At 40.4% G+C, this 72,089-nt stretch overlaps 2 protein-coding genes across 2 annotated transcripts in view; both read right to left on the bottom strand.

Annotated features, from left to right (window-relative positions):
• Nucleotides 1–35,021: 35,021 nt before the first annotated feature.
• Nucleotides 35,022–58,647, bottom strand: klhl20 (kelch-like family member 20). Its single transcript, XM_088349909.1, has 14 exons — nucleotides 58,524–58,647; nucleotides 54,290–54,350; nucleotides 51,485–51,742; nucleotides 51,293–51,401; nucleotides 48,604–48,810; nucleotides 45,844–46,002; nucleotides 45,683–45,777; nucleotides 45,459–45,574; nucleotides 44,331–44,514; nucleotides 42,919–43,062; nucleotides 42,715–42,848; nucleotides 39,528–39,736; nucleotides 39,212–39,318; nucleotides 35,022–37,651 (listed from the first exon to the last, which is right to left on the bottom strand). Exons 2-14 carry the CDS (start codon nucleotides 54,310–54,312, stop codon nucleotides 37,567–37,569), a joined length of 1,830 nt encoding a protein of 609 aa, XP_088206035.1. The 5' UTR covers nucleotides 54,313–54,350; nucleotides 58,524–58,647; the 3' UTR covers nucleotides 35,022–37,566.
• Nucleotides 58,648–62,306: 3,659 nt separating this feature from the next.
• LOC148376687 (LIM/homeobox protein Lhx8-like) overlaps nucleotides 62,307–72,089 on the bottom strand; it is a 15,961-nt gene continuing 6,178 nt past the window's right edge. Inside the window, exons 4-8 of the mRNA XM_088320359.1 lie at nucleotides 70,333–70,553; nucleotides 68,249–68,352; nucleotides 67,087–67,182; nucleotides 64,771–64,945; nucleotides 62,307–62,905 (exon numbers count right to left, since the gene is read on the bottom strand). Coding sequence (XP_088176485.1) covers nucleotides 62,850–62,905; nucleotides 64,771–64,945; nucleotides 67,087–67,182; nucleotides 68,249–68,352; nucleotides 70,333–70,553 — 652 coding nt within the window. The 3' untranslated portion in view covers nucleotides 62,307–62,849. The remainder of the gene's footprint in view (nucleotides 62,906–64,770; nucleotides 64,946–67,086; nucleotides 67,183–68,248; nucleotides 68,353–70,332; nucleotides 70,554–72,089) is intronic.

The following is a 72,089-nucleotide window of genomic DNA, read 5'->3' as shown; positions in this document are numbered from 1 at the left end:
TTTTCGGCCAATTGCAGGGTTTGTTTCAGCCCTCTAGCCCATCCGAGGCTCCGAATAACTTCAGCCAATAGCAATCGATTTAACGGATTATTGACACATCTTTTTCGGCCAATTGCAGGGTTTGTTTTGGCCCTCTAGACAATCCGAGGCTCCAAATAACTTCAGCCAATAGCGATCGATTTAACGGTTCATTGACACATCTTTTTCGGCCAATTGCAGGGTTTGTTTCGGCCCTCTAGCCTATCTGAGGCTCCGAATAACTTTAGCCAATAGCGATCGATTCAAATGATGATTGACACATTGGTTAGCCAATGAAACGCCGGTATATAAATCCCAGCATACACCGCGGACTACTCCACGTTCGGGGGAAAATCGAGTCGGCAGCTGTTGCGTAAGTTGCGAGACCTTGCAATTTAATATCGATCCATATATAAGGCGCACTGCCTTATAAGGCGCATGGTCAGCTTTTGAAAAAAATTAAGACTTTTAGGTGCGCCTTATAGTGCGGGAAATACGGTACTTGAATTTACTGGAATATTTTAATATAATTTAAATTTCATTTATATTATTGTTGATTGAATGGACTTTGATGTTTTGAAGTTTTTTTCACAAAGTCCTTTTTTATTTTTACTCAAGTAATAATTTGCATGACTAAATTTTATTTCTACTTGAGTAATATAATTTTGGAGTAACAGGATTTGTATTTGAGTAAAATCTTTGGACAAAAATTGTTACGTTAAGGCAACCGTTTCTTTTTTTCCTCACGCTGAGGTTTTGAGTTGTTCCTTGCCCGCATGTTGGTTTAAGATCGGGTGATTGTGTCATTGTAATCCTGTGCAGTCCTTTGAGACATTTTTGTGATTAAGGGCTATAGAAATAAATTTGACTTTGACTCTGACTTTGTGTGGGACGTTCACTGCGGACAAAAAGCTGAAAAAGCCTCAACTGCAAGTGCCGGTTGTTGTTATTTTTTGTAAAGGTGCCAAGAGTTATTTTCACTCAGGTTTCGATGGAAAGGAAACAATCCAGGCAATATTCTTCCGTATCTCCCTCCCAGCTCCAACCTTAACGCGAAAGATGTCCCTTGGCAGCATGGAAGTAAACATCATCACATCAGTTCTGTTAGAAGAGAGGATCTTTAGAACGCATCCTCAGCTGTTACTCAAAGGCCTTGGCAGATGTCAGGTATTGGTGGCACCACGACAAGGTCCTATGGGAATATCAAACAATCATGGCATCAACACCAGCAAGCAGCAAGATCCAACCAGGAGTACACATTTCTTTGTCCGAGCAGGAGAGAAACCTCAACCCTCCAACAGGGGGACCTGGATGTAGGAAAGCAGTTGTGGTTCCCTGACATCATCGCAGCTACAACACGTTGGCTAGAAATGGTACAAATGTCTGGATCCAGCAAGCAGGTGGTGCTTCTTGAGCCGACGGTACACTGGGACGACCGGATGGAAGAGAAGATCTTTTAAAACACATCTGTCTTCCACACGTCCCTCCCAGCTCCAAACACACAGCTGTTCTTTAAAGGCCTTGGCAGATGTCAGGTATTGGTGGTGCCACGTCAAGGTCCTACGGGAATAGCAGACGAAATCTGCCATGGCATCAACACCAGCAAGCAGCAAGACCCAACCAGGAGTACAAATGTCTTCGTCCGAGCAGGAGAGAAACCTCAACCCTCCAACAGGGGGACCTGGTCTCAACTCCAAGGGACTGGCAGCTCCTGGTGGACATAGGAAGGCAGTTGCGATTCCCTGACATAATCGCAGCTACAACACTTTGGCCAGAAATGGTACGGATGTCTGGATCCAGCAAGCAGGTGGTGCATCTTGAGCCGACGATACACTGGGACGACCAGATGGAAGACAGGATCTTTAAAACAGATCCTTAGCTGTTACACAAAACCCTTGGCAGATTTCAGGTATTGGATGGCACCACGACAAGGTCCTCATCATATCAGACAATCGTGGCATCAACACCAGCAAGCAGCAAGACCCAACCAGGAGTACAAATGTCTTTGTCTGAGCCAGAGAGAAACCTCAACCCTCCAAAAGGGGGGCCTGTTCTCAACTCCAAGGGACTGGCAGCTCCTGGTGGACATAGGAAAGCAGTTGCGATTCCCTGACATCATCGCAGCTACAACACTTTGGCCAGAAATGGTGCGGATGTCTGGATCCAGCAAGCAAGTGGTGCTTCTTGAGCTGACGGTACACTGGGAGGACCGGATGGATGAAGCTCAGGAGAGGAAAAGGAAAAAGGCTGCCGATTTCGTGGCTGAATGCCGTAGGAATGGGCGGAGAACCTGAGGTGGGCTGCAGGGGCTTTGCAGGCGGATCTTTACACCGTGTCCTGGGACTCCTTGGGATTTTTGGACTGCACAGGCAAAGATGCATCAATAACATCCTGGGATCAGCTGAACAGCCTTCACGCTGGCTCTGGTAAAGGAGGGGAAAGGCTAGTAGAGCGCTACCAAGACACAAGTTGGGGGATTGATAACCCTCGGCTGGGTTCCGTGACCCTAGGAGAGTCACTGAGGATGAGCCTAGGTTGCACAATATTGTGTAACAGCAAACACTTCCAGCAGTATACTTCTGTTGAAAATAGAATAATAATAAAACAAAATAAATAGAATACTGAAATACCCAATATAACGTGTTGATATAGAGTATTTAAATAGTGGTACATAAAATACACACTGTAATAAAAACACAGTAATGTGCAAATGTGGGGCTGGGGTTTAATGTGGGTTGTACTCCCCCGGGTGGAGTTAAAAAGCCTCATGGCATGAGGAAGAAATGATCTCTTCAGTCTGTCCATGGAACAAGACTGTGACAGCAGTCTGTCGCTGAAGCTGCTCTTCCGTTTGGAGATGATGCTGTGTAGTGGATGTGATGAATTGTCCATGATTGACCGCAGCTATTTTAGTGACCGTCCCTCAGCTACAGTTGTGAGGCTGTCCAGCTCCGTGCCCACAACAGAGCCCGCTTTCCTCACCAGTTTATTAAGACAAGAGTCAAGTCAAGTCAAATGTATTTATATAGCCCTTAATCACAAAAAATGTCTCAAAGGACTGCACAGGATTACAATGACACAATTACCTGATCTTAAACCAACATGCGGGCAAGGAACAACTCAAAACCTCAGCGTGAGGAAAAAGAGTAACCTTGAGAAGGGACCTCCCAAGTGGTATCCCCCTTTCAGGATGACCAGGGTGAATTATATTTAGCATTACAGTACACAAACATAGTAAACACTAGGTAAGGTGTTGAACATTTGTCCGGAAAGTGCATGACAGCAGCGACGCCCCCAGCCTGTAAACTAGTCCAGAAAGTCTATGACAGCCACGACGCAGCTTCCCATCTCTGCCAGCTGGTCCATGCAGGCGTTCACATGCTTCAGGTCAAACGCTGGTCCGCTGATTCCTCTCAAATCGTCCTTCTCCTTCCTATCACCACCAGGCAGGCAGTCGGAAAAAGACAGGACAATACAGAATATGAGGTGGGCATCAATCATAAGCTTTGGAATAGACTTGTGTCTTAAGCCTTCTTCTTAGCCTTGCCTCCCCAACACGCTGCCGCATAGAAGAGGGCGCTTGCCACAACAGTCCCATAGAACATTTGCAGGAACTTTTTGCAGATGTTGAAGGAGGCCAGCCTTCTGAGGAAGTGAAGTCGGCTTTGACCTTTCCTACATAGAGCTTCTGTGTTGGCAGTCCAGTCCAGTCCAGCTGCACACCCAGGTATTTGTAGGTCTGGACAAATTCTACACATTGTCCTTTGATAGTTACAGGAACCGGGTGAGTTCTAGTTCTCCTGAAGTCCACCACCCTCTCCCTGGTCTTGGTGGTGTTCAGGTGCAGGTGGTTATGGCAAGTGTGAGCATCGTTTAAAAAGCTGGAAAGCACTCAACCGCAAACGCCGGTTGTTGTTCTAGTTGTCAAGGTGCCACAAGTTAATTTCACTCTGGCTTCGATTGAAAGGAAACAACGCAGGCACGTCCCTCCCAGCTCCAAACTTCACGTGAAAAATGTCTCCCGACAGCGTCGAAGTCACCGTCGTCACATTATGCATTTGAGATCACAAGACGCGAGGAAACGCTACTAAAATATTTACACAGCATCACGTTCCTCTCGATTGGAGCTGACACGTGCAACAAAGGAAATGAGAATTCGCTCTCCTGTTTTTCACCGGCTGAGAAAATTACACAGGCTTGTTCCACGTCCTTGAAGATGAAACCAGATGAGCAGTCCCGTCAAACGTATCGGGATGATTTTCCTCGACGCCGATCTCGAAATAGACTATTTGTTATTCGGCCCGCGTTGTTCCGGTTTTCTTTTGTTTGACATTAATTTAATCGAGCTTGTTTGTTCGGCACCGTGATAGGACGAATAGACTTTCACCCTACACAAAGCAATGAGTCAATAAGGGAAAATAGGAAGGCTTTAGAATCGTTTTTGGAAGAGGATGAAGAATTCGTGGAGTCGAAATAATTTACTGTTGAGCGATGTTCCCTCGAAATCGCGCACTGCCAGCACATTCTCAGCGCACAAGAAAATCTAGCCTGCGCACAAAAATGAGGGCTCGAAATTGCTAATTAAGTAGCGAATTAAGTCAAAGTTACAGTGCATGAAGGTAAAAATACACGGGTTCCCCTGACGTTGTGTTCTAAATGCGGTATTTTGAAGTCAAGGTCGAAGTAGAACGAAGTTGAGTAAAGTCAGGAGAGTTTTTCGAGAACCGGCTTCTTCGGCTCGGCTCAATAAAAGGAACCGACTCTTTCGGGTCCTAAACGGCTCTTCGGGTTGTTTTTGCTTCTTTTATCCCTATATGACCAAATATTATGTATGCTTATGCACAAAATGACTTAAAGGAAGGGGGAATAGAAAAAAATAGAAAAAAATACCAAAATGAAAAAGTAGTAAAAAGCTGAGAAAAAAGAAGCAAAAGGAAGAGAAAAAAGAAGGAAAAATTTGGAAAAAAGCGAAAAAAAAGGCAAGAAACAAAGGAAAAAAAGTAAGTTGAGAACACAAAGAAAAAAGTATCAACAAGGAAAAAATAAACACAATGAGATTTTTTTAAAGGAATTTAAAAAAATAGTAGAAAAAAAACACGGAAAAAGAAGAAAAAGTTTGTGTTGCATTCCAATAATTTCCAATGATATCAAGTGAATCTTGTTGCCAACATTGTACTTCCCCTCAAAAATATGATTAAGTACAGTTCTGTATCTTGCAACCGACTCAATAAGCCCCCAAAAATGTTAGTATTATGCGATAAATTATATCAGGAAAAAAAAGAAATTGATATCTTGTGAAAAGAATTGTAAAAACAAACGACTTCATAGTTTTTACACCGTTAAGCTGATATTGTTGCATAGTCAAAGATAATATCTGTCATTTAAATCACTCCAAAATATTTTTGTTAAAAGCAAATATGACTTTTTTGGAAAAAAAAAAAAATAACGTTTTTGTTAATCTTTTGTTTAGTGGGGCATTTTTAACAGTTAAGTTGCAATTGTTGCAGTCACAGTTCCCTACAAAAAACATTATGTTTAGCGTTTCAAGAACCAGAACAGGATCAGGACCCAAACGCGTGACGTTCTCACACAAGCTTTTTATTTTACAGGAAGTGAGGAGTTATGCACGTTAGGCAGCGGTCCGGCGTGGAAAGACAGGAAGCCAGAGACCGACGAAATGGATTGCAAGTGCCTGAGTTGATATCGGATGAATGGGGTCGATACCGGACAGGACAGATAATGAATCAGGATATAGAAAATAAAGAGGACTAAATAGACGGGAACGAAAGACGGAGAAAATAATAAACAGGACAAAATAGACGGAAACTAAACTGAAAACCGATATTAAACTGGACAAAATCAACAGGAACAATACCGTACATGAAATAACAACAGGGACAGAACCGAGTCGAAACCCACGTCTTGCGGGGCAGAGGTTCGTTGACGGACTGACCAAGGAAGAGACAGACTGCTGAGCTTAAAATATACAGAAAGGCAATATGTAAACGAGCCGCAGCTGGCGCCACACAGGCGGGGCCAATCGGGCGCCATGGCAACTGTGACATGATTTTAACCATTTTTTGGTCATTTTTTATTTTTGTTTTCACAGAAATTACTACAAAAAATATTTGACTTTAAGATAATTATACATTTGTTTTGTTTTATCATTATTAGTTTAAACAGAGCTGAGGAGAAATGTCATGCTATAAATCTCCCAACAATTTAACTAGAGAAGATACTTAATTCCTTGATTTACAACTATTATATTTCTTTTTCTTTGTTAGTGAAAGAAATGAGTGGAGAGGTGTCATAAAAGTATAGTGGGATTTTTGGATGTGTTCTAAGGGATGGGCAGGGCACCTGTATGATGCCGTAGGGGTAAACCAGCGAAAGCTGTTGGGCTCTGCTGTTGAACAGAAGAGTGTGTTGTGTCACCCTGACCCGAGTGACATGGCCGCTTTCTCGTGTCTCGTTTCATCTGGAGAGACCATGACCAACTTGGGTGCCGAGGTGCCTAACTTGTTTGGGTTTTTGGGTACTTGGGTTGGCCATGGTCCAAAGATTTTTGTGTTTTTTGCTATTTTTTTCCCTTTTTTATTTTCTTTGTTATTGTATGTGTTTGTCTTGCTGTCGGTCACCCCTCTCGAGGGATATGACCAAGATAGATAGACAGATAGACAGATAGACAGATAGACAGATAGATAGATAGATAGATAGATAGATAGATAGATAGATAGATAGATAGATAGATAGATAGATAGATAGACAGACAGACAGACAGACAGACAGACAGACAGACAGACAGACAGACAGACAGACAGACAGACAGACAGACAGACAGACAGACAGACAGATAGATAGATAGATAGATAGATAGATAGATAGATAGATAGATAGATAGATAGATAGATAGATAGATAGATAGATAGATAGATAGATAGATAGATAGATAGATAGATAGATGGTTAGTTGTTTTTTGAACATTTTGTTAGTAATTCAGTGCCCACTTTTTCGTTTGTTACTTTGTTCATTGTATTTCATTTCTAGTGTCAGGTTTGGCTTTTTTTGGACATTTCATTGTGAGAGAGATAGATAGATAGATAGATAGATAGATAGATAGATAGATAGATAGATAGATAGATAGATAGATAGATAGATAGATAGATAGATAGATAGATAGATAGATAGATAGATAGATAGATAGATAGATAGATAGATAGATAGATAGATAGTTGTTTTTTGAACATTTTGTTAGTAATTCAGTGCCCACTTTTTCGTTTGTTACTTTGTTCATTGTATTTCATTTCTAGTGTCAGGTTTGGCTTTTTTTGGACATTTCATTGTGAGAGAGATAGATAGATAGATAGATAGATAGATAGATAGATAGATAGATAGATAGATAGATAGATAGATAGATAGATAGATAGATAGATAGATAGATAGATAGATAGATAGATAGATAGATAGATAGATAGATAGATAGATAGATAGATAGATAGTTGTTTTTTGAACATTTTGTTAGTAATTTAGTGCCCACTTTTTCGTTTGTTACTTTGTTCATTGTATTTCATTTCTAGTGTCAGGTTTGGCTTTGTTTGGACATTTCATTGTGAGAGAGAGAGATAGATAGATAGATAGATAGATAGATAGATAGATAGATAGATAGATAGATAGATAGATAGATAGATAGATAGATAGATAGATAGATAGATAGATAGATAGATAGATAGATAGATAGATAGATAGATAGATAGATAGATAGATAGATAGATAGATAGATAGATAGATAGATAGATAGATAGATAGATAGATAGATAGATAGATAGATAGATAGATAGATAGATAGATAGATAGATAGATAGATAGATAGATAGATAGATAGATAGATAGATAGATAGATAGATAGATAGATAGATAGATAGATAGATAGATAGATAGTTGTTTTTTGAACATTTTGTTAGTAATTCAGTGCCCACTTTTTCGTTTGTTACTTTGTTCATTGTAGTATTTCATTTCTGGTGTCAGGTTTGGCTTTGTTTGGACATTTCATTGTGAGAGATAGATAGATAGATAGATAGATATATAGATAGATAGATAGATAGATAGATAGATAGATAGATAGATAGATAGATAGATAGATAGATATTTCTATTTTTTTTTTTGCAAGTAACTACAGAAAAATTGATTTTTACATCGCAACAATTGATACATATTTTTACATTCTTAGGTCCACAACCGTCCATCACATGTCAAACAGTCGAGAGCATGCCTCCAATAGGTTTGTGCATTATTCATGAAAATCTGCTAGGAAAGAAAGAAAAAAAGACATGTCGGTTTTTTGTTTTGTTTTGCAATGGATCGGGTACCATTACCTTCAGTTCAAGCGACAATACATTATAAGAAGCAAAAATGATTTAGGTTTCAATTGGCTGTGACCAGTCCATTCGAGATCCAAGTGAGGATAAATGATGCCCAAAAAATGAATGGATTTAGGTTAGCAATTTTAATGTGTTGTTTACTATTGTTCAGTGACTATCAATCGTGTTGCCTGGAGGTAATTTAGGAGAGGGATAGTAACATTTTTCAGGCCCAGAATTTAACAAGTTTTATGGTTTTTGCCCTGGGTGTGTCTCATTTCATCGGTGTATTAACATAGGCTAGGCTTGTGACAGCATTACCCCGATTGTAGCTAACCTGCATTGGCTCCTTGTTAACTTAAGATGTGATTTAAAGGTTCTGTTGGTAGTATCAAAAATCATGCATGAACTTGCCCCCTCATATCTTTCAGGTATGATTCCCCCCTATGTTCCAGTCCGGAGCCTTGCTCTGAAAATGCTGGTCCACTAGTGATCCCAAGAGCCAAGAAGAAATCCGCAGATTTCAGAGCGTTCTCCATTCGGGCCCCGGTGCAGTGGAATGCTCTTGCCCCTGAGATTCGATATGCTACCTCTGTGTAAATGTTTAAATCTAAGCTTAAAACGCACTTTTATTCTATAACATGTGAATAACCTATATTTTATGGTGACGATATCTGTGTATTATTTGCCCTTATGTAGGTTTTAGATCAGGGGATGGTGTCATAATGGTCTGTAGTTTGCAATAGTCTTTGATCTGTGCAGCCCTTTGAGATTCTTTGTGATTGAGGGCTATCTAAATAAACATGACTTGACATGACATGAAAAAATGACGACAAAGTGACAGAATTATGCTCGCAATGAGTCCCTGTCGTGTCTTTAGCAAAATCTGCCCGGGACAATGAAGGTCAAAATGAAAAAAAGAACATAAGATGGATTTTTTTTTTTTTTTTTTGCTGTTGTTGTTGTTTTGGGTAAGCACCGTGTAACCAGAGATGTCTTGAATGAACATCACGTTTTTTTGTAGATTCCTGTTCTGTGTCTCACAAATGTTACAATCTGTGTGGTTCAGTGATGTGCAAGGAAATTCCTGCCTGGTGAGGCTGAATCAGATTTACAAATAAATGAACCTACATTGCATTCATCATTTGCATGGCAGAGCTAGGGAACAATTTATGAACTGTAGCATACATAGAAAGTAGATGTGTTTTGTCTTCAGGGTTGGGTAGGGTTACTTTAACTTGATTACTTTCAATTACTTTTGGATTACTCCATTACCAAATATGCAAAATTTTGTGCAGGCTTGGGGAGAAACGGAATACACGGCAAAAATGATGTTGTCAAGCTGTTTGGATTTATTTCATTTTGTTTCTGTCGCATTTTATGTTAGTTTTGCCGGAGATCAAAGCCAGGAGAGAAAGCTTACCACGTGTTGTGAGTCATCATTTTATTCATATTTAGTTTCTTTTGTGGCAGCACGGCGGCGCAGTGGTTAGCGCTTGTGCGGCACAGTTCATGTCATGGGAACCTGTCGTGGGTTCAAATCCAGCTCCAGACTTCCTGTGCGGAGTTTGTATGTTCTTCCTGTGCTTGCGTGGGTTTCCTCCGGGCACTCCGGTTTCCTCCCACATTCCAAAAACATGCATTTCAGGTGAATTGGCCGGTCCAAATTGTCCCTAGGTGTGAATGAGCGAATGAGTTGTCTGTCCCTGTGTGCCCTGCGATTTGCTGGCAACCAGTTCAGGGTGTCCCCTGCCCATTGCCCGAAGATGGCTGGGATGGGCTCCAGCCCGCCCGCGACCCTAATGAGGATAAGCGGTGTAGCTGATGAGATAATGAGATGAGTTTCTTTTGTCTTTTATTAGCTTATTTGGTATTGGAGTCATCCAAAAGTAATTGAAAGTAATCCAGTTAAAGTAACCCTACCTGACCCTGTTTGTCTTACTTAAAATCATAAATTAAGTATAACAGATAAGTCATCATCCCTTTAGGACAAAAAGCCAATGCTGGTTCTGACTCCTGTTCTGACATGACAGTTCCAAGAAGTTTCAATTTGGAGACAGGTTCAAGATCTTGGTGGTTGATGGTGATGTTTGCTGTGATACCTTGGGGGTGGTTGATCATTTCTCTTGTTTTTTTTTCTGTGCTGATTTACCTCCCATACTGGCTTGATGCTTAGTCCAGGCGATTGACCAGATCTCCGATCTCCTGTGCTTCTTGGCCAGTCTGGCAATATCATCAGCAAAACAGATTCGTTAATCCAATGCTTGAGCCTGTAAGTATGGTTTGTTCTTTGGTTTCAATAAATGATAGGTTGTCCCAAATCAGGGCAGGAAACAGGATTGAGAACCCAATAGCGTAACGTACTCATAATTTATTAGGGAGTGGAGGAATGCCCGCGCACTTGATCCGGGGATCGATGGTCGCAGAAGTGGATTTAAATCTAAACCCCTAAAAACATCAAAAACATTCCCCAAGAAGATTTCGAAATCGGAATAAAGCAGACGTTTTTTAAAATGAAATGAAATTATCTGCATTTATATAGCGCTTTTCAAGTCAAGACTTCCCAAAGCGCTTTACAGTGTGCTTCACATTTCTCAATAGCGGCCGTGCAGCCATGTGAGGCGCTAACCTGCTTATTGGGGGTATTAGGGGTTCAGTGTCTTACCCAAGGACACTTCGACTTTTAACACGGAGGAGCCGGGATTCGAACTGCAATCTCTTGATCCCAAGACGAGCGCTCTACCTCCTGAGCCACTGCCGCCCCTAACCCAACTAACGGCTCAAAGGACCGCGTTTAAGTACTCCCAGGGAGCAATCAGTCAACGTCTCTCAGCCGGTGTCCATGGGGGGGCCAATTGGGCGCCGTGGCAACCGTGACAGAACCCGGCGCCACCCGGGTATTCAATTAATTACTAAACAAATGTTTTTACATCCCAAACGACTATTGCGGGTCCTTTTTGGAACGAAGGATTACTACATTTTACTGGTAAACGTGGTCAAGGTGAATAGGACGAGTCACTTTGTAGAAAGCCAAAGAAAGAGCGCTCACTGTTGCCTTATCGCTTCAGGCTCCACTATTTCTTTACCTCAGCCAAGCTCCTAATGGAGCCCAAGTGACGCCTGGCATCTGCTCCTGCGCTTGCATCCTCTTGGCACCTGCCACTGCTTGCTGTCGGTTGTTCCCTTCCTGCATGGAGGCGAACTTTTAACCGATTCTTCATCCTGCCATATGACTCTCTTTTGTCTTTCTGTCCCTGCCAAGCTAAAATTGCACAAGGGTCGTGCCTTTCGCCGTCGAGGTGTAGGGCAGGGAGTCCTTAGCGTTCATTGAGTTTGAGAAAAGTGTTGTCACTAGGGTGTGCTGATTGGTCCAAATGATAGATAGATAGATAGATAGATAGATAGATAGATAGATAGATAGATAGATAGATAGATAGATAGATAGATAGATAGATAGATAGATAGATAGATAGATAGATAGATAGATAGATAGATAGATAGATAGATAGATAGATAGATAGATAGATAGATAGATAGATAGATAGATAGATAGATAGATAGATAGATAGATAGATAGCCATGTGAAAATCTTCATTGCACTTTATTCATCCCCGTAGGGAAATTCACACTTCCAGCAGTCTACCCCATTGTTTATTAACAGATTAACATGATGCCCTAGGGGTGCTTGTAGCGGAGTGGATGACGTCACGCCATTCCAAAAGTTCAACATCCCTGCGGCAGATGGATAACTTTTCTTTGTGAAAATCCAGGGATACACCACCTCGTGTTAGCAAGTCCGCCTCCTCTCCGATTCCCCCCGGCTTTCGTGTCTCTGTTTAGCGGCGTTGAAGCCGGATTGCTCCGGGTAGCTCCGGGTGGCTACACGTTAGCGTCCGGAATGCTAAACGTGAGCCACGTTTCCGCAAAACACAGCAACTGCGCTCCCTGTGCGCTTCGATGTTTTCCACCAGCACTCGATGATCTTATTTGGTCGTGAGTTCGCATTTACCATGATTACGGATGGTACCGAAGACTTATAATGCCGCTAGCCGCTCCGCTAGCTCCGGCTCTTCTTCCACCATAGGCCCCTTCATCACGCCGGCACGAGAATTCTTCTGGGCAAGGAGTTGATTCCTTGAATTAACGCATTTTTGTGCGCTAAAATCCATGTCCCATAGGATAGAAGTAATCCATAGTGTAGTTGTCAAAACGTGAAGAAAAAACACCGAAGATAGGAGCAGACAATAAAACAATAGGGCAGCTGGAAAAGGCAGCCGCTCGTTGATATTAAGAATCGATACTATTGTCCTGGGATCGATATTTTACCCTTCCACGAATTCCTTAAAGCACAGCTTCTATATGTATATAGCGCTGTCCTTCTCTCTCTCACCTAACTTCCGTGGCGAGCGATGGCAGTGTCGGGAACGGAAAAAACAGTAGCCAGGATAGAAGAGCAAAACCGTGATCGGGATTGGAAACAAGTCGAAAGCCAGGAGAGGAGAGTAGACGTGGTCGAGATCAAAAACGGATCCTTATTCGGGACGGGAGAACAGACGTGGTCGAGATGAAAACAGGTCGTAATTTGGGACGGGAGAGCAGACGTGGTCGAGATCAAAACAGACCGGAACAGGAGCAAAAAACAGGACAGGCGAAAAAAGGCTTGCCGTGTAAAAACGGAGATTCGCAGACGACAAAAGGGGACTGACAGGACCGAGTTGACAGGGAGCCAATCCGTCAACAAGCTACAGCTGGCGCCAGACGGGCGGGGCCAATCGGGCGCCATGGCAACCGTGACAGTTTACCACAGTTTAGATAGGAAAGGGGTGTGGATTTGCAAAATGGAACATGAAACTTCAATGGGCAAAGAAAGGAACTCACATCTTATTCAAGAGCCCCATGTTAAAACTGTCCGCAGCTGTATTTTGAAGGTCGTATGATAAGACAAGGGCTGAGTCATCAAAAGACCATTGCTGGGAGAGTACTGATATGAAAGGATTTCAGGAAATAAATATTTCACTAGAATATGTGGATAAATATGATGTGTTTTTTCAATAACTAAATGAGTATTGTTGTGATGATTAAATAATAAACTTAATATAGCTAGAAAACTCGTGTTGTTGTCATGATTACCGATGTGATGCACCTGTGCCCGCTCCTTTGGCGCCAACTGCCTCGGACTTTGATTGGCTCCCTGTCACTATTTAAACCCATGTCTATCTGTCACCTGTTGTCAGTCCGTCTGCGAACCTCAGTGTACTCTGGGCAAGCTTTTTCGACCCTGACTCCCACCTGTTTTTGCTCTTTTCCCGGCTTTGACCCGTTTTTTTTATCCTGACCACTGTTGGGTTTTAATATTAAAATGTATCGTTTACCAAATTGTTCGAATTCACCTACATTCACTTAACAGTGCGCGCTCGTTTCTTGATGGAAAAGATGGACAAGAGACCGGCATTTCCACACGGGGGCAGATTTAATTTCTTAAACAATTTAACTAAGTGAACTCCATCGAATATGGCCGAAGTAGCTGAATTAATGTCGCTCGAGTCTCTCTCAAGCCTCCTCTCTCAAGCTTCTCCATTCTTTTCTCGGCCCACGTTTTTCCACAAGCTGTTGTTCCAGCTCCTCACATGGGCGTGCCAAGGAAGCCCCCACGTGGGCTCCACTCCCTCGCCTCGATGTCTGGAAAAACTCAAAACAGTGGAGCGTTTATCAAAACAATGCCGGCCGTCCTGTGTCAGAGTCCTGTTATCAGCAGAACCAGACAAAACATTCCGCATTCGGATCAGCGTGACCTGTCATTGAACTTAAGCCTACTTGATGAAAATCTTCATTGCACTCAATAAATGTAACTTGTATTTAATCATATAAAATCTTTATAGTCACATGAATTAAATCCTTAACCACGTCTACTCTTCTGTCCTGGATTTTCCGCAAGCTGTTGTTCCAGCTCCTCCCATGGGCGTGCCAACGAAGCCCGCACGTGGGCTCCACTCCCTCGCCTCGATGTCTGGAAAAACTCAAAACAGCGGAGCGTTTATCAAAACAATGCCGGCCGTCCTGCGTCAGAATCCTGTTATCAACAGAACCAGACAAAACATTCCGCATTCAGATCAGCGTGACCTGTCATTGAACTTAAGCCTACTCTGTGAAATTCTTCATTGCACTCAATAAATGTAACTTGTATTTAATCATATAAAATCCTCTATAGTCAAATGAATGAAATCCTTCACCACGTCTACTCTCCTCTCCTGTTTTTTTCCAAAAGCTGTAGTTCCAGCTCCTCCCATGGGCGTGCCAACGAAGCCCCCACGTGGGCTCCACTCCCTCGCCTCGATGTCTGGAAAAACTCAAAACAGTGCAGCGTTTACAAAAACAATACCGGCCGGCCTGCGTCAGAGTCCTGTTATCTACAAAACCAGACAAAACATTCCACCTCCGGATCAGTGTGACCTGTCATTGAACTTAAGCCTACTTGATGAAAATCTTCATTGCACTCAATAAATGTTACTTTTATTCAATCATATAAAATCTTTATAGTCAAATGAATGAAATCTTTTACCACGTCTACTCTTCTCTCCTGGTTTTTCCGCAAGCTGTTGTTCAAGCTCCTCCCATGGGCGTGCCAACGAAGCCCCCACGTGGGCTCCACTCCCTCGCCTCGATGTCTGGAAAAACTCAAAACAGCAGAGCGTTTATCAAAACAATGCCGGCCGTCCTGCGTCAGAGTCCTGTTATCAGCAGAACCAGACAAAACATTCCGCATTCGGATCAGCGTGACCTGTCATTGAACTTAAGCCTACTTGATGAAAAACTTCATTGCACTCAATAAATGTAACTTGTATTTAATCATATAAAATCTTTATAGTCAAATGAATGAAATCCTTTACCACGTCTACTCTTCTCTCCTGGTTTTTCCGCAAGCTGTTGTTCAAGCTCCTCCCATGGGCGTGCCAACGAAGCCCCCACGTGGGCTCCACTCCCTCGCCTCGATGTCTGGAAAAACTCAAAACAGCAGAGCGTTTATCAAAACAATGCCGGCCGTCCTGTGTCAGAGTCCTGTTATCAGCAGAACCAGACAAAACATTCCGCATTCGGATCAGCGTGACCTGTCATTGAACTTAAGCCTACTTGATGAAAAACTTCATTGCACTCAATAAATGTAACTTGTATTTAATCATATAAAATCCTTTATAGTCGAATGAATAAAATCCTTCACCACGTCTACTCTCCTCTCCTGGCTTTCGACCTGTTTCCGTTCCCGACCACGTTTTTTGCTCTCCTGTCCCGGCTACTCACCCGTTTTTTGATAATCCAACAGTATCTATCGATACTACCATGTATTTAGTAGGACGAATTGCTACTAATCCCCTAATCGTCACAGTGTTTGCGCTGATAATGATTTGCATCTTTTATTTCTTCACGCTTTGATGAATTCTTCATTTTCATCTTGCCATCGGAACATTGTATTGCCCTGAGGGTTGGTGTTTATTTCAGAGCCCCGTTTGGAGTGGGAATAAATGCTCCGCTTTGGTTTAGTTGAAAGCATATTAGGGTTTTTGCCGGATGTTTATCTTCTTTTAATTTGTTGAGTGTCGTATTTTGCACCTAGGGATTACATTATTTGTCTTACACAGAAAACGATTAAAATAATGTGTCACGACGCGGGTGGGAAGAACCCTAGGATCCTTGGGAAATAAATATCCTTACATTTCAGACAATTTTGTTAATACTGGGGGAATATGTGGGCGATGTTAGCACGTGCTGTTTTAGAAGGGATGTTTTTAATGTGTTTTGTTATGAATAGCCTGTTGTTTTTCCCTCTATGCATATAAACAAAGTGCTCTGCTGTGTTTGCACGTTAGCTATTTATGCTAGTTAAAGCAGTTTTTAAAACCGTTTTTGAGTCAAGGCACACTTTTTACTGAAACGGTTCTCGAGGTATTTTAGTCAGTGAAAGAATCTCGAGGCACATCACTCGGGACGGGAGGGCAGACGTGGTCGAGATCAAAACAGATCGTAACGGGAGTCAAACAAGAGCAAAAAACAGAACAGGCGAAAAAGGGCTTGCCGTGTAAAAACGGAGATTCGCAGACGGACCGAGAAAAGGGGACTGACAGGACAGAGTTGACAGGGAGCCAATCCGTCAACAAGCCGCAGCTGGCACCACACGGGCAGGGCCAATTGGGCGCCATGGCAACCGTGACAGTTAACCACACTTTCTCTCCTGGCTTTGATCTCTTTGATCTCCAGGAAAACTCACACAAAATGCGACAAAAACAAAATGAAAATAAATCCTAACAGCTTGCCAACATCATTTTTGCCGTTCCATGTATTCCGTTACTCCGCAAACCTGCACAAAATTTTGTAATTTTATTTATATTTAGTTTCTTTTGTCTTTTATTAGCATATTTGGTATTGGAGTAATCCAAAAGTAATTGAAAGTAATCCAGTTAAAGTAACCCTAACCAACCCTGCTCGTAATAAAGGTTTTTTTTTTTTTGTGGGAAGGCAGCAGTGGCTCAGGAGGAGTGAAGGCAAAATGAAGCCCCATAAAGCAGTGAAGCCCTCAAGGGAAATAATCCACACACACGTCGGGTCTTCAAGAGGATTCATTGATTGGACGACACCATCATGTGGATGGAAAAATGTATAACATGCTTGTGTAAGTTACGCTTTGAATACAAAACGTATACGAGGAGTGTCAGGACCAGAACGGAAACAGGCCCCAATTACGTAGCGTTTTATTAAAGGAAAGAGGAAGGGCTGCGTCCACGATCCGGTGTTCGCTGGACGCGGGAAGCAAGTCGCTCTCGTACTCGGATTGTGATCCGAACACGGAAGTGGATCTTCCGTAGAGAGCGATGACAGTGTCAGGGATGGAAAAACTAGTCGGTAGCCGGGACTGGGAGAGCAAGGTGTGGTCGGGGTCGTAAGCCAGAACGGGAGAGTAGATGTAGTCAGGGACAAAAAGACGTCGTAAGACGGGACGGAAGAACAGACGTTGTCAGGATCAAAACAGATCATAGAAGGAGACAGACGGGAGCAAAAACAGGACAGGTGGGAGTCAGGGTCGAAAATGGCTTGCCTAGTATACACTGAGGTTCGCAGACGGACTGACAATAGGGGAATGACAGGATTGGGTTCAACTAGGGACAGGGAGCCAATCAGCACCTGCGGCGGTTGGCGCCAAATGAGCGGGCACAGCTGAGTCACATCAGTAATCATGACAAGGAGCAGAAGATGGCGGTATTTTAATGGATTACAACATGACTGTCTGGACTGATCACTGTCGTTCTTTTGGACGTTACCTATAACTAGATACTGTCTCGGCAGGTGATGGGGCCACTGTATTGGAATTACAACTTGTTGTAACCAATCTCGGTCTTAGTATCCAGTTACTGGTAAAATCCGACCGGTCATCAGAAGATGGCGCCATTGTAATGGATTTTTGAAAATTAAGGTAAGGTAACTGCATTTAATGACATCATTGTATTGGATTTACAGCGTTTTTATCGTAATTTATCCCTGTATTTGACCTGTAAATTCTATTTAGGTAATAGATGGCGCCATTGTGGTGAATTTACAACAGTCGTTGATTAAGAAGTTACCGGTAACTGGGTACAAATCTAGTCAGCATTGTAACAGATTTACTCATGGGTGGTTGGAACCGATCTCAGTCGAAAGTCAGATTATACCTTTAACTATATACCGCTTTGTCAGCAGATGTAATGGATTTACGAAAGGATGGTCAGAAGCGATCCCAGCCGTGAGTTAGATGTCCCCTGTTTTTGGGAATACAGTAATCCCTCGGTTATCGCGGTTAATGGGGACCAAGACCACCCGCGAAAACTGAAAATCCGCGAAGTAGCGGCGCCCCTTCAAAAATGTTTAAAAAAACGTATACAGGTATACAGTATACCCCCCTGTATACAGTACACCATATAGAATACGGGTAGAGAGAGAGAGAGTGAAATTCATGTTATAACAAAAAAAACCTGTAAAGTATGTTGTATGTGCACGGAATAAGACTGCCGCGAAACCACTACGAACCATTCGGTATGATTGTATTAAGCGCTCTCAACCACATGCAGCCATCGCATTTTATTTCGCTTGTTAACACTACCCGTTACATATTGAAAATAAAAACAGTGAAAATGTGATATTTGATGAGTGTTTGTGAAGCATTTTGGGATACAACAGCTAAAAAAATGGTCTGTGTTCATTTGAATGAAAGTGAAAGAGCTACCTTCTGACAATAACAACATACTTTAGCTAGCGGCATCGAACGGCTTTTACAACAAATACACGAAACCACACACAATTAGCCGTGTTTAGATAGTACAAACAACCGCTCGCTTTTGGTATAATAAAGTCAAACTTGAGATTAAATGTGACAGAAGAGAATATACTTACGTCGCGTCGCCGAGTTCCTCCTTGATAAACTGAGCGCCACATAAGAAGGGGGTGAAGTGGGAGGAGTTAAAGGAGGAAGGGTGAGGAAACGGTAACTCACTATGACTAAGCATTGTGTCAGGGCCTCCTCCTCCCCTTCACAATAAGAGTGTCCACACCGTGTCCTCAGTTGACATAAGCCCGCGCTCAATGGCGTCTGTTAGGGATAATATTTTCGTAATAGGTTAAAACTGAAGTGATCAGCAAGAGAGGGAAATGTAGTTTTACAATTTTATTCACTGCGCAGTGGGCAGACTAAAATAAAAGTCTCACATCGTTCCCGCGCAGCAGACGGGTTTTGTTCAAAAGTGTGCGCATGCGCAGAAAGTATCAATGACGTCACACATACGTCTACGGTTCAAAGTTCGCACATGCGCAGGAATTACCAATGACGTCATATATATGTCTTTCGGTTAAAAAATAGTAGAAAACGAGTTGTAATATAAGTCCAGCTCATCAGGATTATTTGTAACATAGAACACAGAGAAATACACAATTAACTAAATATGATCAGCTTTTACAGCGTCAAGTCAATAAATGCTTTTAGTGAGAAGGCAAGGTATATTTTTTAGACCCGCGAAGTTTTGAACCCGCAAAAGTGGAACCGCGAACTAGCGAGGTTCCACTGTAATGGTCTTATTTTAGTCAAAAGAAAGTTCAAATTCAGTACGAGACGATTGTCAGTGCAAATTTGCTTTGTTTTGATACTCTGAGTTTGTGACATATTAAATTTTGCCAAAAACCTTAAAGTACAATGGATAGCAGCTATTTAAAAGCATCAGGGCCTTAATAGAAACTTAAATCTGGGTGATCTGCCTGCCGACAACGACGCAGCAAAAGGAAAAGGCTGCCAGTCGGGCCTGGGCTAAGAAGGCGACCACACAGACCAGCGCTCCCAAGCATGTTCCTAACCAACGCCAGATCCATCGTCCACAAAATGAGTGAATTTGAGCTGCGGATTGCCACCAACAGCTTCGTCCGAAATTGGAGTATTTTTGTCATCACGGAATCTTGGCTTCCCCGACGCCGCAGTCCAACTAGCAGGACGCACGCTTCACCGGCACAAACGAGACAGAGACTCCGGTAAAAACGCTACAATAACAGCCGAATCATTGACACACACTGCTCACTCAATATAGAGTTTCTAGCAGTATCGTGTAGACCCTTCTACCTACTGAGAGAGCTAACCGTGGTCATTGTGCTTGCTGTTTACGTTCCACCGGATGCTAACGTTCCACCGGATGCTAACGTTAGCATAGCGCTAAATCTCCCGCCCGCTGCTATCAATAAACAGCAGCTTGCACACCCCAACGGAGCTTTTATCGTCACCGGCGACTTTAATCGGGCATGTTTATGGGCTGTACTTCCCAAATCCATTCAATACGCGGACTGAGCAATTAGGGGAAAAAACACTGCACCGTGTGTACAGTAAGATCAAACATCTAGCTGGATCCGCCCATCTCTGTCTCTCCCTCACCCCCTCACACCCCCCCCCTCCAGAGGAAAACAAAGCCTATGCAACAAGGACAGTAGAAACATCTTCTTTGTTCCTTTATCTCTTTGTTTTCCTTATCCTCACTGTAAAATGTGGAACTGGAATGCCACGTCCAATTTCATTGTAACAACATATCCCATGTTGTAACAATAACAATAAAGGTATACTCTATTCCACAGGTGTCAAACAGGCGGCCCGCGGGCCAGATCAGGCCCGCTAAGGGATCGAATCTGGCCTGCGAGACAACACTCAGAGAAGCGCAAGAGAAAAACAAGCTGCAAGTTGAATTATGTCAACTTGATGTTGCCAAAGAAAGGTGCCTCTCACAAAGAAACTGTACTTGTATTTCTCTCTCTCTCTCTCTCTCTCTCTCTCTCTCTCTCTCTCTTCTTTTTCACTCATTTTCTCCCACTCTGTCTCCGTCTCTTCCACTCCCTGTGTCCTGTCTTTTTCTCTTCCTTTGTTGCTCTTTCCCTCTCTGTGTCTTTTAATCCCTTTAGTTATTTTCCTTTTCTCTCTTTTCTCTTTCTCTCTTCATACCCTTCACGCTTTCTTTTCTCCTTTCTCTCCTTCTGTCTTTCTATTTCTCTTAGAATTCCTTTCTTCCTCTCCCTTTCTTTTCCCCCTCTCTCACGACTTTTTATCTTTTCTTTCACACGCTCTCTCCCTCTCGCTCTTTTTCTTTGTCCCGCCCTCTCTCCTTTTCACTCCCTCTTTATCTTATTTCTTTATCCCTTTTTCTTTCTCTTAATCTACTAGTCCGGCCCCCGACAGCATGTTTGTTCTATCGTGTGGCCCCCGAGTTAAAATGAGTTTGACACCCCTGCTCTATTCTATTCTATTCTAAATCCTGCTTTTTATTTGAACTTATGTGTACCTGATATTTATATTTGTTTTATGTTTGTTTTTGCCTAATATTCAAATTAAGGTTGCTTCAAAAGTAGAATAAGAACATTAAACGAAGGCAAATAGTAAACACCATTATGTTGAATCCTCTTTTAAATTCATGCCATTTTCAGCAGTTTTTTGGAGAGCCAGAAGAATATAGTTACTGCGTATTACAGCAATGTAGAGTTTATACCTGTATTTTTTTTTTTATTTCCAGATTTTTTTCCGTCTTCAGTCTTGGTTATACGTGCTTGTGTAGACCAGCTCAGTAGCCTAGATGGTAAGGCGCCCGCTTTGAGACTGGGAGGTTCGGGTTCGCGCCCCGGCCGAGTCATTCCTAAGACTTAAAAAGTGGTCGGCGGCGCCCTCTCTTGGCTGCGGCTGCATCGGGTCAGATGCAATCGACATTTCGTTCTGTGTACATTGTTACACAGAATGACAATACAAGGAAATTATTATTATTATTATTATTATTGTGTGTCCACGGCGCTTTGTAATGCTCGCCTTTGGGAATTTGCAGAGCGGAACTCTTCCAAGTTAGCATCGATGTTTCTCAGGAGCGCGACGCTTTCTAAACATTCTCTGAACTTTGACAGACGCAGCCGCGTGAGCTCCAAAGCATCGATACGCTCCTGCTGAAAACTCCAGTTGGAAGTCTCGCTTTCATCCCCTGTTATTCACACAAAGTATTTCTTTTCACTCCCGGAGATGCCTCAAACTTTTATTTTTGTCTGTTATTCCCGATGCAACTTGTAGCGCTTCCTGAGGTCTTTCTGATGCAGTAGGACAGGCATGTCCAGTGTTCTCGTTTGCCCGCGTCCCTGCGTCCTAGACGCCTTATTTTTGCTGGGGACGCATCGTGTCAAATCAACGTATGTCCCCGGGACGCAACTTTTTGGACAGGAAATTGTCATTATCATTTTTTAACAAAGATTTACCGCACTCCAAACTTTTCGTCAGGCAGATCCGCCATTGTTGTTTTGGTCTCTCGGTTCGAGTTTTCTTCTGCACCCCGATCTCGAGTTGTGTGGTGAAAGTCCGTCTTTTTAGAGAACCGGCTTTTTCGGCTCAACTCATTAAAGAGAGCCGGCTCTCAAACGGCTCACTCGCATTGATGCATTACATTACGAATGGTTATGTTGGATAAAGAAGTTAAGAAAAAAGGAAGTATAAAAGGAGAAAATGAAAAAAGACAGGTCTGTGGTTATCACTTTAATCAGTATATTACCAACAATCATTTAATGCCGAAAATGAATTAATAATTTGAATAAGAAAGTATTATTCTACTTAATTATATTTGCATGTCTTTTTACCTTTTACAGTGAACGTCCAAGCGACTTCATTTTTGAACTCTTTTTTATAATAGACCTCATTCAAGTCGAGCAACTCAGTATCTCACAACAAAATGTTAATGAACAATATATATATGATATAAGGAAACACATGTACAATATAACATGTTAAACTACATGGCGGCGCGACTACACGCAGCGGCTTTTGTCCCTCCAGTAAATCCTTTTACTTTAAGTGTTCTTTTTTCTCTCATCTTTTCTTTTATAAATACCTGTTCGGCAACTATCACCTTAAGTCGCCAGGAACTTATTAACCTGGGTCAAAGATTAGATTTCGACTCATTTCACGATTACAACACCAACAACAACATCCCAAAGGACATACGAAGACCACCGGGATCTCCCTGGGTTACCTGCCCGCCCATCAAGCGACGGAGACGGCGGAGGGAACGTAAACAAAAACGAGGCTCTCGGGGAGGCCTAGCGAAGAAGCTAAAAAGACGACCACACCGACAAGCGCTTCCGAGTATCTTCCTGACCAACGCCAGATCCATCGTACACAAAATCAGTGAGCTTGAGCTGCGGATAGCTACCAACAACTTCGTACGGAATAGCAACATTTTTGTGATTACGGAGTCATGGCTTGACCCGCGGATCCCCGACGCTGCAGTTCAGCTAGCAGGACGCACGCTACACCGATACGACCGCAACGAAGACTCCGGCAAAAAAAGAGGTGGGGGACTATGCATTTACGTACATAATGCGTGGTGCAATAACAGCAGAATTATTGATGCACACTGCTCGCCCGATCTAGAGTTTCTGGCGGTATCGTGTAGACCATTCTATATACCGCGAGAGCTAACTGTGCTCATTGTGATAGCTGTTTACATTCCTCCGGATGCTAACGCTAGCACAGCGCTAAACCTTCTACTCGCCGCTATAAACATCCAACAGCTTGCACACCCCGACGGAGCTTTCATTATCGCTGGCGACTTTAATAAGGCATGTTTAAGGACTGTTCTTCCAAAATTCTATCAATATGTGAACTGTGCAACAAGGGGTGAAAAAACTTTGGACCGCGTTTACAGCAACCTCAGAAACGCATACAAAGCTTCCCCCCTCCCCCACCTAGTAAATTCGGATCACCTATGCCTATCCCTTACCCCCTCATACACCCCCATCCGAAGGAAAACAAAACCTGTAACGAGGACAATACAAACGTGGCCTGAGGGAGCCCTCTCCAAGCTGCAGGACTGTTTTGATCAAACTTGCTGGGAGGTATTTGAACACCATGACCTCCAGAAATTCACTGACACGGTTTTATCCTACATCCGTTACTGCACGGATGAAGTCACAGTATATAAAAAAATCAAAAACTACCCAAATCAAAAACCCTGGATGTCCAGCGAGGTGCGCACCCTCCTCAAACACCGCAACACCGCCTTCAGGTCTGGAGACAAGGCTCTTTACGGGGTGGCCAGGGCTGACCTGAAGAGAGGCATCAAGGAAGCAAAAGCAGCCTACACAAGGAGGATCGAGCACCTCTTCGCTGGAAATGACCCGAGGAGGATGTGGCAGGGCCTCCAACACATCACCAACTTCAGAGGCCACAACCTGGCAGCTGTTGAGGCTGAGGCTTCACTAGCTGAGGACCTTAATCAGTTCTTCGCTCGCTTTGAAGCTGGTAGGCCACAAACAGCCACATCACACCTACCAACAACCAGCAGCAACTCTCTCACATTTCAGGAGCACGAAGTTAGGCGTGCGCTGAATACCATAAACCCCAGGAAGGCAACTGGCCCGGATGGAGTACCAGGGAGGGTACTCAGGGACTGTTCCAATCCGCTGGCTGGGGTCTTCACCACCATCTTCAACCGGTCCCTGTCACAGGCGACCGTCCCACCTTGCCTCAAAACCTCCACCATCATTCCCATCCCCAAAAAGTCAGCAGTGGAAAGCCTCAACGACTACAGGCCTGTAGCTCTTACGCCTGTGGTCATGAAGTGCTTCGAGAGGTTAGTGTCCCGGCACATCAAAAACTCCCTGCCACTCACACTGGACCCCCACCAGTTTGCCTACAGGGCAAACCGCTCCACTGACGACGCCATAAACACAGCACTTCACACCGTGCTGAAACACCTGGACCACCGGGGGAGCTACGTCAGAATGCTCTTTCTGGACTTCAGCTCAGCCTTCAACACCATTATCCCGGAGATCCTGGTGGAGAAACTTGCACACCTAGGACTCTCTCCCTCCATCTGCCACTGGATAATGGACTTCCTCTCCAACCGCCCACAGTCGGTGAAACTCGGTACCCACGTCTCTCCCACCCTAACACTGAACACTGGCTCCCCCCAAGGTTGTGCACTGAGCCCCCTGCTTTTCACCCTCTACAGCTCCGACTGCTCACAGACCCACCCCACAAACACTATAATTAAGTTCGCTGACGATACCACCTTGATCGGCCTCATCTCTGAAGGGGACGAGGCGGCATACAGGGATGAGGTGGAGTCACTTTCAACGTGGTGTTCGGAAAACCACCTCATATTGAACACCACAAAAACAAAAGAACTGATTCTGGATTTCAGAAGGAATGGCAGGAATCCAGCACCACTCACCATAAAAGGAGACTGTGTAGAGAGAGTCCACTCTTTCAAATTTCTGGGTGTGCACATATCCGACGACCTCTCCTGGTCTGCAAACACCAGAGCGGTGGTAGGGAAGGCCCAGCAGCGACTGCACTTCCTGAGATTGCTCAGGAAAAATAACCTAAAACAGCAGCTGCAGGTGTCCTTCTACAAAGCCACAGTGGAGAGCATCCTAACATACTGCATCACGGTGTGGTATGCTGGGTGCACAGCAGCAGACAGGAAAAAGCTCCAGAGGATCATCAAAACAGCCCAGAGAATCGTCGGCTGCTCTCTGCCCAGTCTGGAGGACATTGCCTGCTCTCGCTACCTCAGCAGAGCAGAAAACATCATCATGGACTTTTCTCACCCCGGCCACCACCTCTTCGACCTGCTGCCTTCCGGCAAGCGCTACAGGTCACACAAAGCAAAAACAAACAGACTCAGAGACAGCTTCTTCCCCACAGCCATTACCACCTTAAACAGACACCGCACAAAAAAACTGAAAACTGTTGCAAAAAACTACCTCACACGAATGTAAAATGGTACTCACGTACATGCTGTCTGCACTATGTTTGTTCACTGCTCAAAACAGACACAGCACAAAAAACCTGAAAACTTGTGCCAACACTACCTCATACGTATATAATGGTACTAATGTCTATGTTCTTGCACATGTCGACTGCACTACGTTTACTGCTCACCTTGCACAATGTCTGACCATTTCCTTTTTTCTGCACTATGTTGTCTATGTTTGCACCAATGCATATGCTGACTATTTGTTGCACTATGATGACTTTGCACCAAATGCAATATTGCACAACCCTTACGATACCAACGGTATCACGACAACACTGTATGTAACATCCCACATGCCGACATTTCTTGTGTAAATACCATGTAAATTATAACTATAGCCTTATCCCCCTTGTTTTATAACCTTATCTTCTCTGTTCCTTTATCTTCTTGGCTCATACCTCATTGTGAATGTGTAAAACTGGAGTGTCATGCCCAATTTCGTTGTCACAATATGATAACCCATTTTGTAACAATGACAATAAAGGTATATTCTATTCTATTCTATTAAAAAACATGTTTGGAAAAAAAATAAAACATTTTTTTTTGTATTTTGTAAGGGAAAATACGACAGTTTGTAAGGGCATGGAGCACACTAAATTTTGGGGAGCCATAGATCTCTGTTGGGACCCATGGATTTTTGAGCATGCGAGTCCCCGGGACCCATCACTTTTCACAGGTAAAATGAACACTGCATGTCCAATGTCCGGCCCAGGGGCCAGTTCCAGCCTGTGATCTAATTTTTACTGGCCCGCAGCTTCTGTTAGAAAGTTAGTACGGTGTTCGCATGACCATACGGCACACAGTGTTAGAAGGTGCAGTCTCCGTAGCTGGTTCTATTTCTGTATTTAACACGTACACACCAGGGGCAGGACGGCGGCGCAGTGGTTAGCGCGTGTGCGGCACAGTTCTGAGGTCATGAGATTGAACCTACTGTGTGGAGTTTGCATGTTCTCCCTGTGCTTGCACGGGTTTCCTCCCACATTCCAAAAACATGCATGTTAGGTTAATTGGTCCAAATTGTCCCTGGGTGTGAATGAGCGAGCGAATTGTCTGTCACTGAGTGTCCTGCGATTAGCCAGTTCAGGGTGTCCACTGCCCGAAGATAGCTGGGATGGGCTCCAGCATCCCCGCGACCCTACTGAGGATAAGCGGTGCAGATAATGGATAGATGGATGGACAGGGCACACCGCTCGATAGGGCGAGGGTGCCCTCTGTTGCGAGCATCTTACAACAACACAGACAAGCATACACAAAAATATGGCGGGCGCAAACCTGAGTTTGAAATCAATACTTAAATAAACCACAACCAAAGTAAAACACATGGATAAAAACGCGTACGGGTTGATTTTTCAGATTCCTCCACTTGCGAACCATCAATCTTCCATTCTTTCGCGGCTGCTCGGTTTCCAGGTTCTTCCGGGTAGCGTAGAAATCAACACACCATGGCGGACGAAAACATGGCAAGCATTCAACGGTGGAAAAGGGAGGTTTTGGATTTAATTAATGGGGGTGAAAACTCTCAGCCTCCAGTATGCACAAAAACTTTAAAATTGCTAGATACGCTGGAGAGTTAGCATCCAGGAGTACTTCCGCAAACAATTGACGCATTCTGTGACGTCACATGTCCTCTTCTGCACAAACAAGACCCTTGTCCCATTCATACAAGTCGTATTCTGTTGGAAATGTCAACGATCCTCACAAAAACATTGGATTTCACGGAAACATCGGAATTGAGCACTAAAGGGACAGTGTGTAATATTCAGTGCCTCCTAGTGGTACAAAAAAACTTTTCATTAATAAAAAAAAACATTGATTTGAGTACTAAGCAAAAACACACACTATGATACCAATGTTAAATTTCATTAAAAAAATCATAGGTTGAGAAATTTCTATTCCTTTAATTTCGTGTAATCCATGTCTAGAAATTGCCATAGACTTGCTGCTACGGGCACTTGAAGCAACCAAAACTTGCTATGTGTGTTTGGCGAAGCTCCTGATTTGTCTGAGATACTACCACGAAAATATATTTTGGGTCCTCGCTCCAAGCATTGAGTCACCGCACCAGTATTGCGTGTTGGTGTTTCAAAGAAAAGAATATGTCACTTTGTTTTAAGCATTGTTTTCCCGACTGCTACTGCTAGCCATATTAGCAGCTTTGTTCCCCCGATAATTGGGACGCACAGCCACTCTCGTATTTCTACTCGGTTGGTAAAAATAGTTAGTTTGCGTTTTGGAAGAATACTTTATTCTGAATCGATTTTTTTTTTCTTTGTAGTAGTTGTTTGCGAAGCTGAACCATTCAAGCTAATTGTTAGCTACACCCAAGTGAAAGATACATTTGAAAATAAAGGATTTTATACGATTGAATACAAGTTACATTTATTGAGTTTAATGCAAGATATTCACTGACTGGGCTGTAGTTCAATGAGAGGTCAGGCTGTTCCAAATGCAGAATATTTTGACCAGGGAATTTTGATAACAGGACTCTGACGGAGGACGGCAGGCGATGTTTTGAGAACAAGGCCCTGATGACGTAGAAACGCTCGATGTTGTTTTGAGTTTACTTCCTCAGAAGGCTGGCCTCCTTCAAAATCTGCAAAAAGCTCCTGAAAATATTCTATGAGACAGTAGTGGCAAGCTCCCTCTTCTATGCGGCAGCGTGTTGGGGAGGCAGCGTCAAGAAGAAGGATGCCTCTCGTCTCAATAAACTGGCTAGGAAAGCGAGCTCTGTTGTGGGCAAAGAGCTGGACGGCCTAACAACAGTAGCTGAGAGACGGGCACTGGAAAAGCTGCGGTCAATCATGGACAATCCATCGCATCCACTACACAGCATTATCTCCAGACAGAAGAGCAGTTTCAGCGACAGACTGAAGAGATCTTTTCTTCCTCATGCCATGAGGCTCTTTAACTCTACCCGGCAGAGTAAAAGCCCAGAGTAAACCACACCACCTACATTGCATATTACCAAATCTTATTGCAATATGTATTCTGTGTAGCACTATTTAGTTATTCTATATAACACGCTACAGTGGGCATTTGCACGTCACACTGGGTATTTGTATATTGTATTCTTTTTGCTTTATTAATGTATTGTTCTCAGCTCAGGGATGCTGCTGGAAATGTGAATTTCCCTTCGGGGATGAATAAAGTATCTATCTATGGCGATGCCCAGGGGGGGGGGCTACCTTGGCACACCCATGGGAGGAGTCGAGATGCTGTCTCGCGGGGAGACGTGGGCCAAGAACAGAGAAAAAGGACTTCAGAGAAAGCTTCCCAGAGACTCCAACCACACTAATTCGGCCGTATTCAATGTAGTACAATTAGTTAAATTGTTAATGAATTTAAATCTGCCCCCGTGTGAAAATGTCGGCTTTCTTGTTCATCTCTTCCATCAAGAAACGAGCGCGCATACATTGCTGGGTGAATGTAGGTTGTGTTTGGTTAATGGAGTCAGCTAACTAATTCGAACAATTTGGTAAACGGTACAATTTGATATCTGATAAAAACATCAATGAGACGGCAGCTGTTTTCTATAACCTTTTGTGAACAATTCGTTTAATATTCGATAACGATCGATTTTTGAAAACTGGAGGTTACCCGTTATTACGCCGGTCTCTGCATTTAATGGCATCATTGTATTGGATTTACAGCGTAGTTGTCGTAATGTATCCCTTTCATAAATTGGAATTTGACATGTAAATACTGTTTAGGCATTAGCTGGCTCCATTGTAATGAATTTACGACAGGATGGTTGGAACTCATCACGGTCGTTGATTAAGAAGTTAGCTGTAACTGGGTAGATATCTAGTCAGCGTTGTACTCATGGGTGGTTGGAATTGATCTGTCGAAAGTCAGATTATACCTGTAACTATATACTGCTTCTTCAGCAGTTGTAATGGATTTACGAAAGGATGGTCAGAAGCGATCCCAGCCGTGAGTTGGATGTCCCCTGTATTTGGGACTAATGTTTTTATTTTAGTCACATGAAAGTTTAAATCCAGTACAAGACGATTGTCAGTGCAAATTTGTTTTGTTGTGATGTTCGGAGTTTGTGACATTTCAAATGTTGCAGTGTTCTCGTTTGCCCGCGTCCCTGCGTCCTAGACGCATCATTTTTGCTGGGGGAGCATTGTGTCAAATTAACATGCGTCCCGGGACACAATTTTTTGGACACCAAATTGTCATTGTTACCCAAATACTTTTTTAGATTTACCGCACTCCAAACTTTTCGTCAGGCAGATCCGCCATTGTTGTTTTGGTCTCGCGCCGATCTCGGCAAACGATATCTCGTTGCTTCGAGATGACGTCATTGTTTTGGTGGTTGTCGAGTGAAAGAGAAGTATGCCTCCGTAAAAAAACAGTTGGTATTAGGTGCAAATCAACAAAAAAATTGGTAATTTCTTCAGTGTCGGTAATAAGTCGAAACATAACACAGAAAGTGGTAACAACCGCAATAATTTCAGCACGAAAAAAACGGCGGAGAATTTCTTCAGAAGACCGCGAAGGCAAGGAAAACACGTGTTTTGAAGCAAACGATTCGACGAAAGATAAACAAAAGAATACTCCTAACAAGAAAAGGACTTTTCTGCCAAAATGGACTCAATTATATTCCTGGTTACGCTGTGAGGAGGATGATAATAGAGGCTACATGTTCTGTGATGCGTGCACCCAGCGTGACAAAAAAACTGGAATGCATAAATCATTTCACAAGACGAACTTTCAGAAAAGCACATTGGATCGGTACAAAGACAACGAAAACCACAAATTAGCTATGGGAATTCCGTTGCTGCAATTGGACCTTGAGAAGGCATTACAACTGTGGCGGGGCAGCAAACCACGAAGAATATATGAACTGAAAAATCTGAAGTGATTAAAACTGCATGAATATATAGACTAATATTTCAGCAATATTATTTGGTATAATGTACAATATTTTTGCGAACTGAAAAATCTGAAGTGATAACTGCTTTGTATTACCAATTAAGTGTGATGATTAAAACTGAATGAATATATAGATTTATATATTTATCGCCGATTTAAAATTTCAACCTCGATAACACTAAATTTTGGGGACCCATAGATCTCTGTTGGGACCCATAGCTTTTTGAGCATGCAAATCCCGGGACCCATCACTTTTCACAGGTAAAATGAACGCTAAATGTTGCCAAAAACCTTAAAGTACAATGGATAGCAGCTATTTAAAAGCATCACCCCTTTAATAAAAACTTAAATCCTGCTTTTTATTTTAACTTGTGTATACCCGATATTTAAATTCGTTTCATGTTTGTTTTTGCCTAGTATTACATTTAAAGTAGAAGAACATTCAACGAAGGCAAACAGTAAACACCATTATGCTGAATCTTCTTTTAAATTCATGCCATTCTCAGCAGTTTTTTGCAAAGCCAGAAAAATATAATTACTGCGTATTACAGCAATGTAGTTTAGAAGAAAACAGACTACATGCAAAAAAATATACATGCAGCTTTCGCTTCAGAAAAACACATTTTATTACTTTCATAGAGAACCTTTTCATCGTCCAGGAAAAAAAAGTCTTATCTCTTGGATCACAAATCATACTCCGCATCCTGTATTTCCCTCAAGTTTCATAATTAATCATTAGAGCACAGTTTTTCTTGGAAAATCTCTGGATCAGTTGTTTGAGAGTAGAAATATAAAACTGGTGAAGAAAATGTCTCAATGTAACATTCAAATAACAATGATCTTCCTATCCTTCAGCCGATCTCACATTTACTTTGTAACATTATGAATTGAAGTCACAAAAGAGGACTGTGTGATGGCCGACATAATGGCAGTGAAGAGTAACATTCGTGAATGCATAAGAGAATCTGGCAGTTGATACGATTCCTCCAGCAAGAGGATCTCCATTTTGTTTATGGTGGTAGTGGAAAAATAGTGAGACTACCGTATTTTCCGCACTATAAGGCGGACCTAAAAGCCTTTATTTTTATCAAAAGCTGACCATGCGCCTTATATATGGATCAATATTAAGTCGCAAAGTCTTGCAACTAAGGCAAGCAGCCTTAGTCGACTAGATTTTCCCCCGAAGGCGAAGTAGTCCGCGGTGTATGCTGGGATTTATATACCGGTGTTTCATTTCCTAACCAATGTGTCAATCATCATTTGAATCAGTCACAATTGGCTAAAGTTATTCGGAGGTAAAGGGGGCGGATCCTTTTTATCATTTACAGGCTCGCATAGGCTAAAGGGGCGAAACAAAGCCTGCAATAGGCTGAAAAAGAGGAATGTGAATCACACGTTGGGTTGCACTACGGCATGGAGAATTTTTTTTTTACTATTCTGTATTTGTAAATATTTGACTCTCCTGGATTTACTACACTAACGGTTGTAAGAAGACCATGGTTACGTATCATTATTGAATGCAATGGCTGCAAGAGAACTTAGGTGAGCTATGGGGCTTTATATTTTCCCGGTATCTTGTTTTAGAACGATCTTGATGTTTCTTTGATGAGTCTATTTTTAAACTAAATTCAATTCAAAGTGTTTATTGTCATATGCACAGTAAAGAACCCCGTTTCTCTGCACAATAAAATTCTTACTTTGCTGTCCACACAGTTGCCAGCAAAAAATAAAATGGAAGCTAAGAAATCTTTGGCATTTCTTGAATCCCAAGACTTTAACCTTCCGAATGATATTTGGAATGATGCATTTGAGTGATTGGTGACATCGTACAGACACTGTTTCCGTACATGTCTGAGACACGTATTTGCTTCTTTGCAAGCTTTCAGAATGTTAAGGGGGTAATAAGTTTGACTGAACTATCTGACTGTTTTGTCGAAATTCCCATTGTAGCGCCTTATAATCCGGTGCGCCTTATGTATGGAAAATATAGGACCAAAAACTATTTTTTGGGGGTGCGCCCTATAACCCGGTGCGCCTTATAGTGCGGAAAATACGGTACTTGATCCATTTTGTTTTAAGACATTAAGACCCGCATTTCGGGATTTTCGAATGTGACTGGATTGGAGAGAAACAAATTTGCACCATTGACTTTTTGTTTTTAGTTTAGCTGCCTTGACATATACTTACCTTAGTGAGCTGTGATTTCAGTTCTTGGCTTTACGCACACACACACACACATTGCAGCATTACAGAACAGAAAACCTTGCGATGAAAAGTGTTGCATTTATAAAACGAGCCCATTTTAGTAAAAAAAACAAGTCAAACCGTCAACTGCTTCCTTCTAAATGTCATTCGCAGTTTCAGAACGCGCAAGGAAATCAAATTCCAAACACACCTCGTTTTACTGCGATACATTCAGAGCATCCAAACATCCGTCGTAAAAAACATCGCACTAATTACTTGGATCGACTGTAATTCTCCACAACCTCCAGCAGGAGGCACTATTGCACCGGACAGTGATCTTCAGAAGTGAAGTTATGAGGCATATCCAGAAAAATACACAGAGACAATTTATACCCATGAAAATATAAACATGTTCTCTGTGCTGGAATCAAAAAGATACGTGTTGAAAACTACATGTACGAAACAAAAACGTACAGGCAAGAAAGAAAACTTGAAAAACTAAGAGGACGAATCGGGTTATAGGTACAAAACAAAAAGCCACGGGCAGACGGACAAGTATGAAACAAATTGGTATGGAAATTACAATGACGGTAGGGGAAATTAGTTGAGCTCAGTTTCCTATACGGACATATATATATATATATATATATCATATATACAGTGGCTTGCAAAACTATTTGGCCCCCTTGAACTTAGTGACCATTTTGCCACATTTCAGACTTCAAACTTAAAGATATAAAACTGTAATTTCTTGTGAAGAAACAACAATCAACGCAATCATGAAGTGGAAAACTCTTTATTGAATATTTTAAACTTTTTTAACAAATAAAAACACCAAAAAGTGGGTGTGCAAAATGATTCAGCCCCTTTACTTTCAGTGCAGCAAACTCTGTCCAGAAGTTCAGTGAGGATCTCTGAATGATTCAATGTTGATCTAAATGACTTAACAATGATAAATGGAATCCACCTGTGTGTAATCAAGTCTCTGTATAAATGCACCTGCACTGCGATAGTCTCAGAGGTCTATTTAAAGCGCAGAGAGCATCGTGAAGAACGAGGAACACACCAGGCAGGTCCGAGATACTGTTGTGGAGAAGTTTAAAGCTGGATTTGGATGTAAAAGGATTTCCAAGCTTTAAACATCCCAAGGAGCACTTTTATGTTACGTGTCGCGAGGATGTGCTGGCTCCTGAACCTGAAGGTGATGTCCTGCTTGCTTTCGTTATTATCTCCTTTACAAAATGCGCTTGTCAAATAAAGGAAACAGAGCTCAGCTAGTTTCCCCAGCCGTCTCCCTGAAGCACCGGTGACATCATCATATTTTGCATACCACTGTGTTTTGTACTTTTGTAAATCAGACTGGGCCTTTTATTTGTACCTTTAACCTCATTCATCCCGAGTGGGTTTTTGTTTTGTATCAGTTTGTTTTCAACTCGCATCTTTTTGAATCACACACAGCAAACAGTTTTACAGGTAAAACTTTTTACAGGTACCAGCAGTTTCTGAAACTCATAAGAAAAAGTTGACGGACATCAGGGCCAGTCATAAAGTTGCCTGCCCCATTTTTTTACAACTTGAAACACTTTAAAATTAGGTTTATTATAAATCTACTTATAACATTCACTGCATGTATATGACATCGCTGTTTTCCATCTGCCATCAGTATGTACCTGTATTTACTCATCTTCATTCATGCAATGTTTGCGTTGCGTTGTCTGCAACAAGCCACGTAAACTCTTTCCAGGATGCTTTTAATGTACGTCTACGTTTTGCAGCGTCATCAATTTTGTTAGCTTCTTTTGAATATTTCTTCTGGGGTTGAGGTTTTCTATACGACTACTTTGGAAAATGATATGCAAATGTATGACTTCATAACACTCGGGAAAGTCCGGAAGCACACAAGTGTTTCGATACAGGCTTCTGATTGGTAATTTGCATATTCTGCAGCCAAACGAACCGAAATTGAAATTCCGAAATTTCCAAACCGAACAAAGATTTCGAAATCAGAATGAAGCAAACGTTTGATTTGAAAAAAAGTCTTTTGCTTTTTTTTTTTTTCTTGAAAAAGTTGTCGGTCACCCGGGCGGAGACGTTTTGTAAGTTGTATGCCCGACTTAAAAGATGGACGCCCTGGGCAGACTTATTTCAGACACTGGTACCGGTCTTTTTCTGGGTACGCCTTTTTGTCAGCGATCTTATTCCATACGAAGTGACCCAAAACGAAAAAAAAACTTGTAGCACGTAAATCTGTCTGCAACACCACTAAAACATTTGTTTTCTCTCTCTTTATTCGAGATGCAAACAATAATGTTAATTGGAGAAATAATTCTAGAAAACGTCCATTTGATTCATAACCAAACATCATCCATTAAACGGACACTGCTCGTATTTTAAAAACCTCATACTTATGATCAACTCTGAACTAAAACATTGATCATGTGCAGCTTTTGCGTCACTCACTAGATGAAATGTGTATCCCGAAATCGATTCTTAACCAATATATTAATTATATTCTCAGAACCATGTGGTCCTGGAAAAAAAACCTGTGCGTATATCTTGCCTTTATTATTTTCATAGACTTTCAAAACCAGTACTCTTAATTCCCTCAAGGCTCTTTTAAATTCAATTACTGGCGATCATTATTACCGCCAGATCTTGATAACACAAAGAATTGTGTGCCTATTGTTAGAGAACTGACCTATGTTTGAAAGTGTAGACATACATTGGACTTTAAGGGCATGCGATACTCTTCTATGATAGTATTTTTATAGGTCGTGTTGATACCATATTTTCTTGACTATAAGGCGCACTTGGATTATAAGTCACACTTCCGAATTTATGATAGAATTTGGGGAACCAGAAAACATGCAACATACCGTGTTTTCTATCGGGCGCACCTGAAAACCCCAAATGGGCCTGAAATTTGTATATTTACTGCGATATACGTTTGATAACATAGAAAACGCATACGGTATTTGTATGTGTGCATTCCAACACAAGATATTACGGTAAACTACCGCACTGGTGCAATGATTGATCAATCCAATAGCATCACTGACCAAAATTGTTGAGCATTGTAGCAACGGGGACTTGAACACGGGTCACAGCGGTGAGAGCGCAAACACTTAACCACCATTGAAACACAATTCCTTTTCGTATGTATCTCATTATCACACAATTTTTACCCACAGTGCCAAAAACGAATGTTAGAGAATTGAGGAAACAGGGAGTAGTCCATGAAGACAAAGTCATCATCAGATACACCAAAGAGTCCCTGGTGTTGTTGTTTTTTTTGCCTTTGTGTCTTTCAGGACAACTTTTTTTCCCTCCATTTTTTAATATTTGTTTCTGAATGAAAAAAGTGTTATCATGAGGTCATGTTGAATGCCTTCTCAAATGTCATCATTTCTTCATCATGCCATGAGGCTCTTTAACTCCACCCGGGGGAGTAAAAGCCCAAATCAAACCCCACCCCCACATTTGCATATTATCCTATTTTTATTAGTGTGTATTTTCCGCAGCACTATTTAAATACTCTATAGCAAAACGTTATATTGGTTATTCTGTATTCTATATCTTTATTCTATTGTGTTATTTTTCAACACAAGGATACTGCTGGAAGTGTGAATTTCCCTACGGGGATGAATAAAGTATCCATCTATATCAGTATCTATAGTGGTCAGGTTTAAGGACCCTCACTGATACACCCCGGATTCGATTCCCGTTGCATACGTTTTTCAATTTCGGTCAGACATTTTGATGCACAACAGTTATGCTCAAATAAAATCTGTAGCTCCTACGATAGTTTTAATTGAATGCGCCTTATAGTCAGGGTTGGGTAGGGTTACTTTAACTGGATTACTTTCAATGACTTTTGGATTACTCCAATACCAAATATGCCGATAAAAGACAAAAGAAACTAAATATGAATACAATTATGACTCACAACACGTGGTAAGCTTTCTCTCCTGGCTTTGATCTGTTTGATCTCCGGCAAAACTAACATAAAATGCGACAGAAACAAACTGAAAAGAAATCCAAACAGCTTGCCAACATCATTTTTGCCGTTCCATGTATTCCGTTACTCTCCAAGCCTGCACAAAATGTAGTCATTTTACTCATATTGAGTTTATTTTGTCTTTTATTAGCATATTTGGTATTGGAGTAATGCAAAAGTAATTGAAAGTAATCCAGTTAAAGTAACCCTATCCAACCCTGCTTATAGTCCAGTACGCCATATACATGAAAAAAATATGATACTTTAATGTGGAAATCTGTTTAAAAAACTGAGTAGTAGACTATGTAATTGAGTTGGCATGAATCGCCATCAGTCACCAAAAAATGTGGGAACAATATGCTTGTTTTCTCATTATTGATGTACAGCCTTTTAGTTTCCCTCTGATGACCTTTTAACAGTTTAGATTTAGAAAGACTGACTGCTTACAGCCCTTAGTTAGCACACGCTTGCAAATCTGTTTTGGAGCCGGAAGCTTAAAGTATAAAAGCTAGATGAGGGCACTGGGGAGGGATATTAACAGCTTCTCCAATCTGGAGGTTAAGTGATGCTCCATAGATGCCTGCGGTCCGTGAACAATTGCACTACAGGGGGATATCGTTCGATCACCGAAAACAACACTTTTTAAAGTGAATGACCTTCAAGTGCCGTGATGAAAAGTAGGAGACTCGTTCTTCTTTCGGTGTCCTTTGCCCAAGTGGTTCGCTCATACTCACATAAGTAACAGTCTATTATGGAGGTATGAGAGGCGGTGGCATCCATGTCTGTCTCTGTAGCGTTACCATATGTGTGATTCGCAGTGAGTCATTTTTATAACGCCCACTCCGCCACCTAATCGTCGATAATTCATTCCTCCGTACAACCTGTGAATACAAGTTGAAAAATAAAAGCAACATGGATACAGTGGTACCTCTTTATAAATACAAGTATGTCAATGTACAAGTTTTTGGGGGGACTATGTTCGAGTGTAAATCCAAGCTACGAGCAATGGCTACCACTATATTTCATTATATTACGCCTTAAGTTTATTTATATCATATTGCATCTACTTTTTGTGACGATAGCCATAGGTTCTGGAAAAAAGAACAATACAGTGTTTACTGAGGGAATAATGAGGAGACTGAGGAGATCATTTCTTCCTCATGCCATGGGGCTCTTTAACTGGCAGGGACTGGCAGAGTGCAAATTTGTAGACTCTTTATTGCCATTACGGTATTTCCGCCTAAAATGACTGCAGCGATGCATTGCCCCAATACAATACAGCTGTGAAACGAAAAGATTAGTTTTGCGGCAATCCATTATCCCTAGTGGAAGATTGCTAAGAGAAGGGGGCAGCAGAGCGCAATCTTTGGGGGGTTCGGGCTGTAATCCATTATCCGCACTCCTATTTTACTGGGGTCGGGGACTGGCAAAAGGCATTTTAGTTGGGACGCATGCCATTCTGGCCTGCTGAAAATGAACTGCACTGTCCATTATCCCCAGACGACTATTGCTAAGAGCGGAAACCATGAGAGCAAATTTGTCTCACGCGGAGCAGCTCGTTTAGCCCATCCTTTCCACTTAAAATGAATGACTCCCGTGCAGCTGTGATCCATTATCACCGGTTGAATATTGCTGCAAGCATGGGCCGACAGTGTGCATGTTAATAATGGTTACATTTTTGTTCTGGTCCAAATGAACCACTATAAAAGAGGGATAATGAGAATGAGAAAAATAAATAGTGTGCGACAAAATGATACTAATTTAGATTACATTTTGATGAGCTGACTTAATCACTGGCTTGGATCAAAATACAGGAATTAAGGGTGGATGACAGGAGAGAAAGATTTAATTTTAGGTTTAAAAAATAAAACAAGATCATCAGAGTCCCTGGGAGCTATTCAGTTCTGTTGTAGATTTAGGTCATTTGATGCATCTGCTAACCAAATAGACGATGGCATTGCTTTGGTGACTAGCTTCACTTTATCTGCCAGCTTTAGTTTATGCTAAATCATGTATTAGCTAATGCTAGTGTCAAGGACTTTTTGTGCTGGCAGGGTTAACACAGCCGCCAAGCGCTAATGCAAGTGTCTTTACATTATTACCGATTAATTTTTTATTTAAAAAAAAAAAGCATCATTTAAATGAAATCCAGCACAAAAAGTAGATATATTTCTTAGAATTTGAGATTATTCTTTTTTTTTTTAAAAGTTGGAAAGAAAATGGATCTGAAAAATGGTAATGATCGCAAAAAAAGAAATCGTGGTAAAATCAAAATCGTATTTTGTTTTTTTAAATTGTGACGACATTGTCGCTGACCACTAGCTTCAATCTTCAAATTCCAACTTGGAGTCAATTTGAAAATTGAATTTGAACAAAAATGCCAGTCTGTAAGTTTCAATAATCATAACTTTTGTATATGAAGGGCAGAAAGCGGTACTTACCTCCATGTGTTGGCATCGGGGTCATAAACCTCTATAGTTTTTAAATATGTCGTCCCGTCAAATCCTCCTACTGCCATCAACTGACCATTGACCACTGCTAAGCCCACCTAGAAAGAAGATAGAAATAATCAGAACCAATACATGGATAAAAACATTCAAGAGGGATATATGGCAGTGGAGTGAAGTACAGCCGACTGTCCTTATACTTTTGGCAGTTTTTTTGCGGAACCTGTACACATTTTTGCTATTTAAAGGAAAGCCAAGTCCAAACACTAGTGTCTGTGCACACTCTAATACAGATGAGATAAATCCATACCCCACTCCGTCTGGAAGTCATAGCGACCACAGGAGACCACTGGTTGGTCCTAGGATTGTAGCGCTCGGCGCTGCTCAGCTCTGTTGTGTCATCGCGGCCTCCGACAGAGTAAATCATATCTTGGTAAACCGCACAGCCGAGGTGTTTTCGCCGCGTACCCATTGGAGATACCGTGTGCCATCGGTTTTCCTGAGGATTGTAACGCTCCACTGGGAAGGAAAAAGGCAGAGTAATACAAGTGATAAAATATATATAGTGGTACCCTGGTCCTCAACCGCCAACCGCCAACCGCCTCAATCCTCAACCAAATCGGTGTTCGACCAAAAATTGTCACGGAATTCGGTGCCCAACCGAAAATAGTCGAGTCAACATAGCCGAAAACAGTCAAATTGAATGAGATTTGGCGCGTAACGAGTGGAGCCGAGTGGAGCCAAGATGTACTCGGCTGCGCGAGTGAGCCTAGCTTTAGCGGCACTGCTATCCGGACCGTTAATGAGTGAAGGGGTACGTCATTTTCAGTTATTTTTTCCCTAGTTTGTGCTTTTGCGGTGCTTTTGAACATTGGTCCAAGAACAGCAGAGATAAAGGGGAGGATAAGAGAAAAACAGTGAGGCGAACTATTGGACTGAAAAAGAAAATAATGGGCAAGTATGAAAATGGTTTTCGAGTGTCTGATCTCGCCTTGCAATATGGCATTGCAAAATTGAAAATTTTGAGCCAAGTCAAGTCAAGTCATGTTTATTTGTATAGCCCTTAATCACAAAGACTCTCAAAGGGCTGCACAGATCAAAGACTATTGCAAACTACAGACTATTATGACACCACCCCCTGATATTGTCAACATAAAATATAGTTTAGTCATATGCTATAGAATAGAAGTGTGTTTTAAGCTTAGATTTAAACATTTCCACTTATGTTGCAGATTGAATCTCAGGGGGAAGAGCATTCCACAGCTCCGGGGCCTGAATGGAGAACGCTCTCGAACCTGCGGATATCTTCTTGCCTCTTGGGATCACTAGTAGACCAGCATTTTCAGAGCGAAGGCTCGGGACCGGAACATAGGGGGGAATTAAATCCGAACGATAAGTCAATGGTTGTGCTGGGCCATGTTTCATGTGGCAAATAAAGAAAAAGGTTTTAATTTTTATATCTGAAAGATATGAGGGAGCAAGTCCATGCATGATTTTGTATACTACCAACCGAACCTTAAAATCACATCTTAAGGCAACAGGAAGCCAATACAGGTTAGCTAAAATCGGAGTCATATGATCAAACTTCGACTTTTATAAAACGTAAAAAAGCGATAAAGAAAGCTGATGTGGCATTGAGAGTAAGAGCGGTTATCAAGCAAAGGCCTCAGATAACCGAGGAAATGGAGAAGTTGTTTCGAATCGTTATCAAGGACAAGGAGTTGGCGGGGGATAGCATTAGTGGAGCTTTTATTTGCGAAAAAGCGCTTGCCATTTACGATGACCTACTGAAAAGAAGTGCTAGTACAAGTGGTGAAAGAGACACTTCCTCCACTTTTAAAGCAGCGAACATTTATAATGAGAATGTCATGTCGTACTTTAGAAAAATAGTGCAAAAGAGGAAGAAGCAGCTGATAATGGACAAGTTGCTTAATAAAAGAGGAAGGCTAACCAATAACCTTACCACACCCATTCCTGTGTGCCATCACACCACTGTTCAAAGGTATGTAACCAATAGAAAACAGTATATATTTATTCTTTTTATGTTTATTATATATTATGTACACATGTATGGTCTTTAATGTTGTTTGGATACACTTTTTTTTAGTATTTTAGGATTTTTTTTTTATGGGTGGAACGGATTGAAATACTTACCATTGTGTTATATGGGGAAAAAAAAATCGATACTCAACGAAATCGGTACTCAACCAACAACCAGGAATGCATTATGGTTGTCGCCTATTGTTCATTTAAATGCATTAAATTTCCTTTTTTTTTGTAAAAAGAAAAAAAATAATTAAGGTGTGTTACACCGGTAATAAATGTTTAATTACTGTATTTTCACCACTATAAGGCGCACCAAAAAGCTTTTATTTAATTTTATCTTTTTCAAAAACTGACCATGCGCCTTATAATACAGTGCGCCTTATAATACAGTGCGCCTTATATATGGATCGATATTGAGTCGCAAGGTCAAGCAGCCGCCAACTAGATTTTCACCCGTAGGCAAAGTAGTCCGCGGTGTCAATCATCATTTAAAACGGTCACTATTGGCTAAAGTTATTCGGAAGTAAAGCAGGCGGGTCGTTTTTAGCATTTACAGGCTCGCATAGGCTAAAGCGGAGCAAAACGAAGCCTGCAAGTGGCCGAAAAAGATGAATGTGAATCACACGTTAGGTTGCTCTACTGCATGGAGAAAACACTTTTAAATTGTCTGTATTTGTCAACAGGAATTATGGGGCTAAACAGACAACTCGCAACAAGCAACGTCTAACAATGCAAATGCTTCTTGGTGGATTTTTTTCTTATATTTGACAGCATTATTGCGTGTTTTGGAGTGTGTAAAGATTTTACACGGTTGGATTTACTACACTCACGGATGTAAGAGGACCATGGTTGCACATTATTATTGAACGTGATGGCTGCAAGACGACTTTGGTAAGCTACCCCAGCTTTATATGTTCCCAGTATCTTGTTTCAGACTGATCTTGATGTTTCAGTGTTGAGTCTTTTTGGAAGTCATTAGGTGACCAAACCCGCCAAGTCCAACCCCTGATGCCGAGTGCCAAGCAGGGAGGCAATGAGTACCAATGTTGTCAGTCTTAAGTATGACCCGGTCGAGGCTTGAACCGGTAACCTCCCAGTCTCGGGGCGGGCGCCCTACCTTAACCCATCATCAAACGTCACACGGTGAAATAAAATGCGCTAAAGAATTAGCTTTTGTCTGGGGACCAGGTTAGGCAGTTTAGTTGAATTTTGTCTTAAAAAATATGGTGTAACGCTCAAAAGAAGAAAAAAAAAAGACATCAAAATACTCACACTAGCGTTCTTTGTTACGGATTAGCTGCAAGGGCTACCAGTTTGAGCTATATACAGAACCTCTATTAACCAGGTGCTAATAGAGGGCTTTTAGGAGATCTAGGCATTAATATTACTGAATGCATTTACTAAAAAAAAATTCATTTGGAAGTGTTCCAATCATACAGTTCCTGTAATACCTGTATTTAATGGGGATGTCCCATCAGAACCCCCGACAGCATACAGAAACCCGCCAAGCACTGCCACAGCAACCCCAAGTCGCCTGGTGCTCATTGAGGCCACACGATTCCATTTATTCTCCTTTGGATCATACCTGAACAACAACAAATCATTTATTAAAAAAAAAAAAACAGTAACAATGGATGTGAAGTCCCAATAGTTACCTTTCAACAATGTTGAGACAGGAAACTCCATCCTGCCCGCCCACAGCATACAAAAAGCCACCAAGAACAGCCACGCCTACACTGGTCCGACAGGTGCTGGTGGGGGCCACGTCACTACTCCACTGGTTGGTTTTAGGATCATATCTGTGACAAATAAAGGACAGAAAAGAAACAAAGAAGTGTTGCATTTGTCATGTAAAGCCTTTCTGGTATTTCATGTTCTTTATGCCGATAAATCCCAACCTTTTTGGAACCAAGGCACACTTTTTATTATCTTATTTTTTTCAAAATGTTCTTATCTTGTTGCAGTGTTCTCGTTTGCCCGCGTCCCTGCGTCCTAGACGCATTATTTTTGCTGGGGACGCATCGTGTCAAATCATCGTGCGTCCCCGGGACGCAACTTTTTTGACACGAAATTGTCATTATCATTTTTTAACAAAGATTTACCGCACTCCAAACTTTCATGAGGCAGATCCGCCATTGTTGTTTTGTTCGAGTTGTGTAGTGAAAGTCCGTTTTTAGAGAACCGGCTTTTTCGGCTCAACTAATTGAACAGCTCGCTTGCTTTGATGCATTATATTACGAATGATTATGATGTATAAAGAAGTTAAGAAAAAAAGGAAGTATAAAAGGAGAAAAGGTGATCCCTTTTAATCAGTATATTACCAACAATAATTTAATGCAGAAAATGAATTCATAATTTGAATAAGAAAATGTATTATTCTGCTTAATTATATTTGCATGTTTTTTTCCTTCTACAGTGAACGTCCAAGCGACTTCATTTTTTAACTTTGTTTTATAATAAACCTCATTCATGTCGAGCAACTCAGTGTCTCACAACAAAATGTTCATTAACAATATATATGATATAAGGAAACACATGTACAATATAACATGTTAAACTACATAAATAAACACATTTGAAAAAAAAATATGGTGTAAGATTTTTTTGAATTGTGTAAGGGAAAATACGACAGTTTGTAAGGGCATGGAGCACACTTAATTTTGGGGACCCATATATCTCTGTTGGGACCCATAGCTTTTTGAGCATAAGAGTCCCCCGACCCATCACTTTTCAGAGGTAAAATGAACACTGCATTGTTGCCTTAATTGTTTGTTTTTTTCATTTGTGGTCAACATGGCGTAGAAAGTAAGACGGGTTATTAGTTTGGATCAGGGGTCAGCAACCTTTTTAGTGTGGAGTGCCACTTTCAAATTTCCTTGTAAATCAGTGTGCCAAAACAAGATTAATGACTCGCTCAACATTTATTTTATATCCAACAGAGCTGTCATTTTACACCAGTCCAAATAGACAACATGGATACCTGTTACCTGTAGCGCTAAAACGCTGTGATGTCATCTGATGATCTTTGGTAACCTAACAAACAATTCAAAGCCCACGTTTTGCTCACCTTTCTACGGAATTGAGGTAGGAGGAGCCGTCGTGTCCTCCTACGGCATAGAGCAAATCATCCAGGACGCTGACACCCACACCACAGCGCCGTTTACTCATCGATGCAACCATCCGCCACTCGTTGGTCTGAGGGTCGTAACGTTCCACGCTGGATATGGCATCGCCGCTACACCAACCACCGACTAAAAGAAAGCCAATAAAAACAAACGGAACTAATTATTAACAAGCCTCGGAAACGGGAGGGATTCAAGGACGTGAGCCTAAACCAGTGTCTGAAATAACGTTTTTTACAAATATAACGTTTTATTCCGATTTCGAAATCTTCGTTCGTTTTGGAAATCTCAGAATTTTGGTTTGTTTGGAAATTTTGGAATTTCGGCTCGTTTGGCAATTTGCATACTCTGACATATTCTTACCAGGAATCAACCCAAAACCTCAGCCCCAGAAGAAAGATTCCAAAGAAGCTAGCAAAACTGATGACGCTATAAAACGTAAACGTACATTAAAAGCATCGTGGAAAGAGGAGTTCACGTGGCTTGTAGCAGACGACGCAACGCAAGCATTGCATGAATAAAGATGAGTAAATACAGGTACATACTGATGGAAGATGGAAAACAGCGATGTCGTATACATGCAATGTTATTAGTAGATTTATAATACACTTAATTTTAAAGTGTTGTTCTGTTATATATATTCTGATTATCAATCCTTAATACTTACAATTGTTTTGGGTTGGGTTTTTTTTAGCTTAGTCGTCTTATTGTGTTACAAGTTGAGAAAAATAGGGCAGGCAACTTTTCAGAGTTGTCTGCCCTGGAGTCCGGTAACTTTTTGTCATGAGTTTCAGACAGTGCCTAAACAAAGACGTTCAGCCATTCCTTTGGCTTGATTTCTAAAGTGAGTCTTGTTTTATTCACCCTATAACAAGAAAGTATACGTATGTATCGTTTGCTTTGTCTTTTATTAGTGTATTTAATATTGGAGTCCCCCAAAAGTAATCGAAAGTAATCAAGTTACATTACTGCAATCTTATAGTATTCAGATTACTGATTACATTTTTCATCAGGTATAAGTAACTATATAGGATTAGGGTTACCATGCCTGTGCATTTTTATTGCAGACTGACCTGCAAAAAGGACTTCCCCACACCGGATAGGTTTTCTAGGCCGAGTTCTTGGGCCCTGCATCAAAGGTCGTTCTTGTGGCAGCAGCAAGTAGTTTTTCGCCTCATCCACCAGGTCTCTTAAGACACAAACCAGAGTTAATAACATATGCAATAGTAAACAAAGGAAAAGAAAGTTGATCTGAAGAACGACAAAGGTACATGTTAGAGCAGTTGTTTTGGATTACCTGCACTCTTCATCACTCTTGATGAGAGGGTCTGACCCCACAGTGCCCACCAGGAACTTGGGGCTCAGGAGCGGTAGTCTGACATGTTGCAAAACCTAAATCAAAGAGAACGACAGTGCTCATTTATCGAAGCTCACAAGTGTTTCCACCTACAGACATACCTGAGGGAGTTGTGGTCTGCGTTCCTGAATGCTGTATTTCACCCAGGCCATCACGGCGTTGAAGACTTGCTCCTCACTCCGCACGTTAAGTTCATCGCTGGAGATTATATCGATCAACTGATTGGCCGGTAGCAACATGAACTCTTCACTTTCCATAACCTGATGAGATGTTTAAAAACAGAAAGCACAAAAATTATATTCCTACATGTGATTTTACTACCCGCTGCATGTTGACCCATGTTATCCCTTATTACTGCATTAGTTTCCATGACAAACTTGCTAGTGTACCGTTTCAACTCAAATATCTTTTTTCCCCAAATATGCAACTATGTCAAAATGCTTGAAATCAACACACAATAAATCAACCTATTAAGAAATGCATGGGCTTGTATGAGGTGATAGTATGATAACCTTTCGCAAAGTATCGCAATGTCAGAGCAGTGTCTGAAACTCATGACAAAAAGTTACCGGACACCAGCCATAAAGTTGCCTGCCCCATTGTTCAAAACTTGAAACACAATAGGACGATGAAGCGCAAAAACAGCCATTATTGCAAATTATTAAGGGTTGATAATCAGAATATATAACGGAACAACTCTTTAAAATTAAGTCTATTATAAATCTACTTATAACATTCATTGCCTATATATGACATCACTGTTTTCCATCTGCCATCAGTATGTACCTGTATTTACTCATCTTCATTCATGCAATGTTTGCGTTGCGTCGTCTGCTACAAGCCACGTGAACTCCTCTTTCCGCGATGCTCTTAATGTACGTTTACGTTTTGTAGAGTCATACATTTTGTTAACTTCTTTAGAATATTTCTTTTGGGGTTGAGGTTTTGGCTTGATTCCTAACCACTTTACCATGTTTCTTGTGTTCTCTGTGCATCTACTTTGGAAAATGATATGCGAATGCACGACCTTATAACGCTCGGGAAAGTCCGGAGCACGTAGTTATTCGATGCAGGCTTCTGATCGGCTGCCGAGTATGCAAATTGCCAAACAAACTGAAATTCCGAAATTTCCAAATCGGACGAAGATTTTGAAATCGTAATAAAGCAAACGTTTAATTTAAAAAATAATAATAATAATAATAATCTTTCTTTTTTTTTTTTCAAGAAAAAGTTGTTGGCCACCCGGGCGGAGACGTTTTTTAAGTTGTATGCCCGACGTAAAAGATGCAGACGTTATTTCAGACAATTGTCACTTGCAGTATTAAAATTAGTCCTAAAATGCAGTGTATTTTTTGTCTTTCACAGTTTTTGCATTTTCTTTGCACGACTTGCAAGTCAGAAAAAAAAATGGGTAAGTCAATTTAAAGCATTTAACTTAGCTGTGGAGCTACTCTTCACAGCTTTGACAAAAGTTGTTTTTAAAACACTTCTCTCATTCATGCAATAGGTTGAGGAGCGAGCGAGGAGAAATGAACCCCTCTTGATGTGATCAAGGCTGAAGAAATGACCTATATTTCTTTTTATTTTCCAAACAATGGACTTGTCGAATTCTGTAACGGACCTAGTAGTAATTTTAAACTTTTGAAAACTGCGGTAAATATTCAACAGTTAATCCTCAAAGCAGTTATCAGCCCATGCCAAGTGAGTTAACAATGACCACATTTTACCAAAAAGCACACAATAAAATACTTGTCAAGTGAACTATCTCTCCCGCCCCCTTTTTCCCCTCCAATTCCAATCCTGTTTTTTCCTCCAAGCATCTTTTTTGCCTTGCACATGCAATATCCGACTTACGACATGGTCAAACTACGTCCACCAGTACTTACGACAACAGCCAGCAGATGCTCACTTCTTTAATTCAATTTCTAGCACCTCAGCAAAGCAGCCCGGTAATGCATATGACAAATTCTGCATCCACCTCGGACAATACAGTAACTCGACAGAAGATGGCGCTGTTGTAATAGATTTACGACCAGTATGTGTTAAACTATATTAAGCTTGAAAATGTGACTTGTATCACAGAATTTTCTTCGTTTTGAATAGCAGGACGAGAGGAACCACCTCATCTTGATGACATTTTGCCATTTATATTTATGAATTCAAAGATACAGTATTTATATCTATGTGCTACATAAGATAATGGTTGTTCCTTTTTATTTGTTAAGAACGCTTTAAGTAATTAAAAATATAATAATGCAATAAATCAATTGATTGGATCGGCTGTCAAATGAATCATACAGGGACCAATGAAAGGGGTTCATATGATTACATATAAAATACAATAAGATCCAATAATTAACTTGGGATCCAATTATATAAAACAGGAATACAGTTATCCCTCGTTTATTGCTGCGGTCAGGTTCCAATATGAACCTGGGAATGGCGGAATCCGTTAAGTGGAAACCTTTATTTTTTTTCCCCAGTTATTATACAAATACCCGGTAAATACAATGTATTGAAATCAAATAAAACATTCTACAGCCCCAAGCTTACACTAAACAAATACAAGAACTGTAGAAACGTTTGATAAACAACTATATTGGGGACTGTTTAGCCAATCAGAATGCAGAACACAGTACATGATGTAAATCCTTGAAGTAGCTAAACCGTGAAAAATAAACTGCAGTGTAGCAAAAGATCACCGCATTATTTAATTACCAAAATGCAATGCTCAAACAAGAAATTCAAAATGTGGAGCTGGGACTCCTGTTGGATCACTGAGTGACGCATGCCTTCTGATACAAATTTCCTAGAGTGCAAGTGATAAATTCGAAAAATGTCACTGCAACCTACACACTCACCTCCTGAAAATTATGTTGAGTGAATTTGTCTGCAATGCGAAGCAGCTCCCGGCAAGAGTGAGTGTCTGCAAATGCCCTGATGCCGAGACAGTTGGAAGGATCCAACTGTCTCTTGAGGAACTCACAGCAGGCTTCCTGGATCTCAGCAAGTTGGAGCAGACAAGCCGCTGGAAGCAGAGTCTGAACATTGCCCTCTTCAACAGTCACCTGCACGAGGAAGGAGTGCATCGATTTTGAATACTTGATTGATTTTTATTGCAACTGATGAACTTATATACAGGGGCCCCTCTATATGTGAACATCTTTCCCAGCATTAAGGCTTCAACTTAGTCCACGTTGCTGACAAGAATTGATAATAGTAATAGTCGACGATAGGATTAATTGTCGATTTTTGTCGCCACAAACATTTTTGCGAGTAAGGCATGTCCACAAGAATAAAATCTCTGCACAGATTCGCCAATTCGCAAAAGCGTTGATGTCTCAAGTGGTAAATGGTCTGCAAATTATACAGTGCTTTCCAAGTCACTGAAGACCTCCAAAAGCGCTTTACAATGTGCTTCACACTTACCCATTCACACACAGTCACCCATGTCAGCCTGCTTATTAGGGGCATTAGGGATTCACTGTCTTGTCTGAGGACACTTTGACATACAAGATGGAGGACCAGGGAATCAAACCCGATAGCTCTTGATCTCAAGACGAGCACTTTACCTCCTGAACTACTCCCGCCCCGAATGTTGGTAACAAACACTGAGAAATGGCTGCGACAAAATCAAATACGAGTACCAAAACGATAATTTTAGCTTGGACATGGCAAATAAAAATACTACTTGAGTGATTCCCATATAATTCTGCGAAACCCCAGTGGTTGGACAGTGTAGTGGGGTTCCTGGGGCATGCATTCATTTTTGTTGAAATGCAAAAATTGTTATATGGCATACACAATTTGAACTGATCAAAAGAACTTGTAAAATATGGAAAAACCGAATAAGTAAACAGGTATGCAATCGTAAACCACATCCCATTAGTAATGGAAATCCAGTATTCTTAAGAGCTCAGCTACCAAATGGCTTTTCAGATATTTGGGTTGCTTTAACTGATATAATACCAATAATAACGTAGCATTATGCATTAAATGAATGAATAAAACATGTATTAGACTACAAAATTATACTAGTCTTTATGCTTTCACTCTACTGTGAACTTAACTAATTTAAACTTTTTCATACTAAGCAACTTTAATGTCAAGCAACACCGAATCGCTGAAAAACAAACTACACAACAGAATTGATATAAAAAATATTAACTCGTCAGTGCTATAAAAAACATTGAAATCCAAGAACTTTTAACTATTTACAATTTACATTCTAGCCTATGTTGACCGAAACAACAAAGAACCTCTAAAAACACGCAAACATCTAAATTAAAATGTGTACAATCAAATCAAAAATATCATTTGTCTCTCCTGAATATTGGGATTTAGAAACACAAAGTGCTAAGCTTTGAGGGACTGAGATCCTTCTCTCAGTAATTGACTATGCACTATGGTTTGGAGCCATTAATAGAGAGTTGAAGTTGATTTTGCCGACTGTTGTATGGTGCAGGGACTTTGAGCCTGAATGCAGATTTGAGAAGGAAATTCAATGTTATTGAGATGAAGTGTTTGAGGAGTATGTTAGGAGTGACAAGATTGGATAGATTGAGAAATGAAATTGTGAGAGACAGAACTGAGGTAGTCGTGGAACTGAGCAGGCATGTGGATAAGAGAGTACTCGGTTGGTTTGGACACATGGAGAGGAAGGACGAGGAGCGAATGTTGAAGAGGATCTACAGAGTGGAAGTAAATGGAAGGAGACCAACAGGAAGGCCGCGATTGACGTGGATGGATGGTGTTATGAGTACACTGCAGGAAAGAGGTCCAAATATTGTGGAAGCTAGAGCCCTTGTTGGTTATAGGAATGAGTGGAGAGGTGTTGTAAAAGTATAGTAGGATGTTTAGACGCGTTTTAAGGGATGGGCAGGGCACCCGTATGATACGGCAGGGGTAAACCAGTGACAGCTCTCGGGCCCTGCTATTGAACAGAAGAGTGTGTTGTGTCACCCTGACCAGAGTGAGATAGCCGCTTTTTTGTGTCCCGTTTCATCTGGAGAGACGAAAGCATGACCAACTTGGGTGCTGAGGTGCTTAACTTGTTTGGATTTTTTGCTTCCCTCTTTTTTTTTTGTTTTTGTACATGTTTATCTTGCTGTTGGTCACCCTTATTGAGGGATATGACCAAGGTTGATGGATAGATAGATGAAGTTCAGTGTTGTGTTCTGAATAAACGCGGGAAGATGTTGTCGATCTCCAAAGAAGCTGTACATGTTCATGTGTTTTTGTTTTCAACGAGGAGTGATCCAAAACGACACGCTACAGTAGCAGAGGACACCCGCGCCCCATAATCAGGTGTGCCCCATGTATGTGTCAAATACAGAAATAAAACCAGCAACTGAGACTGCACCTTTAAACATGGTGGGCCCTATGGTCGTGAAAATACTAATAGCAGATAGGCGCAGTGGAAAATAAAGCATAAGGGCTTTTTGAACTCAGTTGGGCATTGGTAAGAACTCAATCCGGACACAAAACGAATCAAGTACGTAGAACGGCATCGGTGCGTGGAAAAAACACCGAAAACAATTCACTCATTACCTGTGAAGTGTAGGCAAAGTCGATCAATAGTTCCATGGCTCTCTCATCAATGTCTCTAATAACCACTTCAGTCTGCCTACTTTCAGCTAGCTCCCCAGTAAACATAGCCCTAAGAAAAATGGGAAAAATATCAACTAGGTGGTCAATTTCAAGAAAAATACTATTGCCACTCCAAACAAATCACACTCTTACCTGAAATAAGGACTGCAAGCAGAGAGGATGACGCGATGGGCATAGATTTTCTTGGCACCGACCACAAGTACCACGTCGCAGAGCTCGCGGTGCTTCCTCAAAAGGTTGATCACCTCCAGGGTCTGCCGCGGGTGTTTGTCTGATATGTACGGCATGCGCGCCGGCTGAGGGACGCCCTCAGGAAGCTTGTTGGGGTCCCCCAGTGTACAGCGGCTGGTGATGTCCATTCCGGTGGCGTCTTGACGTGCGCTCGCGGCCCTAAAGATTTCGAGAGAGTGAATTTCTGCTTGAACTTCTATATGCTTTTCTTTTTGTTAGTCTCACATAGTTTAGATCTTGCCGACAGTCCATAACCTGAGAATCTCAACCTCTAACTAGTAATAATGTATTCAATTTTACTAGTTTGTAAATGTCTTAATGGTCTTGGGCCATCCTATTCGTCTGATTTGCTGTCATTACATCAGTCCTTGCGGTCGTTGAGGTCCTCTGACTGTTCCCAGGGTGAGGACCAAAATCTATGGTGAAGCAGCCTTCAGCCACTTTGGACCTCATCAATGGAACAGTCTACTGGGGATTATACGATCTTGTTGTATGCTAAATGTTTTTTATACAGCACTTTGAGTGGCATTGTTTTACCTGAAAGTGCTTTTACAAATAAATTTGATTTGATAATGAAATACAATCATTTTTAAGTCACTTTTAAAGCTTTGGTTTTGATTGTATGTACAATTACGTTCGATGGTTTGGGGCTGGGGTCAGCAACCTATGGCTCGCAAGCCATATATGGATAAACTTGTGCAATTTTTTAAATATATTATTACTTGCAAAACGGATTGTCACACATGCGGAGATAATGCTGATGCACAAAGGGTTCAGTCCAACATATATAGAACACAATTTCAACTACAGTTTATAGTCAAGGTGTCCCACAAACAGACCCAATTTTGTCTGTAAATCACTAAATAATACTTTAAATGGAAGCTCATTAAACAATTTATGTTCATTGTTGAGACAATTTATGATAAAAAAACACATCACATGTTTTAACCCAAAACAAACTTTTAACCCAAAAGCTCTACAAAGCACCTAGAGCAATGTGATTGGGTGAGTGGTAGGAATGGGCGGCGCTATACACAGAGTACACACGCTCTTTCAACTCGCCCCGCGTCGTCTGTAAGGTAAATACGTTGGTATCTTCATTTGCCGTATTTTGTGACATTTTTTACGAAAGAACTTTGCTTGCACCTCGTTTTAAAACTATTATTTAGGAGAAAAATGGCAGTCAAAAGGAGCCTCAACACTCATTAGTAACTGCGGGAGGGAGACGAATTTTAAGTGGTATATTTGTATTGATATGGGACACAAGGTTTGTCATTATTAATATTTGACAAATTTTATCATATAAGCCAGCGAAACAAAATGTGCTGAAGAATTAGCTTTTGTCTGGAGAGGGGGTTTGACGTTTTTTTTTTGTTTTTTTTTAAATATATGGTGTGGTAAAAAAAAAAAAAAAAAAAAAGAGGGGAAAAAAATAGTTTTATGACTTTTTATGTCTAAAAGGTTCCTGACCCCTGGTTTAGGTTCACGCAGAGAATTGTGTTTTCAAAGAAAAAGTCACATATCTATTTTTTAAATGAGTTGTCCAAAGTCTTTGTCTTTTTAATACCTTATTTGTTTTGGCTAGTCTCAGATATGGCTTTTTTTTGAGATTCTGACTTGCAGGCTAGTATCTTTGAGTCACCTCTAGATAAAGGTTATCACTGGTGTTTCGCGGGTACTATTTAATCAAGCTGCTAGTTGAGGACTTGTAAGGTGTATTTCTCAAACTATATACACCAATCTACTTGTCCTCTTGCTTGGTCTTTCCTCCCACTTCTCTTTCTACAGTGGTTAGAGCTTGTTTGTTCTCATCTCTGAAAGGTGCAGTAAACAACACTGTAAGAGATCTTAAATTTTTTCGGCACTTCTTCGGGTGGAATAGCCTCCCTTTCTTGGAACAAGAATAGATTGTCAAGTTTCACCAGAAAGTTGTCATTCTGGCCATTCTGAAAGCTTAACCACACCCACAAATGTGATGCTCCAGATATTCGACTAACTCGAAGGAAGGTCAGTTTTATAGCTTTTTCCAACCAGTTAAACTGTTTTCAGTTGTGCTAACATAATTGCACAAGGGTTTTCAAACCATCCTCAACGCAATTAGCAAACACAAGCTACTACCGGAACACTGGAGTGCCGGTTCTTGGAAATAGGCCTCTGTATTGCATTAAAATCAGAAATTTGCAGCTATAATACTCATTATCTACATTAACACGGTATGTGGTCTATTTCTGATTAATTCGGTCATTTTCGTGCTTTTACTTTAAAAATAAGGACATTTCTAAGCGACCCCACACCTTTGAATTGTAGTGTACCTTTCCCGTAAAGGCAGGTTCAAGAAATATACTTGTTTCAAATCACGTGTCAGAATTTCTGTATATTTTAGAGGTTTTCCTTGCTAAACACAGATCAATCGAATAACCAAGATTGTTTTTTTTAGGTTTCTCAACAGCTTGCAAATGAATCACATGTGATACTTCCTGTAAAGGGAAACCTCTAAAACATGCACAAGTGCGGCCCTTTAAGTATTCTGTTTCACAGGCCTGTTTTAAATGAAAGGATAGTTAATACTACTCGTGTCATTCAGTAAATAAATCTTCTGATAAACAGATTCAATGATTATTCATTTTCATTTGAATCTCAAATAATTCATATATCACTGGTATTTTTTCTATTGCCTTAACAATATTTATTCTTTACCAGACATACCTGCGCATCAGCTTTGGTTCCATGCAAAGTAGAACAGTGTTTGATACCACACCTTGGAAGTCTGCAAACATAATGGAACCAAATCAGATTAGTTGCTTGTGTGCTTCCCTATGTAGCAAACAGGGCTGCAACAACGAATTGATCAAATCGATAATCGATGCATCGTGTTGCGCGATACATGAACCACTAGGCACGTTTAATCAATGCAAATAAGTCCATTGGATCTCATTATGAGGTGTCGGGTTGTATTGCCACTTCGGTCCAGCAGAGGGCGCCTTGAGACAGTTTTCTATAAAAATATCTTGCTTTATCAAAAATCCAGTTTTATTGAACATTGCATCATTATTAAAAAAATTGGCACGAGACAGCCAACACTAAAAGCAACAATTTTCAAGGGAAGAGAAAGTGCTGCAGAAATACACACAGAAATAAAATAAATTAATAAAAAAAGTAATGATGACATGTTTATCTCAAAACAAAGGGCATATTCCTAAGCATATCATATATTTTTTTGAACACTCCGAATGTTTATCATATGCAAAGATTTAACCAAAAAACTAAAACATTTTGATAAGTGGGTTTAGTTTTTCTTATATTTTTTGGGTGTATAAAAATGTCGCTACACATAAAATTTAATTTAATTTGTCTTCATTTTTTTGTATGATGGTCTAAATGTAATATGATAGTTGGATAAGGTGTTAGGAGAAGAGTGTCTTATACCTTTGCAGGTGTATAGCATACATTTGTATGTATTTTTATTATTTCATGAACACTTGGACTTTTTGTTTTATATTATAGAATATTCTTTTGTTTTGTGCACAATTTTTCTATCCGACCAAAACTTTAGTATTTGAAAATAGGAGGAATTTAAAACTTTGTTTTTTAACAAAAATCTGACTAGTCGATTAATGGAAGTAATAAGGTCTAGCAGCAAACACAAGCAATATACAGAAAAAAAAAGAACCAAACTAACACTAATGTCATGACAAAATGTCTTATTTTGCCAGGACTTTTGAGTTTTCTAATCAGGTGCTCTGTTGAATTACATATTTCGCAATTGACTTTCTCTTATTGCATCAAAATGAAAATTAAGTACCGAAACCCAAAAATGTGTTACCTTTGTCCAAATGACAAAAGGCAACCACCGGAATAAATAACTGTAGTGCCAGCAAAAAAACATTAGCTGAAGAGCACCTAGCGGCTGACAGTAACCCAAAAGCAGAGGGAAGCACAGACTTTTGTGAAAAGGACTTGTTGGAAAAAGCTTGGAATGGCTCCTGTTTTGATCTCAATCTTTCTTGTGTGGAAAATGAAAAATCAACAGCTGTGACATACTCTAACCAACTACCTAACTTCGGGCTGTGTCCTTCAAATCAAGTATGATCTTCAAAGTGCAGCACCAAAGTTGGCGCTGAAGTGCGCAGTTTGGAAAAGTGCAGCAAATTAAAACTTAACGAAATGGTACAAAAAAAATCATCATATTCTGCAGATTACAAGATTGAAAGCTATAGGCGTCTGACATAAGCCAATATATGTGGAAAGATGGAGCTGTGCATTTTTTTCTGGGACACCAAGGATGAAAATGTCTTTGGATTTAATGATTTGGAATTCAACTGATAATTCGGGCGGGGTTCGGGCCCAAGATCGTGCCTCTAGGTCAGTGATTTTCAACCACTGTGCTGAAACACACTAGTGTACCGTGAGAGATCGTCAGGTGTGCCGTGAGAAATTATCCAATGTCACTGTTTGAAATTTAAAATTTTATAAAACATTTATGAATAGTTTTCTGCAAATGTTATGTCATTGTCAAGTGTCTGTGCTGTAAAAACTGGGGGTATTATAATTATATTGTAAATAAACATACTGTTCAGTGTCGTTTTATAACATTTTTTGTTAGTGGTGTGCCGGAAAATGTTTTCCAATGTAAAAAACATGCCGTGGCTCAAAAAAAGTTGAAAAACACTGCTCTAGGTCATAGTACTTTTTAAGAGTTCAAATGTACCCTTAAAATAAAGCAGTTCTATAAGAACTGCAAAAACAAGACCTAAAAAAGTAGGTTTGAAATGTAAATGAGTTAAACAATAAATACTATTATAATTTGGTAGAATAATAGATTTAAGAATAAAAAAATCATTCATTTTGTGCATAATATTGCATTATTATTGCAAATACACTGATCAAAGGGACCCGCCTTCCACAAATTGTCTTTTTTCCTAGCTGTAAAGCAGTCAAAACAATTACAAATTGATCTCAAAAAGGAAGTATTACTGTGAGTGAAAACAATATTTGCACTTCCATCGATTACATTGAATGTGCTCTTGAAAAATAAGCAACATTTAGCTAGAAAACAAGAAGAACACTTTAGCAAATGAGAACATTTTGTTAAGAGTTTCAGCCAAGGTTAATTTTGGCAATAGTAAAAAATAAAATAAAACGAGGCGTATGGATTTGATTGTGCGATATATCGACTTAAGATTCACTTTAAATATATCAAGAGTCTCAGGTTTTACAGTTAATTAAAAGGCTTAAGGACCGGTATTATAAATGTAGCGTTAGTCACCTGTTATAAAACTTGTTTCATTGTTCACTCTCACTATGTTTTGCAGATAACATATTTGGCGGGGGCAGCACGGCACAGTTCTGCGGTCATAAGATCGAACCTCCTGTGTGGAGTTTGCATGTTCTCCCCATGCTTGCTTGGGTTTCCTCCGGGCACTCCGGTTTCCTCCCACATTCCAAAAACATGCATGTCAGGTTAATCGGCCGGTCTGAATTGTCCCTAGGTATGAATGAGCGAGCAAATTGTCTGTCCCTGTGTGCCCTGCGATTGGCTGGCAACTAGTTCAGGGTGTCCCTTGCCCACTGCCCAAAGATTGCTGGGATGGGCTCCAGCACCCCTGCGACCCTACTGAGGACAAGCGGTGCAGATAATGGATGGATGAAGGTTTCAGACCAGGGGAGAGTAATGGTGGTCTGTGCAGCCCTTTGAGACTTTTTTTTTGGTAATAAATACAGATAGACTTGGCTTGTTTTAGCGTAGCTTTATAAATAACTGTAACATGCAAATAAATCTAACTTTACAGCGAGAGGTAGGACTTTTTTGCTAACCGTTTGATTCTTGTGTATTAGGACAAGACCTTTTCTTAGCATTAGCTCAGGAGGTAGAGGGGCTCGTCTTGGGATCAAGAAGTCGCAGGTTCGATTCCCGGCTCCTCCGTATTATATGTCGAAGTGTCCTTGGGCAGGACACTGCATCCCTAATGCCCCCAATAAGCAGGTAGCCACCTTGCATGGCTGACTCCCTTTTGGTGTGCGACTGTGTGTGTGAATGGGTAAGTGTGAAGCACATTGTAAAACGCTTTGAGAGGTCTTCATTGACATGAAAAGCGCTATATAAAAAGCAGACCATTTACCATTTTCAGATCCAAACTATAGGCAGTTAAAACTCCTTTCGAGAAAGTAAAAATAATAATAATTTAAAAAAATAGTTAATCCAATGTCAAATTAAAAGTAGTATAAAAGAGTTGGACCAGTTTGCCGCCAGACAGTAGACGAACTTGCATGCTATCAGTCAGGGTTGGGTAGGGTTACTTTAACTTGATTACTTTCAATTACTTTTGGATTACTCCAATACCAAATATGCTAATAAAAGACAAAATAAACTAAATGTGAATAAAATTACGAAATTTTGTGCAGGCTTGGGGAGTAACGAAATACATAGAACGGCAAAAATGATGTTGGCAAGCTGTTTGGATTTATTTTCATTTTGTTTCTGTCGCATTTATGTTAGTTTTGCCGGAGATCAAAACCAGGAGAGAAGGCTTACCACGTGTTGTGAGTCATCATTTTATTCATATTTAGTTTCCTTTGTCTTTTATTAGCATATTTGGTATTGGAGTAATCCAAAAGTAATTGAAAGTAATCAAGTTAAAGTAACCCTACCCCAACCCTGTTATCAGTAGCCAAGTGACAGGACCAGACTAGACCAAGACGAATTATAGGAAACAATTAACGCAGGGAACAAATATTTCAGTATAAGAATAGTTGAACGTGCGTTTAGTTATTTTGGAATCAATGAGGTTAATGTGAGTCATCATTTATTTTGCTTGTTACCGAAACTGCTATCCAAGCTAACACGAACTACAACATTAGCAGTCAACACGAAACAACCACATCTTTATATAAAATAGTGAGCCCTACAAATAAAGTGTATTCAAATAAAAAAAACTATTACCTTTTATTTACATGCCCGAATCAGGCGCTGAAGCAAGCAGCCATTCCAGTTCGCTAATGTTGACAAGTTTAATGGTTGAAAAGGAAGCTTTTCTCCATCACCGGAGTGCGCATGTCAATGCGAAAACATCGTTTCCGGAGAAGGAACTTTCAAAATAAAGGAATTGAATGACGTCATCGAATTCGGTCTTTTTTGAGCCGTGGTACATTTTTTCGAACTTAAAATTTTTTTAAGGGCACATTCTTTGTCAAAAGTGTTAAGATACTTAGTCTAAGCACCTAATACCTACTTTCCTGTTTTTATTTTTAAATTGACAGCGTAAAATTCTTAATCATCCTTTACGGTCAGGATCTGGAGGTAATGAAATGATCTGCATTTTATATAGCAATTTTCAAGTCAAGACTTCCCAAAGCGCTTTACATTGTGCGTCACACTTCCCAATAGCGGCCGTGGAGCCATGTAAGGCGCTAACCTGCTTATTGGGGGTATTAGGGGTTCAGTGTCTTACCCAAGGACACTTCGACATGTAACACGGAGGAGCCGGGATTCGAACTGCGATCTCTTGATCCCAAGACGAGCGCTCTACCTCCAGGTTGTCTATTGCAGTTTATCATTTCACTGTAATCTTGGATTTAAATATATTTTAACCTGTTATTTAAAGTTGGACAACATTTTATCTTGTTTCCCAAAAAGAATACTTAAAATGAGCGGAAAAACTCATATAACTACATCAACTTTTCTGTTTTAAACAAATAAAATATTCATCAAAATGAGCAAACTTATAAGCACGATTTTAACTTTGATTAATTTTATTCATTTTGCGGTTCAACCCTAAATAGAATGAATTCAAACATTTCCCTGTGCTACCTCGTGAGCATAGAATTCATTAATAAAAAATAATTTAATGTTTGTTATTCGGATGACGAATGGAAGGAAAGCTACATAACAATAGCCTGCTTTTGCAAAGATAATAATGGGAAATTTTCTGCAGCACACTATCATACCCCTAGCACAATGGTTAAAAAACACTGATCTAGTTGAACACAATTGAACTAGTTTGGGATTTTCTACTTAGTACAAAACTCACCATCTATATTAATTATATATATATATATATATATATATATATATATATATATTAGTTTATAGCATGTCTCCCTCATTACCCTAAACAAACACGAAAAACTGAAAAATATATATATTTTTCTTATATTTACAAAAATCTATATTCATATTTAATATAGTTTTTGCAATGTCATTATTTTTCATTGCACCATTTTATGCCTTATTAAATTTAGGCAATTCTTCAAGCACTACATTGACAATTTTCCCCAAACTTACATCTATATCTTGTTTTCTTCGAGTATTTAAAGCCCTAGTGTGTAATATTTGACCACTAGATGGCACTGTTGTAAATGCAAACGAAAACCAATGCCGGCAACAATATGGCAGACAGAGATGGCGGCAACTTAAATAGGGATTCCAATCATGTAAAATATATACATATTTCTCCTTTTACAAAAGAAAATAACATTAGATTAATAGTTCATGGAATTTTTGCCTAATATTGAAATCAATGTTTAGTTTTTTACTGTTTTTGTACCACTAGGCGACACTAAATATTATACAATGTCTCTCCAATCAAACTCTCATCCTGGAGTGCCACGTTTAATCACAATCGTAAACAATGTCCACTACATTTTTATCAATGAAAATAGATAAATACGATTTAAGTGCCATAAGGTTGCCAGCAATGTTCCCTCTAATCTTTCACGGTTCTGAGCGTTCACACAAAGCAACGCTTGAAACAACAGTGAGCAACAGCAATCCCAAGTGTGGCAACTAAATCCAATATCAAACATGTCCAAAACTTGACATCACGTTATATTTTGCCGAGTTTCCAGCAATGCACAAATATTTTTCACTTTTGAAGGAATTGACTCATGTACTATTGCAATGGTTGTACAGCCTACAAACGTCATTTGTTTTTACAACAATTCTTTCACAAGATTTTGACTTTTTCCTGGTATCTTTTGTCGCATAATATTTACATTTTTGGGGGCTTATTTAGTCGGTTGCACGATACACAACTGTATTTGATCACACTTTGTAGTGGAAGTACAATGTTGGCAATGTTTTCTCCTTTTTTTAAATTCCTTTTTAAAAAGATCTCATTGTGTTTATTTTTTCCTAACTGTTACTTTTTTCTTGCTTTTTTGATCTCTATTACCCTTTTCCTTTGTTTCTTTTTTTCTGGCTTTTTTCTGAATTTTTTCTGCCCTTTTTTTTCTCTTTTTCTCTCCTTTTGTTTCTTCTCAACTTTTCACAATTTTTTCTTTTTTTGTTGTTGTTTTTGCTCTATTTCCCCCCCCCTGCCTTTGTCATTTTGTGCCTAATTTTTACATATTATTTGGTCATTTAGGGATTAAAGAAGCAAAAACAACACGCAGAGCCGTTTGGGACCCGAGAAAGCCAGTTCTTTTTGTGAGCCGAGCCGAAGAAGCTGGTTCTCGAAAAACTACCGACTTTACTCAATTTTGTTCTTTTTCAATATTGACTTCAAAATACCGCATTTAGAACACAGCGTCAGGGAAATCCGTGTATTTTTACCTACTTGCACCGTAACTTTGACTTAATTCGCTTCTTAATTAGCAATTTCGGGGCCCTGATTTTTGTGAGCTGGCAAGATTTTCTTGTGTGCGGAAAAGCTCCGGGTAGTGCGCAATTGCGCACACACGCAGCTTAGAAGGAACATTGGTTGTCAGAATATCTGAAATACTCATATTCAATATTGCTTGTCCATCTTTTAGCACTCTGTACTATAGATAATACTATAAATAATTTAAAAGCTGTGTGGTTAGATATCCCATTCATAATCACTTCTGCATAGGTAACCAATGTTCTTCTACTGGCAATATATTCCGGCGTTTCATCACTCTTGCTGCTGCTGGACCTTAGTGCTGCTTTTGACACTGTGGACCATTAATATCTTACTAGAACGGTAGGAAAAAATGGCTTGGTATCTCAGGAACCATCCTCTTATGGTTCAGATCCTACCTCTCAGGACGCAGTGTTAAATATGGTGACTTGACATCTGAGCCCTTGAGTGTTACCTGTGGTGTTCCGCAGGGTTCAATACTTGGCCCCCTTCTTTTCAGCATTTACATGCTTTCATTAGGGGATATTATTCTCAAGTATCATATCAGTTTTCATTGCTACGCAGATGACACTCAACTATATCTTCCGATGGAGGAATCTGCCACACTAAACTGTTGAGGTTTGAGTTTTTCCTTGCCCTCATGTTGGTTTTAGATCAGGGAATGGTGTAATAATAGTCTGTGGGTTGCACTAGTCTGTGCAGCCCTTTGTGATTAAGGGCTATACAAATAAACATAACTTGACCTAGAGAACAAATTGCATACCTTAAAAAAAGATATTTGGTACACAGTTGTGCTATTTTCAAATCACGAGATTCACAATATGCTAATCAGCTTAAACGACGCAAGTTAATGAAAGCCGTGTAAAAATTGTCCCAAAAAATTCAAAATCATCCAGCAAAATTAAGTATCAAAAAATCTATATTCATATTTAATATAGTTTTTGCAATGCCATTATTTTTCATTGCACCATTTTATGTTAATGAAAGTGGTGTAAAAATTGTCCCCAAAAAATTCAAAATCATCCAGCAAAATTAAGTATCATATTCTAGCTTTTTTTGCTCTGTATTCAGTGTTATACTTGCATACAAGGGACAAGTACTTTAATCAGCATTTGGAGACAAAGGACAATGTACTGTTGCTGTATTTATCTTGTGTTAAGGCATAGTGAAGATACATAAAAATGAGTGAACAGTGTTTGAAAATGATGCATAGTAATCAGTCAACCAAAGTAGTCCCGATTGGGATTTTACAGCATTATAAATGTGCAGGTGGACTTTTGTCAACAAATTGTGTTTCTATACTATATGGTCATTTTACAGTGGATCGATATAAGCATGAAAACTGAGATTTCATCTTAAATGAAATAATTTACTTCAGCTACCTTGGTGCCTTAATTCATCATACATACAAATAAATTAAATGTATACAATTTTTCTTTAACATAAAATTTCACTTAGCAAATATCACCTTTTTTTCTTTAAGTTTCCCCGTGTACCACGAAATTTTAGTAAGTGCATAGGAATACATTCGACATCCTTTGGCAACGCTGCAACTGATGATCATCAGTCCGATATTTTCCCCGACTCTTGCCTAAAATAGCAAATAGTTGGGCAGATGGTGACTGAAGAAGTTGGTCCCCCACATCCTAAGGATGCCTGAAGGGTAGTTACGTCAGTGGGTGGGAAATGAGTGGATGAAGTAGAAGCGGGTCTGGTGTTTCGACTGGAAAGAGAAATCAAAGCAGTCAAAAGTTAAAAATGGAAACCAATACCACTTGCAATCATTTGCTTCAAATTTCATACATTAAAGGCAGGAGGTCTCAAACATGGGCACTAGGCAGCCCTCTAAGAGCATCTGAGTAGACCGTTGAATGAATGAAAACTTTATTTCGAAAATTAAAATAAAAGCAGGACAAAAACATTGAGTCAAAAACAAAATAATGTCTCATATGATGCTCGAAAAGGGGTAGTCAGAAGCAATGTTCCCTGTAATTTTCCACCGGTCTGAGCGTTCACCCAAAGGCGGTGAGCAACGCTTGAAACAACAGTGAGCAACAGCAATCCCAAGTGTGGCAAATAAGTCATTCTCAAACATATGCAAATGAGCGACCTTATAACGCTCAGGAAAGTCCGGAAGCACAAAGTTATTTGATGCAGGCTTCTGATCAACTGCGCAGATTGCCAAACGAACTGAAATTCAAAAATTTCCGAACAGAACGAAGATTTTGAAATTGGAATAAAGAAAACGTTTGATTTGAAAAAAAATCTTTCGTTTTTTTTTTCCTTAAAAAAGTTGTTGGCCACCCGGGCGGAGATGTTTTGTAAGTTGTACGCCCGACGTAATAGAAGCTCGCCGCGGGCGTCTGGGCAGACGTTATTTCAGACACTGGCTACCGCCATCTCCTAACTTTTCTACTTTAACAAATTAGAACAACAAAAGCCACAGGGACAAGCATGATGTCACTATACAGGACTCTCAACCTCTCCCCATTCCTCATACCTAACGTATTCCACTCCAAACAGCTTTTTTTCCCCAGAGTAGATAGGTGCTGTGGAAAATCAATTGTAAGGAAACTTTGAACTCAGTTGAGCTTTATTAACACATACTTAAGATGATATAACGAACTTTCAACTTTTTTAAATGACACCTGCAACGGCACATGCCGGTTTTAAGTTGAACAATATATGAGAAGGGCCTCTGGTAGTGCTCTGTGTTTGAAAAGAAACCTGAAGTTGTTTTTCACTCTGATCTGGAGACAATTATTTTGAGAATTGGTGTCACGTGAAGACGACATCAAAAGTACTCGAGGTATAGCAAAATATGAATCATCGCTCTTCAGAAAACAGGCGAATTGAGATATTTGTCAGGACCAGAACGGAAACAGGACCCAATTGCGTTACCTTTTCCACAAGTTTTATTAAAGAAAAGAGGAACGGCTAGGCGAGGGAAGCAAGTCACTTGTAATCTGATCCAAACACGGAAGTGGATCTTCCGTAGCGAGCGATTGCGTTGTCAAGGACAAAAAAAATAGGTCGATAGCCGGGACAGGAGAGCAAAAACGTGGTCGGTATAAGAAACGGGACGATAGTCGGGACGGGAGAGCAAAAATGTGGTCGTATCAGAAACGGGTCTTAAGTCGGGACGGGAGAACAGACGTGGTCAGGATGAAAACGGGTCATAACTGGAGCAAAACTGGGACAGGTGGGAGTCAGGTTTAAAAAATGCTTTCCTTGTATACACTGAGGTTCGCAGACGGACCGACAAAAAGGGGACAGACCGGCCTGGGGATCAAATACCGATCGGGAGCCAATCAGAACCCAAGGCAGTTGCCGCCAAAAGTGCGGGCACAGCTGAGTCACAACAGTAATCATGACAATATTGGTCTTAAGTTGTCAAATTCTCCGTTTTAGTATCATTTATAAGAGTAGCCAACCCCTGAGGAATAGTAAAAAAGTGAAATCCACCTGTTTTTACCTGAAACTATTCAAACGGATTACTATGTTTATACAAGTGGTGGTCCTAAAAACACATCATTCGGAAATGCTTTAGTTTATCATTTAACTGAGACTTAAGAGAAGGTGTCTTACCATCTACATATGTCAATGTGGTGAGAAGCGGAATATCTGGGGTAACATAGGTTGTGTATTGCAAGTCCTCCATCAGCGATGGTGTCAGTTGACCAGCAGAAAGTGTCATTGTTTGGGAGGCAGAATTCGGGCTGATGTGTTTCTTTTGACGGGCTCTGCAGTTCTGAAACCAGACCTGCCATCGAGAAGAATGGAAATTCAGGTACAAATCCACAACACATCAATGTGCCATGGGTGTTGAAGATACAGCATGACACTTTTTATCAGGGCTGCAACAAACAATTGGAATTACATAAGTGAAGATTTTTTATATGTTGTGTGACGTGATCATCCTATCTTCATTGCTCAACTAATGCTGATCATGTTATCTCTGTGTAGTTAACTCACGACAATGAAGTCTTGACTTTCAATGGGAGCTGTATTGATTGTCAATCAAGTTTAATGAGCTTAAATATCATGTAAATTATAACTATAGCCTTATCCTTCTTGTTTTACAACCTTATCTCCTCTGTTCCTTTATCTTCTTGGCTTTTTACCTCACTGTGAATGTGTGAAACTGGAGTGTCATGCCCAATTTCGTTGTCACAATATGTTAACCCATTTTGTAACAATGACAATAAAGGTATATTCTATTCTATTCAAACGTTTCAATGGTTTTACATAATCTAAAGGCAAGCAAACCGACTTTCAGTGTAAAAACACCGATATCTGACCACTGAACTTTGCTGTATGGTGTAGTGAAACAGAAAACGAGTGCTATAAAGCGCAAAGACTACGAACTACAGAGATTCATAGTGCCGGTGTAACAGAGTTGAAATTTCATTGTTTTGAGTTTTTTTTTTTAATTCTCACAAAATCTGTGTTTTTGTTGCATTACTGTTAAAACTCTGGTACCGCATTCATTTGTGAATCCGTGGGCGTGTACGACTGTCTTTTTCGTTTGGCACTTTATGGGCTTCTGCGCTTGCGTACCTTCAGCTATATCACCTCGTGCTGAAGGCAAGCTGTGCCCAATATCAGTTCGGGTAAACAGTTTATATTTTGCTAAATATAGGAGCTGCTTTCACGAACTATTTTTGTATATAAATGTATATAAGTTGTGCTAAAAGATGCATAAAAAAAGCACTAGTTAAAAGTAAAGTAATGCAGCTTGAAACGATGATCACTGTGATGGAACATGTTTCGATGTGCGGCATGTTAAGTGATGTCCCATTTTTGTAAATGTTTTAGATGTATGCAATCGTGCACAGGCGCCCTGACTTATTTGTATGGTTTATTGAATGCAGGCAATAAACCCAGCGACTGTGAACCCTTGTGTCGCGCATGATTGAGGGTCATTACACCAAACTACCATTTATCAAAAATATTTTTCCTGGCCTTTCACAAGTTATTTTTTTTGTTATTCTTAGCAGCAATGGCAGACAATCATGTCAGCTCCCTCTAGTCAACTTATGTTATGTAAAATACAAATTACTTGACCTACAAGTATTTATTTTAAAAATGCAAGTTTATACGAGTTTCGGTATTTTTGTTTATTTTTCAAATCAATAGTTTCTTTAATATCGTTTTTTTTCCATCACTAGGAGTCAAATAATACACAATATACCTTGAAGAGAGAATGCCAACTTATTTTAATAGCATGCAATTAAATTTAGAAATGTCATTGACACTATACTATGTATAGGGCCATCAGATACAGTATGTGCAACCCAGTTGGAAATTGCAAGGGGCTTATTTCATCTATCCATCACCTGCACAGCTCATCCTCACCAGGGTCGCAGGAGTCCATCTCAGGTATCTCTGGGCAGTGGCTAGGGGCCACCCTGAACTGGATGCAAGCCAGTCGCAGGGGGCACACAGACATACAACCACGCTTATTCTCACCTAGGGATAATTTGGACCTTCTCTTCAACTTGTCATGCATGTTTTTGGAATGTGGGAGGAAACCGGAGTGCCCAGAGGAAACCCACGCAGGCACAGGGAGAACATTCAAACTACACACAGGGAGGCTGTGGCTGCTTGAACCCTGGACATCCACACCGTGGGTCTACGTGCTAACCACCCAGGCTGGGGATTATTCAATTTTTTTGAACACTGTATAGCAATATTGTCCTCATCTTTCCCATACAACCATCAAGTTCCTGTCCATCTAGCCTCAAGATAGAAAATACAAAAATTCTGGGGACTATTTTTGGAAAAGGCGTCCTTAATTTTCAAGACACTATCATTTTTATCTCAATTTTATTGAATTTGAGATTAAATCATAATCAAAAATAATTGTTAGTTGCAACCCCGGTTGAGATTGGTTTGTCCCACCTGAATAACCCTGCGACTTAGACCAGTCCTCTCTGACAGTTTGTGCAGAGTTTGAGCATCTGGGTTGTTGTCTTGAGAAAACTGTGCTTGCATTATCTGGAGATAGGGTTGAAGGCAGGAAGTTCGCAGAAATGTCGTCATCTTGCATATTACATTCATGCAGAGATGGGTAGTGACGAATTATATCTTCTTGAGTAAGTTTTGGGATATTTTGTACTTCTAGGAGTATTTTTAAATCACTATACTTTTACTCGAGTAGATTTGTGAACAAGAAACAGTACTCTTACTCCACTACATTATGCTTCATTAAACCCGTTACATAAGTATGCACATTCCTGCTTAGTTTGTTTTCTCCCGTGCCCCCTGTGTGGGAGCCAGCTTTGCAGCCCAACCCCCGCCCCTTTTAAAGGAGCCACGCAGGTAGCAAACAGGTGTGTGTGTGATCCGTCAAAGATAAAAAGAGAACGAGCTGCACAGAAATCGAAACTGTAGAAATATGATTTGATGAAATTTATCTTTTCAAAAAGTGCAATTTTAATTTTATCAAAACAAACATTCTGTATTTCATTGATATTGGAACAAGTTTAAACTTGTGTCATTTATCACAGAATGTGCTGCATTTAACTTAATCATTTTGATAATTGGTCAATATAGACATATTACAAGGCTTAATTTTCTTGTGGTTCCTAACTTTTTTTTTTTAATCACTAAATGGCTCTTCCAACATTTTGGGTTGGCAACCTCTTGGTTAGCTTATTATTCTGCCTGCAATTCTTGTTAAAAAGGTACTGGGGCTTTAAATTTGTTACTTGTGCCCAATTTATTCACTTGAGTCCTATCATTTTATTGTTTATTAAACTACTTCAATTTACCTTTATTATTTTATTTATTTCTAAATTAAATGTAATTTCTTGTTGATTGGATGGACTGATGATTTAATGTTGTTTTTTTTAAAGAAATCAAAAAATAAAATTGTTCAAGTTACTCAGTCCTTGAGTAGTTTTTTTACTGATACCTTTTTTACTTTTAATCAAGTAATTATTTGGATGACTACTTTTACTTATACTTGAATAGTATTAATCTGAAGTAACGGTATTTTTACTTTTTGGCTACTCTACCCACCTCTGCACTTATGTTGAGAACATGACATCGAAGACAGTACCTGTAACTGGTCACTAGTGAAACTGGTCCTGGCCCTCTTCGGAGGTCTGGGGACAGTGCCGGGATCCTCCTTTCCAGCCTGCTCTTCATCCATCTTAGATGGGCCTCGGGGTCACCAAACACAGCTTTTGCTACAGTTCCTTCCATCTTTAGTAACTTCACATAGTCACTGTATACAATTTTAGGTATTTTCTGGACTATAAGCAGCACCTACAAACTCAAATTTGGCCAGAAATGTAAAAAAAAATGCGCTTTGTAACCTGGTGCGCCTTATATACCACAAAATACAGTGGATACGATTAGCAATGCACAGTATTTATGGGTATGCTATGAGGGTTTTAAGGTGTACCATAGTTGTGCAACGAATGATTAAACAATAAACATTGCTGACCAAATTGCAACATTGTATGCAACAGGAATCAAACCCAGGTAGTGGCGGGGAAAGTGTCAACACCTGACCAATAGACCACCAGTGGTACGGGCAGGGTTGGGTTACTTTTACTTGATTACTTTCAATTACTTTTGGATTACTCCAATACCAAATATGCTAATAAAGACAAAAGAAACTAAATATGAATAAAAAGACAACATTTTGTGCAGGCTTGGGGAGTAACGGAATACATGGAACGGCAAAAATGATGTTGGCAAGCTGTTAAGATTTATTTTCATTTTGTTTCTGTCGCATTTTATGTTAGTTTTACCGGAGGTCAAAGAGATCAAAGCCAGGAGAGAAAGCTTACCACGTGTTGTGAGTCATCATTTTATTCATATTTAGTTTCTTTTGTTAGAATATTTGGTATTGGAGTAATCCAAAAGTAATTGAAAGTAATCAAGTTAAAGTAACCCTACCCAACCCTGGGTATGGGTGACATACTGAAAGGCATTAAAGATTCACACCGTTTTACTAACTGTGCCAAAAACACTGATTTGCATAGTACATTCTCAAAGGTTAAAGAGGCGCTTACTTCTTCACCAAAAACTGTTAAAGATTGGGGAAAATGAAGTCTTTCAACAAAATACTATCCAAGTTCTTAAACGTACCTATCAGTAGCCTAGATGGTAAGGCGCCCGCTTTGAGACTGGGAGGTCGCTGGTTCGCGCCTCGGCCGAGTCATACCTAAGACTTATAACATTGGTAAAATGGTGGCGCCCTCTGTTGGCTGCGGCTGCATCGGCTCGCTACAACGGGTCAGGTGTATCGACATTTCGTTCTGTGTACATTGTTACAAAGAATGACAATACAAAGGAAATTATTATTATTATTATTATTATTAGATAGAGCCAAAACGTAGGTAAAATGAAGACAGTCTCACCTATCAGAACACACTATGCATAAGTGGCACCATGAGTCAAAATAGTGTGATAATGGGATGAAATGTAATGCCTTTTTGATTGTCATCTGTGCTACTGGCAGGGTTGGGTAGGGTTACTTTAACTTGATTACTTTCAATTACTTTTGGATTACTCCAATACCAAATATGCTAATTAAAGACACAATGAACTAAATATGAATAAAATTACTGAATTTAGTGCAGGCTTGGGGAGTAACGGAATACATGGAACGGCAAAAATGATGTTGGCAAGCTGTTTGGATTTATTTTCATTTTGTTTCTGTCGCATTTTATGTTAGTTTTGCCGGAGATCAAAGAGATCAAAGCCAGGAGAGAAAGCTTACCACGTGTTGTGAGTCATAATTGTATTCATATTTAGTTTATTTTGCCTTTTATTAGCATATTTGGTATTGGAGTAATCCAAAAGTAATTGAAAGTAATCAAGTTAAAGTAACCCTACCCAACCCTGGCTACTGGTAGGGTCTAGTGGAAAAATATTGACAGTCTCACTGCCTCGGGTTTGAATCCTGTTGCATTAAATGTTTTACAATTGTGGTCAGCGTCACTGATCAAACTATACATCAATATATTATGTAAGTTAATAAAAAGCCCAACGATTACTCACGAGCAACGCCTTACGTATGAAAAATATATGACGAAAGACAATTTTCGAAGGACCTTATAATCCGGTGTGCCTTATAGTGGGGAAAATATGGTATACGCATTAAAACATTCCCTAGTTTTATTTGCTCACCATATTCTTTAGAGCGATTGATATTCTCCATTATAACATCGTAGTGGGGCCGGCAGAAGACTCTGTTCTCTAGCAGTCCACACTCCTCCCCAGTGGACAACTGTCGCTTGCAGGTGGCGCAGGAGAAACAAGCCAGGTGGAAGGTGTTGCCTTTTGCCTGCCGCACCCAGTCACTGGTATGGATGTTTCGGCCACAGCGAGTGCAACGGGTCCCATACTTCCTAATATAAAGAATTAATAAATGAAACGAAAATACATTTAATAAAAAGACTACTGCGTCCCCCAAGGTGCCATTATAAGTACATTTGGAGAAGAAAATTGACAAAATACCACAAATTCCTTGTACAAAAATAACCTTTAAGGGCAGCACAGCGGCACAGTGGTTGGTGTGTGCGGCACAGTTCTGAGGTCATGAGATCGAACCTTCCTGTGTGGAGTTTGCATGTTCTCCCTGGGCACTCCAGTTTCCTCCGACATTCCAAAAACATGCATGTCAGGTTAAAATACACGTCCAAATTGTCCGTAGGTGTGAATGAGCGAGCGAATGTGTGCCCTGCAACAATCTGGAAACCAGTTCAGGGTGTCCCCTGCCCACTGCCCAAAGATAGCTGGCATGGGCTCCAGCACCCCCGCGACCCTACTGAGGATAAGCGGTGCACATAATGGATGGATGGACGAAAAATAACCTTTACTACTAAAATACCAAAGTGGATGAGGCCAGAGCATTTATTTCAAGTCAATTTAATGGCTTCATGCAGTATTTATACTTTATTTTAAACTACGGCTTCATTCATTCATTTTAAAACATGAGTTCATTTCCAAACACCTTCGGTAAAGGAGACTTGTATTAATAAATTGGTGGGGATTCTCTATTAATAAAAATAAATATATAAAAAATGTGGAAGGTTTGATTGAATTGAGTAAAGTCCTTATTTATTTGATTTAGTTTACAAAATTTGAGTCATCTGTGGCACAGTATAACAGAGAATCTATACTTGAGGTTATTCTTTTCCCAGTATTTGTAATTCAAAGAGCAATAGTTGAATAAATACACAAACGTCTTGGAAAATTTGAATATAGTGGCCTTTGCCACTATATTCTTTGTTTTAAGAAACACATTTCGAAAAACAAAGATGCCATACAGTTTGGATTCATTACTATCCATCCATCATCTGCATTGCTTGTCCTCAGTAGGTTGGCGGGGGTGCTGGAGCCCATCCCAGCTATCTTCGGGCAGTGGGCAGGGGACACCCTGAACTGGTAACCAGCCAGTCGTAGGGCACACAGGGCCAGGGAACTCACTCGTTCAAGCACACCTAGGGACAATTTTGAACGGCCAATAAACCATGCTTTTTGGAATGTCAGAGGAAATCAAAGTGCCCAAAGGAAACCCATGCAAGCCCGGGGAGAACATGCAAACTCCGCACAGGAGGATTCGATCCCATGACCTCAGAACGATGCCGAGGACGCACTAACCACTCAGCCGCCGTGCCACGGATTCATTACTAGCAGGGTTGGGTAGGGTTACTTTACTTTATTACTTTCAATTACTTTTGGATTACTCCAATACCAAATATGCTAATAAAAGACAAAAGGAACTAAATATGAATACAATTACGACTCACAACACATGGTAAGCTTTCTCTGCTAGCTTTGATCTCCAGCAAAACTATCATAAAATGCGACAGAAACAAAATGAAAATAAATACAATCAGCTTGCCAACATCACTTTTGCCGTTCCATGTATTCCGTTACGC

This window comes from Urocampus carinirostris, chromosome 1 (assembly GCF_059441175.1).
Source record: "Urocampus carinirostris isolate Australia breed hairy pipefish chromosome 1, RoL_Ucar_1.0, whole genome shotgun sequence".
Classification (NCBI taxonomy): Eukaryota; Metazoa; Chordata; class Actinopteri; order Syngnathiformes; family Syngnathidae; genus Urocampus; species Urocampus carinirostris.
The sequence above is the reverse complement of the archived record's forward strand: the minus strand, read 5'-3'. Positions and strand labels throughout refer to the sequence as shown.

Bases quoted from the DNA above. Each gene is read 5' to 3' on its own strand.
- klhl20 (XM_088349909.1), bottom strand. From the start codon at position 54,312: ATGGAACCAAAGCTGATGCGCAG. The intron at 48,811-51,292 runs GTAATGAGTGAA...TTCCTCGTGCAG, and splicing joins ACTTTGCCTACACTTCACAG to GTGACTGTTGAAGAGGGCAA. The intron at 43,063-44,330 runs GTGAGCAAAACG...TATTTGTCACAG, and splicing joins TACCTCAATTCCGTAGAAAG to ATATGATCCTAAAACCAACC.